Source organism: Benincasa hispida, chromosome 6, assembly GCF_027475165.1.
Source record: "Benincasa hispida cultivar pf3 chromosome 6, pf3_genome.v1.1, whole genome shotgun sequence".
Lineage (NCBI taxonomy): Eukaryota > Viridiplantae > Streptophyta > Magnoliopsida > Cucurbitales > Cucurbitaceae > Benincasa > Benincasa hispida.
This window is the reverse complement of record NC_143483.1, coordinates 27,377,711-27,449,573: the sequence shown is the minus strand read 5'-3', so window position 1 is coordinate 27,449,573 and position 71,863 is coordinate 27,377,711. Positions and strand designations below refer to the sequence as shown.

Genomic DNA, 71,863 nt, shown 5'->3' with positions numbered 1-71,863 from the left:
TTTCTCGTTGGTCTTGCTCTCTCCGATCTCCTTCTCTCCCACTTTCTCGTTCAAGATCTCGGTCTCTCCAATCTTGCTCTCTACCAATTTCTCGCTCAAAATCTTGCTCTTTCCCACTTTCTCGCTAAAAATCTCGTTCTCACCACTCTCACTCTCTCCCACTTTCTTGCTCAGAATCTCACTCTCTTCCTCAATCTCGCTCTCTCCAATCTTCGTTCTCTCCCTTAGAGTGGTGTAGATTATCAACAGATTATCAACATCTGTTAGTTTATGGTTATCATAACTATAATACTTAACCCATATTCATTATAGTTTACATGCAATCTAACTAATTGTTGATATAAAGAAATGCAACAATTATTATAGTTATTATGACAAATGAAAAATTATTAGATTATTTACATAACATAGGATTTAACTTTCTCCTAGTTAACCCCCTTATTCACCTACTTAAGTAGGAAAAATGGAAATCCGGGTTTCACACCCTAACTATTACATTTTTCATTCAGCAAACCGGTTCACAAGTGAACCGAGTCTTGAACAACCAGGAGGACTCCATCATGTAGTAAACATCGTAGGGAGACGATCGTCCAGCGCGCACTAGATGATAAAAGCATAATTAAACGATCGCGTAGACGACGATGAGGTTGCATGCCTGATCGTCTATGTGATCGCTTAGTGCGACGACAGGTAAATTATTTACCGTGCGTTACTAAACAATCGTTTAGTCAGTTACTAGGCAATGAAGCTTGCTGACCTAAACGATCGTGCAGTGCGCGTGTTAAACGATACACAAGCATCTCATCGTCTACACAACTCGATACTCTACGATCGCGTACTCGATCGTCAAAATGATACGATTATCTCTTGATCGCATACCCCATCGCTTAACCAATGCATTCAACAGCGATCGCATACTCCATCGTGTTTACGATGCGATCAACAGCATTCGCATACCACATCTTCTGCACGATGCAATCAACCCTAGATCACCCCCTTCCTCGAAGAACCGCAATGCTTGCATAGATCTACTTCTTCGAACGACTCAAAACTTCAAACAAACTTTGAATACAAACTCGATAACGATTATTAATGCCCAAAAAAATGCAAGGGCCTTTACAAACAACCGCAAATGTAAAAGGATTTAAATCAAACTGAGGCTAATCATCCCGAAAACATCCATTAATCCGCACATCCACAACAAATTTAACCATTAAACAGTGTAGAAATACACCCACCATGAACGTGAATATCATTTCGTCGCAACATATGAAATTGGAGTATCAGAACCTGGCTCTGATACCAATTGAAGAATCTCTTACCGAAGAGTCCCATGAGTGCGTTCGAATCACTTTGATCTCACCATGACCGAAATATACAATATACATTCAAACGTACAGTTATGCAAACAAATTGTCAATTAAAGGCATGCTTTAAATAAGAAAAAAAAACTAGGGAGAGAGTTGCCATACCAGTTGAAGACGTTCTTCAACCTTCGGAACTCAACGCAATGGAAACCTCTACTCGATCAACCAACGCCCGGTAGATGCATCGAATGCAGCATGAACAACTGCACGAACACGCACGCTGTGGGGACGACACCACCAGAAAAGAGCCTCAGGTATTCTCGGATTGAGAACCCGAAGAGTGGTCTTTAGTGAATTTGGTAGAGGAAGGAGGAAGCAGGGATCGTGTAGGAGATAAGCAAATGGGAGGGAAAAAGACGCTAACGTATAGAACGATGCTTATCGTTTAGGTGAAACTACACGATCGTGTAGATTTTACTGAACGATCGTTTAGCAAACTCGGCACACACTACGATCGTTTAGGAAAGCTATCCGATTGTGTAGGAACTAGTGTGCGATCGTTTAGGCGTAAGCTGGACAATCGTTTAAGATGAGAGTGACTATCATATAGGCTTTCAAAATACTTAAGCAATCGTTTTTTATTTCACCAGCACGATCTCTCTATCCCTTTTGGACTGATGATTCAAAATGAAAACTATTTTCATTTTAATTCATCGGTTACAATAACCGACGCTGCCCCACTAACCCATGTCCGAACGTGAAAATTTTGCTTAATTATCATATAATTAACCAATTAATTAATAATAAATATAATCATATTATATTTTTAACCTATAGTTTGATATCACATATCTACTATAGTATTTTCTCCTCTACTTGATATAAATCATATTTATATCTAATTTCCTCCAAAATTAATGTATCACATACATTTAGCCAATTATATCATATATAATTAACCAGTCTAATTATATCATATATAATCGAACTTCCTCTTGTCATTTCAAATTGACCCAAACACTGGTTCTCAACTTTATCCAAGCTACCTAGGGGACCTAATGGACCTGTGGCTCGAAGCTCCAATGGTCCGTGAGTATCTGACTAAAACTCTTTAGCCACGAGATCCACCATCTGTTAACTGTCAGGCATTCCACTAAAGACCAATAGCTGAACTCTTCTTACCACAGATATATTTTTGTGTCCATCGGATATAACCAATCGTGAGTACGATGACCCTTCATAGGTGCTCGTAAGTATAGTTGGGCCAAATTACCATTTTTCCCCTATAGTTACATCTCACTACTTAAGTATCACTAATTCCTGTAATGAACAATACAACATAGTCCAACTATGTGTGAACACCTCTCGGGCCAAGAAAAGGTGTGTGGTGCCACATTGTTCAAGTCCCGGAATCAGCTCTTAAGGGAGCTACCTATCTACCTACCCCTACCTCGAGAAAGGAGTGAATTTCATCTTATGTAGCTGAGTTCCCAGCTCCCAAATCAAACAAATCCTCAAAATGGTATGTTTGAATCGGCAACCTGGCCACTCGCACCCATACAGATCAAAGGACCACCTTCAATGGTAGAATTTCCCAACTCACTCAAGATTGAGCTCATGTTACCTATGGTCATCCTAGTGAAGTGAAGTCTCTGTCATGAACGGTGTTATATAACAAGACGTTAACACTTCGTGGTCATATCTTATACAAACTCTTTGTATAGGACGCCCCCGCTCGCATGTCCCCAACACAAATGATCAGGATCAGACCATCTGTCAATGGTCACAACACTTGTGACCAATCCACAAGGTGGGGAACATCCGTAGTGTTACCAAGATAAGGTTTGCCTCATATATTCATATACTATAGACCATTTTGGTTATCACTCAAGACATGATCCACTTGTATGCCACCACATACATTCTTGAGTCACATACAGATAACCAGGGATTTTATGTTTATTGGTTTGTAGTAAAGCAAATAAAACAAGCAACTGAGCAAAATACCAAATGTGAAGTAAATATCATATATTATACAACACAAGCATTCGTACAAACTTTTTACAAACTACAGGATATGAAATTTTAGGGCATCAACCCCAACACTTAGGGTATATGATACTTTACTTAAACCTCTTCACGTTTCTCCCTAATGTTCACACCGTCAGATCTATCGTCTGCCTCGAGGCACCTTTAGAGTGTCCTCTAAAGGATGGTGTTTAGGTAGGTCAATACCAAGGTGAATGGAGAGAATTTTCATAGTGAGTGAAAGCAGAATTGTTAAAAGTTAACATATTCTGGACCGAAAAATGGTGATTGTTAAAGTCAGTTACAAGAGTTGTTTCTGTCTAATAGTTCAGAATGTCTCATCCCAGTGAAAGGGCACTTGATCACCCCACCGGTGACTTTTGTCCTACCTCACTAGGGCATCATTGCAAAATAGATGTCATTTCACTTAGAGTACATTAGAACTATTTTGCTAAAACCTAAAATTAGTATTAAAATTGGTAGTGCAAATAGACTTATTAAGTTTGTTCATGTTTTTCAGCAACATTAAAAATGACAACCGCCACTTTTGCTCTATTAGCTGCTGACAAATTGACTAGCGAAAACTACGCTAGTTAGAAAAACACGATTAATACCATACTAATCATCGATGACCTCAGGTTCGTCCTTACAAAGGAGTGTCCTCCTATTCCAACTCAAACTACCACTCGAACTGTTCGAAAGGCATATGAGAAATAGACATGGACGAACGAGAAGGCCCAAGTTTATATCTTTGCCGATCTAAACGACGTGTTGGCCAAGAAGCCTGAGTTTATGGTCCCTGTATGTGAGATCATGGAGTCCCTGAGAGGAATGTTTGGACAATCGTCTAGGCAGCTCAAGCACGAAGCTCTTAAGTGCATCTTCAACTCCAAAATGGAAGAGGGTACATCTATTCGAGAACATTTTATGAACATGATGGTCCACTTTAATGTGACAAAGATGAATGAGGCCCGCATCGATGAGGGTAGCCAGGTTAGAAATATTATGCAAACATTGCCAGAAAGCTTCCTACACTTTGCCAGTAATGTTGTGCTAAACAATGTTCATTATACCCTTACAACTCTCCTCAACGTTGATAAATTTATCATTTTACATGATGTATATGTTGTTCCCGAGTTAAAGAGGAACTTAATTTTTGTAAAGTGCTTGATTGAATGTAAATATACTCTCAACTTTTCGATGAATAAAGTGTTTATTCTAAAAGATGGTGTTGACATATGTTCAGTTAAACTAGAAAACAATTTGTATGTGCTAAGGCCATTAGCAACAAATTTCCTCTATAACAAAGAAATGTTTAAAACTACCGTAACTCAAAATAAACGACTTAAGGTTTCCCCTAAGGAAAATGCGCAACTTTGGCACCATCGATTAGGGCACATCAATCTTAATAGGATTGAGAGGTTGGTAAAGAATGGACTTCTAAGAGAGTTAGAGGAAAATCCTTTACCTGTGTGCAAGTCATGCCTTAAGGGCAAGATGACTAAAAGATCTTTTACTGGAAAAGGTTATCGAGCCAAAGAGTCTCTACAGTTAGTGCATTCAGACCATTGTGGTCCGAGAATGTGCGAGCCTAGAAAGGCTATGAGTTTTTCATCAATTTTACTGATGATTATTCGAGGTATAGGTATGTTTATTTGATGCAACGTAAGTCAGAATCCTTTGAAAAGTTCGAAGAGTTCAAGGCTGAAGTTGAAAATGCATTAGATAAACGGATTAAAATACTTTGATCAGATCGGGGTGGAGAGTTTTTGGATTCTGAGTTCCAGAACTATATGATAAAACATGGAATCATTTCTCAACTCTCAACATCTGGTACACCTCAGCAGAATGGTGTATCAGAGAGGAGAAACAGAACCCTGTTGGACATGGTTCAGTCGGTGATGAGTTACACTTCATTACCGGACTCGTTTTGAGGTTTTGCAATAGATACTGCAGCTTATATCCTGAACTATATTCCCTCCAAGAGTGTTGCCATAACACCTTTTGAGTTGTGGAACGGGCATGAAGATAGTTTGCATCACTTCTGCATCTGAGCTGCCCAACATATGTGATTGAGGCTAATCCTAAGAAACTGGAACCACGTTTGAGGTTATGCCTATTTGTAGGCTACCCCAAAGGAATACGAGGGGGTTACTTTTATGATCCTAAAGAAAACAAAGTGATTGTGTCGACAAATGTTACTTTCCTTGAGGAGGATCATATCAGGAAGAACAATCTACGTAGTAAAGTCGTGTTGCGTGAGCTTTCCAATGAAACGACTAAAACTTCAACAAGAGTTGTTGAAGGGTCTGCTACATCAACAAGAGTTGTTGATGGAAGTTCATCTAGTCAGTCAAATCTACCTCAAGAGTTGAGGGAACCTCAACGTAGTGGGAGGGTTGTGAACCCACCTGTTCATTATATGGGTTTCACTGAAATCCTAGCTATGGTAGCCAATGGCGAGGTTGAGGATCCGTTGTCTTACAAAAAGACAATAAAGGATGTTGACCGAGATGAATAGGTCAAAGCCAAGGATCTCGAGATGGAGTCTATGTCCTTCAACTTAGTATGGAATCTTGTAGATCAACCTGACAGGGTTAAGCTTATAGGTTATAAATGGATCTACAATAGGAAAATTAGTGTTGATGGGGAGGTGCAAACCTTCAATGCTAGACTTGTAGCAAAGGGTTATACCCAGGTGGAGGGAGTTGACTATGAGGAGACTTTCTCGCCTGTTGCCATGCTTAAGTCTATCCGCATCCTCCTATCCATTGCATCATATTATGACTATGAGATATGGAAAATGGATATCAAGACTGCCTTTCTGAATGGTAATCTTGAGGAGACCATGTATATGGTGCAACCTGAGGGATTCATAGCCTAAAGTCAAGAAAAAAAGGTTTGCAAACTGAATCGGTCCATTTATGCACTGAAACATGCATCTCAACCTTGGAAATAAGGTTTTATACTGCAATCAAATCTTATGTTTTTTACCAAAATGTTGATGAGCCTTGTGTCTACAAGAAAACCATCAACAGTTCAGTAGTTTTTCTAGTGTTATATGTAGACGATATCCTACTCATTGGGAATGATGTAGGTTTACTGACTTCAATTAAGAATGGGCTAGCGACCTAATTCCAAATAAAAGTTTTGGGAGAGGCTCAGTTTGTTCTTGGTATTCAGATCTTTCGGGATCGAAAGAACAAACTGCTAGCATTGTCTCAGGTATCGTACATTGACAAGATGTTGATCAAGTACTCGACGCAAAACACCAAAAGGGGCCTACTATCTTTTCGCATGGAGTTACATTGTCTAAAGAATAGTGTCTTAAGACACCTCAAGAGGTTGAGGAAATGAGACGGGTCCCCTATGCATCTGCCGTTTTCAGTTTGATGTATGCGATGTTACGTACTAGACCTGACATCTACTACACTGTGGGGATAGTCAGTAGATATCAGTCTAATCCAGGATAGGGTCACTGAGTTGCCATCAAGAACATCCCCAAGTATCTTCAGAGAACGAGGGACTACATGCTTGTGTATGAATCTAAGGATTTGATCCTTACTAGATACACGGACTCTAATTTTTAGACTGATAAGGATTCTCGAAAATCCATTTCAGGATCAGTGTTCACTCTTAACGGAGGAGCTGTAGTATGGGAAGCACTAAGCAAGGATGCGTCACTGACTCCACGATGGAGGCCGAGTATGTAGCGACTTGTGAAGCTGCTAAGGAGGCCGTTTGGCTCAGGAAGTTCTTGACTGATCTAGAAGTTGTTCCAGACATGTCTAGATTAATCACCCTTTATTGTGATAATAGTGGTACTGTGGCGAATTCCAGGGAGCCTAGAAGTCACAAGCGCGACAAACATATGGAGTGGAAATATCATCTCATCCGCAAGATTGTGTATCGAGAGGACGTAATAGCCACGAAGATAGCTTCAAAGATCAATATTGCTGACTCGTTTACGAAGGCTCTCACGGCTAAAGTTTTTTAGAGTCACCTACAGAACATGGGTCTACAAGACCGACTGTGGCTGGACTAAGGCAAGTGGGAGATTTTGTACTGGGCATTTGTGCCTGAGTTTATTGTTTTGTACTTGTATTTATCTTGTACGCCCCCACTAGCTTCAGACAAATGGGAGATTATTGGGGTTGATGCCCTAAATCTCGTCAGGTCCTGTAGTTTGTAAACACGTGTATGAACAAATATTTGTGATATAATAATATGAGATATTTTCTTCACTATTGTCTATAAAATATGAGATATTTTAGTTGTATTAACCACAAACAAATAAACTAAGATTCCTGGTTATCGTTGTAACTTAAGCATATATGTGGAGACACACAAGTGGATCATGCCTTAAGTGATAACCTAAATGGTCTGTAGTATATGGATAAAGGAGGGAAACCTTATCCTACTGACACTATGGATATGACCCGCTTCGTAGACATTACAAGTGTTGTAAAGTATTACAAATGGTCTGATCCTGATCATTCATGTGGAGACATGCAAGCGAGGGTATCCTATACAAAGGAGTTTGTATAAGACCGAACCACGAAATGTTTAGTCTCGTTATATAACGTCGTTCATGGCAGAGACTTTCATTTCACTAGGATGACCATAGGTAACATGACCTTAATCCTGAGTGAGTTGGGAACTCCTGCCTATGAGGGTGGTCCTTTGATTTGCATGGGTGCAAGTGGCCAGATCATCGACTCAAACCTACCACTTCGTCTGATTTGGGAGCTGAGAACTCAGCTACACAAGATGGAATTCACTCCTTCCCCAAAGCAGAAGTAAGTAGATAGATTGCTCCCTTAAGGGTTGATTCTGGGGCTTGAGCAATGTGGTGCCATACCTTCTCATGGCCCGAGAAGTGTTCACTCATAGTAGAACTATGATGTATTGTTAATTAGAGGGTTCAGTAGTACTTAAAGAGTTAGATATAACTATAGGGACAAAATGGTAAATTGGCTCAGTTGTACTTATGAGTTATTTTTAAAGGGTCATTGTACTGTTGTTTGGTTATATCAAATGGACACAGAAATATATATGTAGTGCGAAGAGTAAATCTGTCGGTCTTTAATGGAGTGTCCGACAGTTAATAGATGGTGGATATCGTGATTAAAAAGTTTAGTCAGTTATTCACGTACCATTGGTGCTTCATGCTACAGGTCCATAAGGTCCCCTTGGTAGCTCAATGGATTCATGTTGAGAATCAGTTTTTGGGTTAGTTTGAAGTGTTCAAATTAACAAGAGAGAATTTGATTATATATGATATAATAAATTGATTCAATTATATGTGATATAATTGATTTGATGTATTAGATACATTAATTGGAGGAATTAATATAAATATGATTTATATTAAATGAAATAAATGAGAAAAGAAGTATGGTTTAAATATTACATATGATGTGATATTAAAACTATATGTTATAAATATAATATGATAAATTATTTATTATATTTATTTATAATAAAAACAATTATGAGATAATTGTTTTAGTTTGTTATTTTTTTCTCCTTTAACCGTGAAGAGGGAAGTTATTATTAGTTTTAATAACTGAAGAATAAAATTGAAAATTGTATTCATTTTTTATTATTACATACCATAGGATCGAGTGAAAAGAAAGAGAATACGATAGCCCTTTAAAAGAGTGAAAGACGAGAGAGTTTACTAGACGACTGCCTCTCGTTTACTAAATGATTGAGTATCCAACTCTATACGATAGAGTTTCTCATTCTCCCACTTATCGATCGTATACTTCCTCCTTTCCTCTACCAAATCCACACAGAGCCCACACCTCTTAAATTCTCACACCGAGAATACCAAGGCAACCGTGTGGTAGTGTCAAGTGTAGTTATTCAAGGGTCGAGGATTGAGTCTTACTCGATTGGGTTCGAGGATCTGATAGTTCGTGGAATTGCACTTGTTGTTCGTTGCGTTCGTGCTCGTGATCGAGTTTGTTGGGATGCCTGACTAGTGTAGATCGAGGAAATACTTGAAGAAGAGTTCTTCAAAGGTATGGTACTCAATGCTCTTTGTTTTAATTGAAAGCATGCTGTAATTTTCTCTATAATGCACGATTGTGGTTGTATATTTGTAAATGCTTTATTCTTTCACAATGGGTTTGGAACGATCTTGTTGAAGGATCTCATACCTAGAGTTCCATAAGCAGGCTTAGATCGCTCCGATCTCACCGTGACTGAAATATAAATGATATACATTCAACACATACAGTTATACACATAAATCTAATTATCGGCATGCTCAGAACAATATAATTAACAGGGAAAGGGTTTCATCTAGTTGAAGACTATCTTCGAACTTCCAAACCCCAACGCAGTGGATCCCTCTAACAGATCTACGCCGGTCGACTGCAATAGCACGATCAACACGAACATGAATGTTGCAGCGAGGACAACACCAGTACTAATGAACCCCGAGTATTCTCGGAGTGAAAACCCAAAGGGTGGGCTTTGGTGAATTTGGTAGAGGACGAAGGACAAATGAGTTGTGTAGGCGATAAGCAAGTGGGAGAGAAAACAGTGCTATCGCATAATAGAACTGCTTATCGTATAGAAGAGCTACACGATCGTGTATGAAAAGCTAAACGATCGTTTAGAAATACGTATACAATCATTTAGATAAATCGTGAGCTAGACGATCGTTTAGACGGAGAAGCAACTATCGTATAGGCTCTCGGGCGATCGTTTTACGATTTCTTTTGAGCGGTTGAAGGAAAAATACTGAATGCACGATCCAAAATGAAAAACTCTTTTCATTTTTAACCCATCGGTTACCATAACCAACGATGCCCACTATCCACGTCCGAACGTGTGAAAAATTGATTAATTATCATATAATTAATCAATTAATTAATTAATAATTATAATCATATTATATTTATATCCTATAGTTTGATATCACATATCTACTATAGTATTTTCTCCTCTACTTGATATAAATCATATTTATATCTAATTTTCTCCAAAATAATGTATCTCATCCAATTAGCCAATTATATCATATATAATTAACCAGTCCAATTATATCATATATAATTGAACTTCCTCTTGTCAATTTGAACATTTCAAATTAACCCAAACAGTGGTTCTCGACTTTATCCAAGCTACACAGGGGACCTAATGGACCTATGACTCGAAGCTCCAACGGTACGTGAATAGCTGACTAAACTCTTTAGCCACGAGATCCACCATTCGTTAACTGTCAGTGATTCCACTAAAGACCAATAGCTAAACTCTTCTTACCAAAGATATATTTTTGTGTCCATTAGATATTACCAATCATGAGTACGACGACCCTTCACAGATGCTCGTAAGTACAGCTGGACCAATTTACCATTTTGTCCCTGTAGCTACATCTCACTCCTTAAGTACCACTGATTCCTCTAATGAACAATACAACATAGTCCAACTATGTGTGAACACTTCTTGGGTCAAGAGAGGATGTGTGGCGCCACATCGTTCAAGCCCCGGAATCAACCCTTAAGGGAGCCATCTATCTACTTACCCCTACCTCGGGGAAAGAGTGAATTACATCTTGTGTAGCTGAGTTCCCAGCTCCCAAATCAGACGAACCCCAAAATGGTAGGTTTGAATCGGCGACTTGGCCACTCGCACCCATACAAATCAAAGGACCGCCCTCCATGGCAGGAGTTCCCAACTCACTGAGGATTTAGGTCATGTTACCTATGGTCATCCTAGTATAGTGAAGTCTCTGTCATGAACGGTGTTATATAACGAGACACTAACACTTCGTGGTCAGGTCTTATACAAACTCTTTGTATAGGACGTCCCCGCTCGCATGTCCCTAACACAAATGATCAGGATCAAATCATCTGTGACAAGTCACAACACTTGTGACCATTCCACAAGGGATTTTATGTTTATTAGTTTTTGGTAAAGCAAATAAAACAAATAACCGAGCAAGACAACAAGATGTGAAGTAAATATCATATATTAACAATCACAGGTGTTCGTATATACTATTTACAAATTACAGGACACGAGACTTTAGGGCATCAACCCTAACACTTGTTTCCCCTCAATGGTTCTCTTGAATTAGAGTTTCTTTAGTATCAAGTGTTATTAGGATAAGGTACCTAGCCTTATTCCTATACCATAGACCTTTTAGGTTGTATATTGAACATTGATCCCTGTATGTCTCCATATACTGTTCAAGACTCATAAGATAGCCTAGGATGTTAGTTTATTAGATTTATGGTTGTTAAGACAAAATAGAATACAACACAATCAACAAAATTTGTTGAAATAACATCAATAACTTTTTATTAATGAAATAACATCGATAACTCTTTTTTGATGACAGTCAGTTAATTACATTTACTATCTATGAGTTTTATGGCATAAAATTCAACAATTACAAGGGTAAAACGACAATTTGATCCGATTATAATTACGAGCGATTTGTGAAGGGTCAACTTACTATTGATTGGTTATATCCATGGACAATGAAATATATCTACGGTGCAAAGAGTACAATTGTGGGTCTTTAGAGAGCGACCAATAGTTAATGAATGTTGATTAATTTAATTATAGAGTTTAATTAATTAACCTCATATCATTGGAGCTTTTAATTTGTAGGTCCATTAGGTCCCCTTATGAGCTCACTAAGGACAAAACAAGGAATAAATTGTTTGGAATAATTTGAATTGTTTAAATTATTTAAGGGAAATAAAGTTAAAATTTATATTAATATGATTAACATAAAGTATAATGTACATTGATACATTATAATATACATTTAACTATAAATGTGATTTATAATTAATACTATATATGAGAGAGATAAATATTTGATTAAAATTGAATTTAATATAATATAAAGTTAATTTTAAATGACATTCAAAATTATACTTAGTATATGATAGTAATATATTAGAATGAGATTCAAATATTAATTGTATGAATGAGATTAATATAATTACTACATATTATAATTAATATGAATGAGATTCATATTAAAACTATAGTTTACATGAGAGATATATATTTGAATAAAATTCAAATATTAAATTAATATGAATGATATTTATATTAAAACAATAAGTTAAAATTAATATATATGAGATTCATATTAAAATCATAGGTTATGTGAGAGGATGTTCTTTGAATATGATTCAAATTAAATTAAATATATGACATTTATTTATGGGTTGTTTTCAAATATAGGAAAATGAACAAAACATTTTACAAATATAGCAAACTTTTACTGTCTATCTACAATAGGCCGCGATGGACTACAATAGACTACTATTTGTGTTCATCGTATGATAGACACAGATAGTAGTCTATTTTGGTCTATCGCTGATAGAATGTGATATTTTGTTATTATATGTACGTATTTTTAGCAGTTTTGTCATTTATAATAATTTTTTTTAATTATTAATTAATTAATATTATTATTTAATCATATATTAAATAAGATTTAATATATAATTAAATAATATAAAGTTAGAATAACTCCCGCATAATGGAGAGGAATTATAATCTTTGTTTCCATCTATCACCTCACATAACAATAGTTTTCATTCTCAAATTTCTGTAATGGTTATAGTACAACAACTCTCTCAACACTAAAAGAATAACTCTCAATCTCTTCATACTCTTCCCGGTGGTGGTGTCTCGATGGTTGATTGTGGTCTTGAAAGGTGATTTGGGTTCGAGGAAGATTTGAACAGTTTGTGACTGTTCGTAGGATTACAGAGAAGAAAGTATTGAAGAATGTCTTCATGGGTATGTTCCTCTTCTGAGTTTTATATCTTGTATTCTGTATGTTTCTCTGTCTTCAAAATTTCCAAAACAATTTTTGAAAGCACAGACGTTCATGCACTTCTACTAAGGAATTCGATTCCTTCAGTTTCATTAATCTAAAATTAACGAAACAAAAAAATATTAAGAGACAAATTACTCCAAGATTAGTTACAATTTCGTAATGTAGGGTGTTACATTTGTTTTCACTTAATACATATTATACTTAAAAAAATCAATATCGTACTTCATAGTTAAAATGTGTCAATTAAAATCTCAAAAAAATTAGAATAATTCTTATTGAAATGTCAATTAAAATCTCAAATTTGACATTGTTAAAATGTAAAATTTTGTTTGCGTCAAAAATTTTGAAAACGTCTAAAATTTTCGTTTTATACTTCTCGACATTTTTCTTTACAAAAACACATCACCTGACGTTTCTCCATATAAGTATCAAGTAATTAAAAGCTAAAAGTGTCAAGTAACATAGACTTAGTACTAGTGAAGGGTTGGTTACATAAAACAGTAGGATCAAATACCAACTAACATTGAAGAAAGGGATGCTTCAAATATTTTCAAGGAGTTTTTGTGTCTAAAGCATTACATATTAATTGTACCTTGGCTGTACAAAGATTTTCTCATTGAACTTCTTGACGAGGTTGATGCATATGAAGGTGCCAAATACATAGAGCAACCAACCATTTGAAATATTGTTAGAATTGTCCAAAGAAATATTTCCAACTAGTTCATCTATTTGTGGTTCATTAATTACTTAATTGAGCTGAGAGAAAGTTGTGTGACATAGTGCCAGTATAAGAGTCAATGCATGCTTCAAAGGATGACTATATATAATTTTGAAAAGAAATTGTTGATTAATCAAAGTTGTATGGTATGTGGAAAGTTAAAATAAAAGATGAAAATGATAAAAAAAGATTTCACTAAACTGTTTTCACTTGCACATATTGCTTATGAAATGAGATGGTATAAGAATAAACATATGTCGAAACTGATGTTGTGCTACGATAGGGAGTTTTCTCAATTTGCTTAAGACCCAAATAATGTTTGGTTGGCATTAGCTTCAAAAGGATTCAATTCATTTGGGCTCGGAATATGAGTAGTACTGCCAACAAGATCCTCGTAATGCTTGTTCCATACAATTTGCCACCTTGAAAGTACAATCTAATATTTTTTTGTCATGTCTTTTTTTATACCTTTTCTGGACTCTCTTGAAAAAGGAATAATATACATTTGTAGCAATTAATTGAGTTAAAGGAGGTGTGGAATGACGGTATGAACACTTATCATTACATTAGTGGAGAGTATACCTTCATTTGACATGCATTTTTGTCTTGGAGCATCAATGACTTTTCTTAAACTCCAATGAATATTACAAATTTCTGTACAAAAGGAAATAAGGTCCAAAAGAGAGAAGAATTGGAAGAAGGAACAAAATTTTCTTTGGCAAAACTTGAAAGCTGATAGGACCTTCCTCAAGGATGGTCTCTAATGTGGGAGACTTTGAATATCTTTGGTGTGGTATAAATGCTGTTGGTGCCATTTCAATCCAATTTTGGTTTCTATTCACCATTTTTATTTCACTTGAGAGAGGGGAGGGTTTATTATCTTTGGTGCAATGTAATGTTGTAGGTGTTGTAGGTCTGGTTGAAAGTGAAGAATGTATGATGATGTATATATAATATGAAGGTCGGTGACAAAGAAGCTAAATATAGGAGTTTAATAGTTGGTGAGGTTTAAAAGAAGGGTGGAAAATTGAAGATTCATTTTAAGAAATTGAAGAAATAGATGGTTGTTCAAAAAAATTTTAATAATAGCTATCGTTTGGTAAAGAAAAATAGAAATAGAAGTTTGGTAAACTAACTATATATAAAATTTTCAAATCCTAGTATAGAATTAAGGGTGTTCAAAAATTGGACAAACCAATGAACTAACTAAACTGAATCGATCCAGGTGGTTTGGTTCGGTTTCTTCCATAAATATAGTTAAAGCACACTGAAATTTGTGTTATTTGTCATGGAATTAAAATAGTTTTTACATAATTTTATTAGATATGATGTTATTTGCTAGATTTTTTTTCAAGGATTTAGCAAATGATTGAAAGTTAGAGACCAAAAAAAATAGTTAAAAGAGACTAAATTTGCCCAAAGAAGTCAAAATTGACCAAACATTGAAAAGAGGGAAGAAAAAGACCAAGATTGCCAAAAACTAGGGAGCGTCGTGGCACCGTCACAAAATGCACGACAAGGCCCCAACGCTATGGTGCTATGATAGAACGTTACCGCGTTGGGTATGAAGAAATTGAATGCCTCGCAAAAATATGTGAACGTCATGCCAATATATAACTAATTTTGAAAAACACATAAATTAGAGAAAACAAACAGAATAAACATCGGTATATAAGCATGCCACTGAGGGGATAAGGGAGAAGGCAAAGCTTACTCTCAAAGACTCTTCTTCTCCATACTCCTCTCCATAAAATGGAACAGCGCGAGCCTCGATCTCCCACAAACTCAACGTATTCAAATCTTCCAACAAGCACTAGCAATCACGAATAGTGGACACTATCCAAAGAACTTCCTTCTATTCTCCCGCAAGAAATAAGGATTGTGGGATCCTTTTAAGAAATGGAATTGCTGAAAGAAAGATTAAGAGTTCTTTTTTTTTCTTTTTTTTTTTTTTTTTTGGTAATTCTTACCGAATATCCCAAGTGTGTGTTACGTGAGATTGAAGATTGAGGAAGAGTTATCAACTTCCTCTCTTCTAACTTCTAATAACTCCCTTTTGGGAGTTATTTAAATTTAATTTAATATGTTTATACATTAAATCTTATTTAATATATATCAATGAATTAATAATATTAATTAATTAAAAATTAAACATCATATATTTAATTTCATTTGAATCAAATTCATATGATTTCCTCTCACATGACATATAGTTTTAATATGAATCTCATTCATATTTATTGTAACCCATAATATTTATAAGAATCACATTCATATAATTAATATTTGAATTTTATTTAAATATATTATTTTCATACATAGTATTGATTACAAATCATATTTATAATTAATTATATATTATAATGTATCGATATGCATTATCTTTATTTGAATTTCATTCAAATATTTTTCTCTTTTATATATAGTATTAATTATAAATCATAATTAACTATGTACTATAATGTATAAATATACATTATACTTTATATTAATCACATTAATATAAAATTTTCCTTAAATAACCAATCAACAGTAAGTCGACCCTTCACGAATCGCTCATAACTACAAATGGGTTAAATTACCATTTTACCCCTGTAGTTATATCTAAGTACCACTACTCCCTCTAATGAACAATTAGTTATAGTTCAACTATACAATAGACTCTTCTCTGACTAGTGAGAGGGTGAGATGCCTCATTGTTCAAGACCCGAGATCAGCCTTTAAGAGAGCAATTCATCTACTTACCCTAAAATCGAAAAGGAGTGAATTTTATTTTGTGTAGTTATGTTCCTAGCCCCCTACTCGAACAAATCCCTAAAATGGTAGACATATTGAGTAAGTGAATCTGACCACTCTCACCTATGCAGATCAAAGGATTTTCCTCATAAACATGAGTTCACAACTCACTCAGGATTAAGGTCCAGTCACCTATTGGGTTATATGTCTTAACACTCGCAGTTTGTAAACTTTAAATATATTTTATTCGGAATAAAGTTATTATTGAGGTTTATTCAATAAAGTTGTTTTTGAATATGTAAATTGCAATTTTAGATTTCTAAATTTAATAAACTAACAAACTCATGGCTATGAACATGAATAACTTTATGTAGAAACATAAATGAGGATCAAGTTTGAGTATAAAGCCCAAATAGTCTATAAGTATATGGATAGGGTTACATACCTTATCCTGGGGACACTATGGATGCAACTCATTTTGTATATTGATACAAACAATGTGATCTCAAAACCATTCATGTGGAGACATGCGACTAGAGGCAATTTACATATGATCGGACCACGAAAGAGTCACTTTTCTTTCCAACGACTGTATATTGTTAAAACTGACTATTTCAATTTGATGAGGTTTCTCGATCTCAATCCTAAGCTAACTATGAACTCCTTTTTATTTGAGATTATCCTTTAATCTGCATGGGTGAGAGTGACTCAACATTGCCACTCAATAAGCCTCCCATTTTAGGGGTAAGACTAGATAGATAGCTGAGGATATAGTCCTGCAAAATTGAATTCACTCAGACCCATTTCAGGGTTAGTAGGTAGGTTGTTCCCTTAAGTACTGAGTCCTAGTTTTCAACAAGGGGCCTCGCTCTCTCTATTGCTAAGAGGAGCTCAGTTTATTGGTAGGACCATAAACTAATTGTTCATTAGCAGATCAGCGGAGACTTGGAAAGCAAGATGTATTATAAGGGTAAAACGGTAATTTTGACCGAGCTATAATACGAATGACCTAAGAATGAACAACTTACTGATTATGTTTAAATCAAGGGGACAGAAATATATATACAGTGAGAAGAGTTCAACTACTGAGCTATAGTGGAGTGTCTCGGTAGTAACGAATATTGATCAACTCGATGAAAGGAGTTTAACCAATTAATCTCGTATCTTTGGAGCTCATGATCTGTAAGTCCATTAGGTCCTTTTACAAACTTGTAAAATGATTAAACCTTAGAATAGCGTGTTGAGAGAATTTGAAATGTTCAAATTCGGTTTAGGTTTGGATTATTATATTCGATATAATTAAACATTTAACTAAATGAACTAAACGGATCTAGAGAGTTAAAAATATTTAAACGTGATTTAAATATTAATTACATGAATAGGGATTCATGTTTGTATCAGGTGTATTTAATATTTGATATAAAATTAATTGTTGAATTCATTAAATTTATTAATTAATTATTTAAAATAAATTTGAATTTGAAAATTTCGAATTCTAAATCAAATTTCTTTTAAATTCAATTTTATTTTATCAGAAAATAAGTGGATCAATCTACCCAAAACACAAAAAGGGTATGATGCAATCATGGTGGTAGTGGATCGTTTCAGCAAAATGGCCTATTTTCTAGCATGTAGGAAAACGAGTGATGCAGTCTATATTGCTAACATCTTCTTTAGAGAGGTAGTTTGTTTTCATAGAGTACCTAAATCAATCGTCTCAGATAGGGACGTGAAATTCCTTAGTCATTTTTGGCGTACTTTGTGAAAGAAGTTTGACACTAGCTTGAAATTTAGCACCACTTCACATCCACAAACTGACGACCAAACAGAAGTCACCAATAGAACCTTGGGAAATCTTGTACGATGCATACGTGGATCGAGATCAAAGAAATGGGATTTGTCCCTTGCTCAATTGGAGTTTTCCTTTAATAACATGAAGAATAGATCAACGGGAAGATGCCCCTTCAAAGTAGTATACACTCAACCTCCTAGACTCACATTAGACCTTGCCAACTTACCCTCTTCTGTGGATGTTAGTTTTGTATCGCTGGGAGTGAGCTCCACGTGGTTTGTACTTGATAAGGTGGTCAACTCTATATCGATAGTTCTAGTTCCAGCCTGAGAAGAAAAACAAAAAATGAAGGGCGTAGAAATAGAGAGAGAAAGAGATGATGAGAATATAGAGATAAACAGCCAAAAAACAGCTTCAACTAATTAAAATTTATGCTATTCCTACAATATTCAGAAGTAGTAATCAGAAAAAATGATAACTAAAAATCTCTATCCCCACAATCTGAATTCAATTGCTTTCCAAGGCATCTGGAAAGAGACATCACTACCATTTGGTTTTTTGTTTTCATTTTGTAAAAGAACGCCTATACACACACACACCCCTTTCACCTATAAATTTTTTGCTCAACTATCTACTCTCTACCAAAACTTTCAAAACCCAAGCCATTTTTTTAAAACTTATCATTATTCTTTTTTTTTTCTTTTTACCATTGTAAGAAATCGAGCAAAAACATGCTTAATTTTCAAAAATCAAATGGTTACCAAATGGGCTTAAACAACCGAAACTTACATCAACTTTCCACGTTTTGTTCTCCACCTTCACCTGCAGCCAAAAGGCAAGAGATGATCAAATACAAGAAACAGTCATAGAAAACAAACTAATCACACAATTCCCCAGAATAAAAGCACAAAAACAAAAAGTAAGAGCCTATACTTTCTCCGCACTGGCTCCGAACATCTGCCGGATGAGGGCCATGACTAGGGTTTTCTTTCCGGAACTGAAGGGGCCATAGAAGAGCAAATGAGGGCAGTCCTGTTCGGTAACCTAGGAGAATATTTACGGAAAACCCACATCAAAATCGCCGAATTGAAGTGTGAATTCATGAATGCAAGGAAAAAGTAATAGCGAAATTCGGTTACCAATTTCTTAAGATTCTGTGCTACGTCTTGGTGAACTGTGATCTGGTCTAAGGTTTTAGGGCGATACTTGTCGACCCACAGCATCTTCTTCGGCCTTTGGACAAAGAGAAAGAAGAAGTGTGTGTGAAAGAGAGAGCAAAGGCTTGAAATGGCGGGAAAAAGAAACAGAACCGATGGATTGATGAGAATGGGAAAAGAGAGCCCCAGCTGAAGTAGGGTGTGGACTGTCAACTATTGACAGAAATGGGCTTCATAAAATATGATTGTGAAATATGCCTAAAAATGAAGTACCGAAGTACCATTTTCAAATATGTATACTTTTTTTAAATGGATTTTATCAAATTATTACCTGATTTTAAAAATATTTAGCATGATTTCTGTTTTCACAATTATATGAATTTTCACAATTCCAAATTAGTTTTTCAATTATCAAAATAAATTTTCCAAATTGATTTAACATTTTTAAATTTTGTGAAAAATCAAATTTTGCCAAAATTGGGTAAGATTTGGGATATATATATATATAGAATCTCGGTGCACTGAGAAAACTCAAATATATCAAATTTTGATGTTAATTATGCCCGAAATTTTACCAAGAAAGTCCAAATATATAGAATTTCGGTGTTGTTTTGCCAAAATTAACACCAAGATCCACGTGAATTTTTCAAATTATACGTCATCTCTCTAAATCTTATACCAACTCTTATTTCTTCTCGAGTTTCCTCTTGCAATATTTACTAAATCTTATATAAACTCTTGCAAATCTTACCTCCAATATTTATTTACAAGAATTTCAAAATGGATTTTACCGTTTCAAAATTCTTCAAATTGTGTAATATTTAGTAGTGTGATTTTTTAATTATGGAAAGATTTGGGAAGATTAACCGTATGTAATCTGGCAAGATGTAGCGAGACAAGATCCAAAACAATTGATAAGTTAAAAAAATAAAACTTTTAAGGTGGTCTCATCCAGGATGGACCCAAAAAAAACTATTTAAACGAATTTTCAAGAAGCGTACTAGTTTAAAAGTTTTAAGTGTTGTTTATGACAATTTTCCTCTTAAAATTAATGAAATATGTCTAAAAGGATCCAACGTTCATAAAATTTTACCAGTTTTACCTGTGCAAGCACAAGATAGACCCTATTATCGCGAAGGGTTTAGAAAGATCATACCAATTTTTCTAGGTGTATTTGAACAAAGATATCATTTTTATATATTAGATTTAAGATTTAATTGTTTGGATACCTTTGGTTTTGGAATCAATTTTAAAAGTTTAAGATTACATTTTTAAAATTAATCAACTTAAATTATTTCTACCCCCCACCTTGTTTGGCCTCCCCGATTTGGCCAAGCTACTCAGGAGATTTACGACACTCTAAAAAAAGGAAAAGAAGTCTGATGAAAAATATGGAAGGATCCAATTAAATTGAAGGAGGAGGAGAATAGATTGAAATTTTAAAAAAAAAATCGTAAAAGAAAAAAGGGTGGAGGCAGCATGTATTTGTTGGGATGAAAAAAAAAACAACTAGTTTGTGGCGGGTTGCGTGTGAATGGAAGGTCAAGTAAGTATATGGGGTTGATGACCTAAATTATAAACACTTTATTTATTTAATAAATTCTAACTTAAAAATGTATATGGAGAAATTTATAGTGTCACTATATAATAGCAGAGACTTGATCAACTTGGTCATTTGAATCTTTAAGCGAGAAAATGGGAGAGAGCGAGAGTAGAGAGAGCGAGATTGTAGGAGAGAGCGAAATTTCGAGCGAGAAACTGGGAGAGAGAGAGATTGGAGGGGGCGAGATTGTATTAAAAGCAACAAAGAAAAACCTTTTGGTATAGCAAATAAAACCGCAACTACTAATTTAAATATACCTAAGTATCAACTACCTTTCAACAAAATTTGTTCAAGAATTACCATAAGATGCAAGCACAACTTTCATAAAAGAGTAATGCATAGAAAAAGGGCAAGTCCAATACTAGTCTTGATCATTTGATTTAAGCATCTCCCGCAACTCTACAGCTGTTTACTCACTAAATCAGATGAATTTTGAGGGTCTGCTGAAACAATAGCACTTTTCATGGACCTTCTTACAGAAACATCTCCTACAGCCCTAGTAACTTTAGAATTCTGGACTTCAGTAGTGCCTTTTTTGCGTTTACCAGCGTTTGAAGTTGTTTGTTTCTCTTCAATGATCCACACACACATACACGGATGAGTTAATAAATGAATGAGGTTAGAATGGACAAACGGATATAGGAAATGTGCCGCAACTAAATCCAAATAAGAAAGACGAGCTACATAAAAGGTTAAAAGTTAAAAGATGTCTAACTATATTCAGATTCAAAGAATGGGATGTTAAGAGAATATGGATAAAAAGGCTACCTCTCCTTTCATAATCTTCTGTTTGCAGTGCTTGCAATTAGCACGTGAAGTTTGTTGGAGAGAGCGAGATTTGAGCGAGACAGTGGGAGAGAGCGAGAGTGGAGCGAGCAAAATTTTAGGAGAGAGCGAGATTATGAACGCGAAAGTGGGAGAGAGCGAGATTGGAGAAGCAAGATTGTTGGAGAGAGCGAGATTTTGAGCGAGAAAGTGGGAGAGAGCGAGATGTTGAGCAAGAAAGTGGGAGAGAGTGAGATTGTAGGAGAGAGCGAGAGTTTAAGTGAGTAAGTGAGAGAGTGTGAGATTGGAGAGAGCGAGATCGTGGGAGAGATTCTGCCACGTGGTCTGCCACCCGGGTATATGATTTCACTACCCTAAATCTGTCAATACTTTTCCAAAACGGGAAAATTAAAAGGATATTGTCCTTTTAGAAACTATTTAGGAAAATATTGTTGTTTTCAAACTATTTGTAAAAATATTGTTGTTTTTTTTTTTAAATAGGTCGAATTTTGAACGCTCGACCTTCCCCTTTCGTTATTTTTGTACGTCGAACTTTGAACCCTCGACCTTGCCCTAACATTATTATTGAGTCTGTTTAATTATCATTCCGGAGACCTTCATCATAATTATTTGATGTGGAGAGAACGAAAAACCTTCCTCATTCCGGAGACCTTCCTCATAACACTCATAATTATTTGATGTGTTAAAAATAATTTTGTACTGGGAGAGAACGAAAGAGGGAAGATTAAGAGATACAGCGAGATATTGAGAGAGAGCGAGAAATTGAGAGAGCGAGAGCGGAAAGAGCGAGAAATTGAGAGAGTGAGAGCGGAGTGAGCGAGAATTTGAGAGAGAGTGAGATTTTCCAGTTTTTTTCTTTTTAACTTGGGAGTTTCCAGATTGATATGTTATTCTTTCTAACCCATTTGGAAACACACTTGTTTGGATAAATCTTTTAGAATTTAACTGCTATTGCTCGTAGATGGGGCCATTTCATCTTTTTGGTTCATCTTATTCTTATGCTTTTTTATTGTTGCTTGATATCATAAAGATTTTATTATTATTTATAATTTTTTTTTTAAAAAAAAAAAAACTCCATCAAAATCTTGACCTCACTACTGTGATTAAACTTTCTGTTTTTTATATCAATAATACAGTCTTATTTATAGACTTGCATGTGAAGGTTTTGAGTATTGATTTTATTTATTATGTCCCCAAATTATTATCTAAAATATGTAAATTTAAATATTGAAGTTTTTTTTACCTAACTTTTTAGATTTAGACTATCTGATGTTACTATTTATGTTAGTGACATTTAAAAGCTTCTATATCAAAATAATTACTATTTATAATATATAAAAAGAATAAATTAAAAAAATAATATCTCATAAAAATAAAAAAATTAAAATTAAATATCTCATTTATATAAAAATAATAACAAAAATCAATGTGTCCCACAAGGCGGACGTCGTCGATTTCGAGCTAGTTGTCGTCGTCGACTTCGAACTTGAGGTTGCTCGGGTTCTTCTTGATGTTGCTCTGGTACCTCTGCAGGCGCTTCATAATATAAATATTCATCATGCTCTCCACGACCCCGACCATGTCCATGCACATATGAAGACGAAGGACTTGCCTCTGAGTCATAATGTCCTAAACCAAATGCTGGCATCATTGGACTAGCATAATCAGTTTGACTCTACATCTACATCATAGGGGACAACTCTTCCACATTATGTGCAACCTCATCAAACTCATCCTCTTCCCGAACAGGTCCTCTACGTCTAGGAGCTGGTGGAGGAACAATAGGTATATTGTACATATAATGAATTTCCTCCATATAGCTTTGATTGTCACTACATATAGCAAGAACCTGGTTCGGATCATTCGCAACATCACGTAGTCTATGGTTGTTTGATCTTTGTGAATTATAAAACAATTAGACAATATTTAAAATAAATTTAAATTAAAAATAATTAGATAAAATTCATTTACCAGATGACCCACAACTGCTCCCGGACGAGTGACGTAGCGCCTTGTGATATTATTATACCAATGAATATATTTCGGAGTGACATATGTGTCAAACTGTTCAAAAGAAACCTCCACTGCAATAAACCTTGCACGATAGTGCCATCGCACTACCAAATGTGCAACTTTTTCAGACCAATCTCCAATCCTTAGGTCAATATCATGCAGTACGGGTTCAATATTACAAGGCGATGGGACATCCTGCTGAAAATCGAATTGTCTCAACACCCTGTTAGGAAGATGCCATTCACCAATGTGAAAACTATGAGAGGACTCATCGTCCGCCATATGTTTTGACCATTCGTATAAAAATTAGGAAAAGTATGCATAATAATTTTGTATGGCTCCCAAATAACCTGAAACACAAAATATATTTTAATTAGAGAATATTAAAGACAAATACAATAAAAATGTGTATAAAATAATCAATTAGGTTCAGTGTAATATACTTGTTCAGGTTGAAGTAGATCAAACATGTATCTATATTGGCTTACTACATGTGTGGCTATACTAGTCACACAAAATTTGTCTCTCCACCTAAATTTTTAAATTGATAATTTAGAATTAACTAGACCAGTGATATAAAAATTAAATTGAATTGAACTAAAACAACATACCGAGAACCGTAGGCTCGTCCAACTAATTGAGCGTCATTAACATGTTGTAGCTGTGGAGCCATTGTTGAAAATCGCTCCCAAGCCCATAGTTGTAAAAGTATGAGAGGCCCAGCTGTCTCTCGAACCTCAGGTCTTGTTGTTTTGCATAGTTGTCTATACCCCACGAATACCGCCCCGCAACATGGATGTTAGCTAATAGTGGGAGGAACATCAAGTGAATAAAATGACTTGATTTATCTGAAAACAGACTTCCACCCATCATTTGTAGTATATATGCTCGCGCATATCTTATGACGGTTTTCTCATTTGCATCATCTGTGAGCTCACGAAATTGTGTTTCTAACCATATTAAACTTAACATCGATCCTTTAATCTTGTCGGCAGGTGGGGTCGCACCGAGGTACAGTTGACAAACTTCTAACCAGTCATCGTACATCACTCCGGTGACCGGCTCACTGTCAAACAGGTATCCCCAATAACACTTCTATGTCTCGTAGAGTGATAGTGCACTCTCATATGGAATGTATGCATCTCGGGCCCCCATCTCTCGATCAAGGCTGTGATCAGATGCTAGTCCAACTGAATAAATCCGAATCTAGCAACCCATAGAATCCAGATGTGCGCAGTAGCGGTAGTATTTGAGGGTGGAGCGGGATAGTGTGCTGGATAACTGCCTCTCGACGCCTGTAAGATATTTCTCCAATAGTACGATCTCGCCATACAACAGATGATGGATGAATGGATTGGCCGTACAAAACATCGGATCAACAGGTCCTGGGTTTAAACCCATGATCTGAAAAAAAAAATATTTATTTCTCAATTAAGAAAATGTACAACTTAATTAGAAGAATAATGTACAACTTAATTAAAAGAATAATGTACAAGTTGATTAAAAGAATAATGTACAAGTTAATTAAAAGAATAATCTACAACTTAATTAAAAGAATAATATACAAGTTAATTAAAAGAATAATGTACAACTTAATTAAAAGAATAATGTACAAGTTAATTAAAAGAATAATGTATAATTTAATTAAAAGAAAAGAATAATGTACAAGTTAATTAAAATAATAATGTACAATTTAATTAAAAGAAATACAAATTTATAATAAAAAAATTGAATATACAATAAATTTATTTACTTTCCATAGATAGAGCGAGATTATAATCATTACTTTCCATATATACATGACCAATGAGAAAAAAAGCTAGTAATCATTAATGGAAAAATAACAACAATAACAGAGAGAGCGAGATCTTAGGAGAGAGCGAGACTGAGAGAGCGAGATCTTAGGAGAGAGCGAGATTGTAAGAGAGAGCGAGAGTCTTCACTTTATTAGAACTTTCCATAGAAATATATATAAAAAAAGAGATAGTCTTCACCAACGAGATTCTCGCTCTCTCCTACAATCTCGCTCTCTCCAACATTCTCGCTCTGAATCTCGCTTTGAATCGTTCTCTCCTAAAATCTCGTTCTCTCCTACTATCTCGCTTTGAATCTCGCTCTCTCTTTAATCTGCTTCAGCCCACTTATGTTCCTTGTCGAGGGTTGAAGTTTCGACATGTTTGTTCAACCTAATATACAAAATCAAGGGTGGATGTGTGTCGAAACTTCATCTCTCGACAATTTTCGAGGATTGAAGTTTCGGCCTATGTATTGTTTCCAAGTTTTTCTTTATTTGTCGAGTTCTCAATGTTCGACCTCCACATTAGTCGAGTTCTCAATGTTCGACCTCTGGCCTCGAACTCCTATTTCTCTAATAAGTTTCAAAACAACAATATTTCTCTAATAAGTTTTGAAAACAACAATATTAATATTAAAGGTCCTTTCCAAGACACCTATTTTTGAAAATATTTCCCCCAACCCTATTTTTGTCGTTATTTATTAAAAAAACATTATTTTTTTTTAAAAAAAAATTATATTTTGTCAATGTCATCCATTGAAATTTTGATATCGATATGGTCGTCAATACCGACGAGAATGATTTTGACAATGTTTTAAGCCCAAATAACGTTTACAAGAATTTCAAGAAGGCTTTCCTCTCATCTCCCACTTCACCGATTCTTCAAAAATTTCACAGATTATCGATTTCAGAGGATCCGGACTGCTTCCTCTACCTTCGCTCCGCCATTTCTCCCTCCCACCGTATTCTTCGTTGCTCGGATCATATTTTTTCAGTTCCATCTAGGGTTTGATATTTTTAAGTCTAATACTCCATTATACATTATAGCTAAGTTCAGACGAAAAATTTGAAGGTAATTCTATATTTGGACTATTCCCGGCTGACATTCCACCAAAGTTTTTATCCTTCCCCCTTTTTTGATTTTCGACGTGCGTTTAATTGAGAAATGCAATGGGTTTTTTTTATCCCTGTTCCTGTTTCGAGTTTTCGTGTATGAGTAAAGGAGGTTGAGATGTCGTTGTGATTGTATAGGGTTTTGGTTATTTTGTGTTGAATCTATTGTGTGGTTATTAACTATTTTGAATGTGTATTTTTTGTATTTTATTTTTGGTTGGAGGTGCTTGTAAACGCTGGGATTTATTGATTCATAAAGTGACTGTTTTAGTTTGTGACGCTCGGAGACTGTATGTTTAACTCTGAACTTATTTCATTGTTGGGTTTCAGGTTTAGCTTCATCCAATTGGGAATTTTAAGTTGAAGAGGAGAAAGTTCTTCTTTTTGGTGTATATTTTGTTTCTGGAACTTTAGCTGATTAACAATGTCGGTCACGGCGGGGGTTAGTGATACTGTAATTGCTGTTAGGGATAAACTTAGAGGTAAAATTGGACAAACAAAAGTTAAGAGGTACTGGCCTGGAAAGGGCTCCCGAGTGGGCGGATGATGCTGATGAAGATGGCGATATTAGGATGGCCAGGGCAGCAGCACTTGAGAAAGCATTTCCAAGTCAGGAAGATTCAGATCTATCTAGGAAGGATGACCCTAGGTTGCGCCGTCTAGCCGAGAGTAGGATAGATAATCAGGAGGAGATTAGAGCTGATCATCGACGTATTCGCCAAGCGGAGATTGTTTCGACCATTGAAGAGGAAACTCGAAGGCAGGAGGGATTAGATGCAGAGGAAGAGGACGAGGAGGCTTTGGAGGAAAGAAGAAGAAGAATCAAGGAAAAGTTGCGACAAAGGGAACTAGAAGAAGCTGCATTCCCTGAAGAAGAAGAGGAGGAGGAACCAGAGGAAGAGGAAGAAGAGGAGTCTGAGTATGAAACTGACTCAGAAGATGAACCTACTGGGATAGCAATGGTGAAGCCAATATTTGTTCCTAAATCAGAGAGAGAAACTATTGCTGAACAGGAACGTATTGAAGAGGAGGAAAGGTCTCTTGAGGAATTGAGAAAAAGGAGATTGGAGGAAAGGAAGGCAGAGACAGAGCACATTGTGGTTGAGGAGATTAGAAAGGATGAAGAGATCCAGAAGAATCTGGAAATGGAGGCAAATATTGCAGATGTGGATACTGATGATGAAATTAATGAAGCAGAAGAATATGAGGCTTGGAATGTTAGAGAGATTGCTAGGATCAAGAGGGATAGAGAACTCCGAGATGCAATGTTGAAGGAGAGGGAGGAGATTGAGAAGGTGAGGAATATGACTGAGGAAGAGAGGAGAGAGTGGGAGAGGAAGAATCCGAAACCTGCTCCACCACCTAAGCAGGAGTGGAAGTTTATGCAAAAATATTACCACAAGGGTGCGTTCTTCCAGGAAGATGCTGATGATAATGCTGGAAAACCGCTGGATCTGATTCTATTTTCCATCGTGATTTCTCTTCCCCAACTGGAGAAGATAAGATGGACAAGACAATATTGCCGAAGGTTATGCAAGTCAAGCACTTTGGTCGTAGTGGGAGAACTAAATGGACACATCTTGTCAAAGAAGATATGACCGACTGGAACAACACGTAAGTCTATTTAACCTAGTTTGCTTTCTGCTTCTCAGTTTCCTATTGTAAATTATTTCAATGTCATTTTTATTTCATAATCGAGTTTATACCCAGATTAAGTACAATATGATCCATTTTAAAAAAAAGCTTCTAATGTCTTGTCTACTTATATTGAGAGCGTGTTAAGTAGAGAATGAACAGAAAGAATTGTCGTATGAGCACGAGGTTTATAGACGTGCTGGCGTAATAGTGATGTTGAGGCTTTTAGTTTGTTTAAATATCTACATGGGAATATGAAGATATGGTTGGAGCAATGCCCTGTTTCCAAAGGTTCTTTGTTTGTTATTGTTTTTCCCCTTTTTTCTATTCTCATGCGGAAGTTATTCTGCAGTGTGAGTGATGTCAATTGTTTCTGTCATGCAGTTGGACCTATAATGATCCTCTTCGGGCAAAATACAATGCAAAAATGGCTGGAATGAATGCACCAATAGCGAAACCTAAAGGAAGCAAGAAGTTAAAGGATTGGGAATCTCGTTGAGTTTCAATGGCATAAAGCACGGTTAGAAAGCTTTTCTAGTTAGCCCTTTTCGTTGTTCAATTTGAAAAAATGCTTGCATAATGGGTTACCAAGATAGTTTGGCACCCAGTTTGCCTTCTCTTTCAAACTAGAGATGTTCCTGGATTTTGTATGTTGATGTAATATAATTACTCCCAAGTCATTACGTTCCCCTTTTGTTACAGTTGCTTTTTGGTTGGTATTTCTCGTTATTTACCAAATATGTTTTATCCTGTGTATGTAGAGTCCTAAAGCCCCCAATTCTTACTCTACACTTGATTCTCTATGAAGGACTCTCTCTCTCTCTGGTAAAAGAAGCAATTTCATTAATGATGAAGTGAAGCACTTATTGGTGATTACAATAGTAACCTCCAATTGGAGATTAAATATGATAAGCTATAATGGGCAAAAGGGTGTTTGAATTTCCATAAAGCGATCAAAAGAGTACTTGAAATGACAACCGTTTCGCTCACCCCAAAGTTTTTAGAAAATGCTCTGAGTGAGGGCCAACTAAAACGTCTATGAAGGACTTTTCCATGAGTAAAGTGATTTTAAGTAATTAATTAAGTATTTATTTAATAAGAAACGAAACCATATATTCAAAAACAAACAAAAGAGAACAACCTTGAATAGAGGCCAGGGTAGAGGCAATCCCCACCAAGGCATGGGCAACTACATTTTGAGTAAAAAGATGATACGATTCTTGAAAGAAAAATTCCTGTAAACCAACAAAAATAGTAAAAAGTACAGAATAACAAAACTAACAGAAAGAACTCTGTTTCCCTAGATTCTTTGATTTCTTTCTGACTAAAGATGCTACAGAAATTTTTCAATGACACTCTTCCAAGAGTTTAGCTTTTCTTTTCAGCTATCAGCAAAAACTGGTTCAAACATTCAATCTTCAGAGAATCAGGGATATAGGGACACATCGAAGACACTAAATAAATTAATATGCATAGCCTCTCTACAATGTTGTAGAGTATGATCTATGTTTTGTTTTCACCATCTAAGAGACAGATCTCAATCTGCTGGTGAGATCTGTTCTCTTGTTTTGATCTCAGGATCAAAATCTTGTATGAATTCAAAGAATATTAATTTGATTATTTTTCTTTAATTAATACTCTGCACAGAGATTTGTCTGTTATGCACGAGAATGTGTATAACCTTGTCATTGACTGCACTATATCCTATGAGCAACTATCATTTACATATGGTTTAATCCTTTTGGTGATTATAAATTTTTATTATAATTGTAGGGTGGTAATCAAACTTTCGACCTGTAGAGAGGAAGGTCAGCTCAATTACCACTGAGGTTCATTTATTTTTTTGGTGATTATAAATTTATAAAGCAGTTTCTCAACTTCGGCTTTCTTCCTTCTTTTCTCTGAGGTAGTTCATTATTATTTTTTCCTATTCTCCAAAAAAGTAAGAAAAAAGGGAAGTTTTGTTCTAATTCTCTGTCTTTGATCATGGAAATAGAGGGGTATAAAAGAGAGAAAAAACCTTTTGCCCTCTCATTTGTTCCTATTTGCAATTTCTTTACCTGTACTGTTGTACATTATTAATAGTAATGCATTACAACTTCTGTTTTTTTCATCTCTATATATTTACGTGCAATGTCAGGTTTCTTGAGAGTTAACCATTTGCATTTGTTCATAAAAATTGAAAACATCATGAAGTGATTGGATTTGTTGTAGAACTTCTTCGGCATTGAAAATGGTTGAGACACTTCGTTGTTTAATTGAAAACATCAATAAGATGTAGAGACGTAATTCAACAAGCTGCTGAGACATCAGACGTAATTTTTTGGAGTTATCTTTCAACCATAAATCTCCTTTTAGGGTTGCTAATTTGAAAGGTTGGTAGTCAATATAAGGATGAGTTTACTCGTAAGGAATGAGAACTTTTATCTTCATTTTGACTGTTTATGTTTATCCAGGATGAATTTTTATGATTAGAAAGGTGAGGAATTATCCTCTTTTATCCCTATTTTAGAGAGGAGTATCTGTGCTGCTAAGAGATGTGTCTCCATGAAGATTTGTGTCATCTTTAGATGGTTTAGTCTCTTGATCTTGGAATATGTGGCAAGTAAACTGTCTATTTTTGCATTATACTTGATATACTAAACAGGACTCTTGTGTGATTCATACTCACAATGTCCAACGTTAAAATATACATAGAGAACCAAGCTGTCACTAAGAAACATAAGAATAAGAGCCAAACTAGACTAACATTTGACAAATAGAATTAGCACGTGAAGTTTGTTGGAGAGAGCGAGATTTTGAGCGAGAAAGTGGGACAGAGCGAGAGTTTGAGCGAGAAAGTGAGAGAGAGCGAGATTGTTGGAGAGATTCTACCACGTGGTCTGCCACATGGAAATCGTGTACCGGGTACACGATTTCACTACTCTAAATCTGTCAATACTTTTCCAAAACACCTATTTTTTAAAATATTTCCCTGAACCTTATTTTTGTCATTATTTATTAAAAAACATTATTTTAAAAAAAAATCCAAAATTTATAACAAAAATAATAATTTAATCTTTTTTACTCCAAAATTAAGTTTTGGATATTGTTACTAGTAGTCATATTCATATTTAACTAAATATATGATTTTTTTTTATGCTTTATAAGCATTTATAAAAAGATGTCGAAGATATTCATAGATATTTAATATCAATATCGAAACTTTCAATTTAAGGATATATCCATAGATATTTTCATCCTTGCTCTTAGGGTAATAATTAGATGTATAACAACATTTTTAAAGAATTGCAAATATAACAAAGTCTATATGTGATGGACTTCTTATTAGTGATAGACTCTATCATTGATATACTTTGAGAGTTAGAAGAACTAAATTTTGCTATATCTGTAATTTTTTTTGCATTGTGTTATATCTGATAGTATTTTTTAGTTTGATTGTTATATTTGCAAGGAATAACAACACACAAGGCGATCCTATATTTTATTTTTGTCTGACCTTATTATTATTTTCAAAATTGTCCAAATGGCTTTTTTATCATACAAAAATTATGGTCCAGTTACCTTTTTATCCTAACCTATAATTAATTACATTTATTTTTTTTTAAAAATGAAACTCAAAAGTTACCCGTGATTTATATGATGTAAATGAAATTTATAATATATACGTTGATTTATGTCAAATAATGAGCCAATATGAGATTTATATACTATGGTATATTTCATATATTGGTTAAGCTTGAGTCGATCTCTAATTTATAAACTTTAGTATATTTCATGTATTTGTTAAAATGTTTTCAAATACCTAACAAAATATTATAAAATATATTTAAAATAACCATGAATGCGTCTAAAAACCAATAAGTGATACGTGAAACCAACGTAAATAGAAAATAAAATTTCATTAAATGCATCTCTCTCCAATTAACCAAAGGAATAAAATCTCAATAAATAAACATATTTTTTCTCTTCAATTAACAAAAGAATAAAATCTCAACAAATAAATACATTTTTTTTCTCTCCAACATTAAGGATGCTTCATAAATATGAAAAAGAATTTTCAATGTTACATTCTCTCTCCAGCCGTCCACCACACACTTGAGGATATTTTAGTCCAAAAGATCCATTAAATCTTATATACGAAAATATCAAAAAGTTTCGATATTTATGAAAATAAGTTTTGAAAAAAGATTAAATTTATAATAATCTATATTTACAAATACCTCTTAAATCTATAACGTTTTAATCTCTAAACTTTTTTTTTGAAAAGGTAAGTCTTTAAACTTTAATGCTTATCAATTTAATATTTATACATTACCATTTGTAACGATTTAAAATCATGAAAATATTATTAAAATTTAATAAAAATTTTTACATGTGGATTAGTACACTGATCAAAGGCAAATCATATTTAAAATTTTTACTGGCCAAGTCGTTTACATAATTCGACAATTAAGTTTGATGTGATATTTCACCATTGAAGCTACACATATTATTATATAATTAAAATAATTAATTACAAACATATTACGTAAACACATTTCTGTTTGATAATTATTCTAATTTTTGTCCTCTTTTTTTTCTATTTTTTCTATTTATGATTGTCCAAACCAGCTTACTTACATCTCAGATTAATCTCACAAGACAACTTACTTTACCCTACAATATTTGGGATGTCAAGGAAACTTGGTATGTTGCCCGATGTTCGTTCTTTTTCTTTTTTTTTTTTTTGGTCTTTTTTTTGGAAAATGAAAATAAAAAGAAAACTATAATTTTTTATTTCATAACTATATTTTAATTTATATCTTTTACATAAAAACAAAAGGAAGCCATTTTTACACATAGTTTTTGTCTACTTTACTATAATTCAAATTGTTTTAAATGATTAATAGTAATATTAATGAAAAAGACAAACAATCAAAATATTATGTCTAAAAAATGTAAATTACAAACATGAAATTATTATTAATATACAATGCAAATATTGAAAATGTATTACTTTAATCGGTTATAATCTAAATACTATACTTTAGGTTTGAAAAAGATAATATTGGGGTATTTTTAAAAATAGAAAAATAAAGAAAACTATTTAAATAAAATAGCAAAATGTTAATCTACTTTAATAGAGACTGACTATCAGTAATAGAAACTGATAGAAGTTTACTACTCATCACTGTCTATTATTATTATTTTTGTTATTTCTGTAAATAAATTGACATTTTTTCTATCTATGAAAATTTTTCTTTGTTTTTCAATTTAATTTTCGTTGAAATGATTCATTCACAACATACTAATTAGTGAAAAAAAAAATTATCTTTAAAAAATTGATCCTATTTTAAGCTTCAATGTAATATAAGACAAGACTTTCTCTTAAGAAAAACTTCTCTAAAAATGTGATTATAAAATGTCGAGATATACGTATTGCACGACAAATCTTCTATCTAAGACAATGATTAGTATTGAACCAATCTCAAAGTATAAAGATCAAAATAATATGTTAACCATAAATATAATATTTTTATTGTCATGCAACTTAAAAAAAAAAAACTACAAAATTGAAAATACTTCATTTAAAAAAATGAAAAAATAAAAAATAAAAAATTATTGATCTAAAAGTTATGCCAAACATGCTCCAACGTGGCTGCGGTAAGACTTGAACATGTTGACACGAATAATATCTAAAATGAAAAAGAAAGAATTAGAAATGTTATTTTTCAATAGGTCAATTAAGTTGAAGGAACCAAAATCATATCTAAACCAAGAACCTACAATAGCTTTTGTATAATTTTCACAAATTTTACGTAGCACCAGATGGACTAGTAGTCGTTATTAGAGGTATATACAGGTTGGGTTGGACCGGGTTGGGACGTTTTTTTGGACCAATCCAAAATTTCGGATTTATCGAATACACAGCTCAATCAACCCTGTTGGAAAGATCAACCCAACCCTTATATTTTCGAGTTGGGTCAGGTTGAGTTCTACTTCACCGTCAAATTCAATTTCCCTTATCTCTGAGCCAAACCTCATTGACCAATTTTATTGCAAAATTCCTAAATCAACAAAAACCAAAACAAACTAAAAGATAATTTAATTTTAAGATAAAATTCACTTACATTTGTGCCAAATGTTAAGCATGACTTCAATCAACTTCATCCATTTGTTATTTTGCAGTGACGATGCAAACAAGTAAAATTTAATGGACAAAAATAAGAAGGTATATTAGAATTTTCTCCAATATTTTGTATATGTTCCTTAAATTTGAATCCAATTTTAAAGATTTGAAACAACATACAACGAAAATTAGAAATTGAAAAAATAGAGGTAACAAATATATCGATCTTGGAAACCTGCATCGCTAGGAGTGAGCTCCACGTGGTTTGTACTTGATAAGATGGTCAACTCTATATCGATAGTTCTAGTTCCAGCCTGAGAAGAAAAACAAAAAAGGAAGGGCGTAGAAATAGAGAGAGAAAGAGATGATGAGAATATAGAGATAAACAGCCAAAAAACAGCTTCAACTAATTAAAATTTATGCTATTCCTACAATATTCAGAAGTAGTAATCAGAAAAACTGATAACTAAAAATCTCTATCCCCACAATCTGAATTCAATTGCTTTCCAAGGCATCTGGAAAGAGACATCACTACCATTTGGTTTTTCGTTTTCATTTTGTAAAAGAACGCCTATACACACACACACCCCCTTTCACCTATAAATTTTTTGCTCAACTATCTACTCTCGACCAAAACTTTCAAAACCCAAGCCATTTTTTTAAAACTTATCATTATTCTTTTTTTTCTTTTTATCATTGTAAGAAATCGAGCAAAAACATGCTTAATTTTCAAAAATCAAATGGTTACCAAATGGACTTAAACAACCGAAACTTACATCAACTTTCCACGTTTTGTTCTCCACCTTCACCTGCAGCCAAAAGGCAAGAGATGATCAAATACAAGAAACAGTCAGAGAAAACAAACTAATCACACAATTCCCCAGAATAAAAGCACAAAAACAAAAAGTAAGAGCCTATACTTTCTCCGCACTGGCTCCGAACATCTGCCGGATGAGGGCCATGACTAGGGTTTTCTTTCCGGAACCGGAGGGGCCATAGAAAAGCAAATGAGGGCAGTCCTGTTCGGTAACCTAGGAGAATATTTACGGAAAACCCACATCAAAATCGCCGAATTGAAGTGTGAATTCATGAATGCAAGGAAAAAGAAATAGCGAAATTCGGTTACCAATTTCTTAAGATTCTGTGCTACGTCTTGGTGAACTGTGATCTGGTCTAGGGTTTTAGGGCGATACTTGTCGACCCACAACATCTTCTTCGGCCTTTGGACAAAGAGAAAGAAGAAGTGTGTGTGAAAGAGAGAGCAAAGGCTTGAAATGGCGGGAAAAGGAAACAGAACCGATGGATTGATGAGAATGGGAAAGGAGAGCCCCAGCTGGAGTAGGGTGTGGACTGTCAACTATTGACAGAAATGGGCTTCATAAAATATGATTGTGACATATGCTTAAAAATGAAGTACCGAAGTACCATTTTGAAATATGTCTACTTTTTTTTAATGAAAAATTATCCACGTTTTTTAACATTCATAAGAATAGGTTTGGTGAGATTGACCCACCAAAATTTAGTAAAATAATCAATTTTTTCTAACGATTTTTTTTATGCACACCGAGATTTGCTAAATGTTTACATAGTCTTCTCAAATCTTATGACAAATTTTATCTTTACGAATTTTCTCCAAATTTGGTTATCTTTACTAAATATTATATCAAATTATTACCTGATTTTTAAAATATTTAGCATGATTTATGTTTTCATAATTATATGAATTTTCACAATTCCAAATTGGTTTTTCAATTATCAAAATAAATTTTCCAAATTGATTTAACATTTTTAAATTTTGTGAAAAATCAAATTTTGCAAAAATTGGGTAAGATTTGGGATATATATATAGAATCTCGGTGCACTGAAAAACTCAAATATATCAAATTTTGATGTTAATCATGCCCGAAATTTTACCAAGAAAGTCCAAATATATAGAATTTCGGTGTTATTTTGCCAAAATTAACACCAAGATCCACGTGAATTTTTCAAACTATATGTCATCTCTCTAAATCTTATACCAACTCTTATTTCTTCTCGAGTATCATCTTTCAATATTTCCTAAATCTTATATAAACTCTTGCAAATCTTACCTCCAATATTTATTTACAAGAATTTTAAAATGGATTTTCTAATTATCTATTTAATTTACCAATTACCTTTTCAAAATTCTTCAAATTGTGTAATATTTAGTAGTGTGATTTTTTAATTATGGAAAGATTTGGGAAGATTAACCGTATGTAATCTGGCAAGATGTAGTGAGACAAGATCCAAAACAATTGATAAGTTAAAAAAATAAAACTTGTAAGGTGGTCTCATCCAGGATGGACCCAAAAAAACTATTTAAACGAATTTTCAAGAAGCGTACTAGTTTGAAAGTTTTAAGTGTTGTTTATGACAATTTTCCTTTTAAAATTAATGAAATGTGTCTAAAAGGATCCAACGTTCATAAAATTTTACCAGTTTTACCTGTGCAAGCACAAGATAGGCCCTATTATCGCGAAGGGTTTAGAAAGATCATACTCATTTTTCTAGGTGTATTTGAACAAAGATATCATTTTTATATATTAGATTTAAGATTTAATTATTTGGATACCTTTGGTTTTGGAATCAATTTTAAAAGTTTAAGATTACATTTTTAAAATTAATCAACTTAAATTATCTCTATATTATCATTGATTTTATAATCTTTTACTCCCAACTTGTTTGGCCTCCCCGATTTGGCCGAGCTACTCAGGAAATTTACAACACTCTAAAAAAAGGAAAAGAAGTTTGATGAAAAATATGGAAGGATCCAATTAAATTGAAGGAGGAGGAGAATGGATTGAAATTTAAAAAAAAAAAAAAAAATCGTAAAAGAAAAAAGGGTGGAGGCGGCCTGTATTTGATGGGATGAAAAAAAACTAATTTGTGGCATGCTGCGTGTGAATGAAAGGTCAAGCAAGTATATGGGGTTGATGACCTAAATTATAAATACTTTATTTATTTAATAAAATCAACTTAAACATGTATACGGAGAAATTTATAGTGTCACTATAATAGACGAGACTTGATCGACTTGGTCATTTGAATCTTTAAGTGAGAAAGTGGGAGAGAGCGAGAGTAAAGAGAACGAGATTTTAAGAGAGCAAGATTTTAATTGAGAAAGTGGGAGAAAGCGAGATTGTAGAGAGCAAAATTTTGAGCGAGAAACTGGGAGAGAGCGAGATTAGAGGGAGCGAGATTGTACTAAAAGCAACAAAGAAAAATCTTTTGGTATTGCAAATAAAACCGAAACTACTAATTTAAATATACCTAAGTATCAACTACCTTTCAACAAAATTTGTTCAAGAATTACCATAAGATGCAAGCACAACTTTCATAAAAGAGTAATGCATAGAAAAAGGGCAAGTCCAATACTAGTCTCGATCATTTGATTCAAGCATTTCCCGCAACTCTACAGCTGTTTACTAACTAAATCAGATGAATTTTGAGGGTCTGCTGAAACAATAGCACTTTTCATAGACTTGCTTACACAAACAATAGTATTTTTCTTACAATTTTTGTTGTGTTTTCCCTGAATATGGGGTGAGAAAAATGAAGATTGTGATGGAGATAACCATCACCTTAGGATTACGATAAACATGGTCATCCCTAACGCGTTACGTCATAAAATGCAGTAGTCACTCTAACGGCAGCATTTTAGAATTCATATGTTTTTTAGGGTGGGTCATTAATTATAAAGGTGCTTGTGAAAAGATCATCTGTATAAAGATCTCTAAAACCATACAGATTGAATTCTAACTTTCTTCGCACCATAAGGACCAAAAATTTGTAAATATTAGAAAGAAACAGCTAATTAGCTAACATGGGCCGTGGCCTTTCCATTTTATCTGTCATGTTAGATTCAGTTCAAATCCCTCAAAGTGCAGCTTCAAGTTCCCTAATAGAAAAAGGCTAAAGGAGGATGAACAAGAGTACCATACAAAACTGCCTGAAGAAGATATGATAAATACACCAGATTGACTTGATTCAACGTCGCACCAAATCTATTAACTTACAATTGGTTTTCTTGAATGAACTGAGACAGCCTAACTTCAAGGTCTACTTTTCTTCTCTTTAGCCGAATGTTGAAATGAGGAAAGTCTTGTATATGCTCATGAACTTTGCCACAAAAGCTGTATTATCAGACCAAAAGAATAGTTCAAAAATTTGTGTGAGAGAGAATTTAGGCCTCTTTCCAGATGAGTATATGAACTTGAGAACAGGAAATCTTCTTACAAATGTTAGAACAAGAGTCAAATCATGATATAAAAGCATGTACTATCAGTCTCAAAACTCATTACTCTAAATTGCATGAAACATTTTTATTTTCGGCTGAACATGGATAGCCAAACATTTTCAAATTATTGAATTGTTTGATAGTATCCATTACTTGACGGATTAAAAGTTCTTACAATGAAATAAAGATCGTGGCTAACTAATAGAACTTGAGGAAAAAGGAAAAACATAGATGTTATATTTTCGTGTCAAAACTGGTGTATTAATAAACATTTGAAAGCAAGTTAAAATAAGAGTTAGTTTAAAAATAGTTAGTCGTTATTTAGCACGTATAAAACATTTTCCCTATAAATAAAGCACCCCTCGCTCATTTGAGGAGAGATTCAATTTGATTTTAAAAAAACTAGAGTTTGGTTTACACCAATAGTGGTATCAGAGCAACACATCCTCGGGGGAATGGCAGGAAGAAAAAACGTCCATCCAAGAGGAGGAGTTGATGCTCCAGCGTTAGACCAAGAGGTGGAAAGACACTTTCGCCCTCTCTTCAAGAACCACCACGAGACGCTTGCTGTCCGTGGAAGCCACGTTGGAGGGAATTCAAGGCTCGTTAAACAATCTGGAAGAAATAGTAGCGAGGCTCGTGAAAAGGATGGATGGAATGGTGGCTCCGGGCCAAGTTGAAGAAGAAGCACCGACATTCAATCAAAATTGGGGAAGGAGAAGCTGAGGAGCTAAAGGGCCAAGAAATTTTCAGTTCCAGCAAGAAAATCTTCAAGAAAACAGTCCAAGAATTCATAGGCTTCTCCAAGAAAATCCAAAAAGACGTCCAAATATGCAAGAAAGGCATCAAGAATTCCAAAATTGGAATTCTTCGAGTGAAGATGATCTACTTTGATGCAAGAAGACGCCGAGAAGGGAGATATGAAGCTAAAGGGGATCCTTATGACTTCAAAATGAAGATAGACTTACCGTTTTACAATGGTAAGCATGACACTGAAACGTTTCTTGATTGGTCGAGAACACGGAAAACTTCTTTGATTACGTGAATACGCCAGATCACAAGAGTCGAAAAGGTATTATTAGTAGCTTTCAAGTTGAAAGGAGGTGCATCCGCATGGTGGGATCAATTGGAGGTGAATCGCCAAAGACAAGGCAAGTGGCCTATTCGAATGTGGGAGAAAATGAAGAAGTTGATGAAAGGGAGATTTCTCCCTCCAAATTACGAGCATACATTGTATAACCAGTATTAAAATTGTAGACAAGGCTCTTGGTCAGTAGCTGATTTCGTGGAGGAGTTCCATCGTTTGGGGGCAAGAACCAACTTGGCTGAAAATGAACAACACATGATTGCACGCTTCATTGGTGGGCTGAGAATGGACATCAAAGAGAAGGTAAAACTCCAACAATTCAATTTGTTGGCCGATGTGATTGCTTTTGCTGAAACAGTGGAAGAACTCAATGAAATTCGCTTCAAGAAAGCTTAAAAAAAGACCCCATGGAAGCCTTCACAAGTAGGAGAATGAATTCCTCATTCAGAGTTGCTAACCAACCATCATCCACATCCTCGACCAAAGAAAAGGAGAAAGAAAGTCTTGGGGAGGCCGTGGAAAAGAACTCTAAAGCTGCCAACAAGAGGAAATCCCAAAATCCTTACAACTGGCCTACATTTGGCAAATGCTTTCGATGCAACCAAGCTGGTCATTTGTCCAATGAATTCCCTCAAAGAAAGAGGGTAGCCTATTTGGAAGAAGACGAAGAAGCTTTGACTGAGCACAGTGAAGAAGTTGAAGAAGAAACCGAGCTTATTGAACCGGATGATGGAGATAGAGTATCTTGTATTCTCCAAAGGATGTTAATCGCTCCCAAAGAGATTCAAACCCCAAAGACATTGCCTCTTTAAGACACGATGCACGATTAATGACAAGGTGCGCAATGTCATCATTGATAGTGGAAGCAGTGACAACTTTGTCGTGGCAACCTTTAATCTCAAGGTGGAAGCTCATCCAAATTCTTATAATTATAAAAGATAGGTTGGGTGAAAAAAAAACGGAGAGGCACAAGTGAATGAAATATGTACCATCTCCCTTTCAATTAGCAGTAGTTATTAAAACCAAATAATGTGTGATGTGCTTGAAATGGATGTTTGTCATATACTCTTGGGAAGACCATGACACTAGTGAATGAAATATGTACCATCCCCAGTTATAAAAACCAAATAATGTGTGATATGCATGCTCGGTGGATTTCATTCATACAAAGATTTGAATTTGTAATCAAGCATCAATCTAGAAAGGAGAATAAGGTTGTTGATGCTCTTAGTCGAAAGAGTTTGATTCTAACTACACTAGCTACGGAAGTGATTGCATTTTCTCACCTAACAAAATTGTATGAAGATAATCGAGATTTTGCCCATATTTGGTACAAGGGTACTCACTTCCTAAATGCTGAAGCCTTCCACATTGTGGACGACTTCTTATTCAAAGGAGAACAACTGTGTATCCCTTACACATCTCTTTGAGAAGCCCTCCTGAAAGATACACATTCCGAAGGCCTAGCAGAGCATTTTGGCCCAGACAAACGGTTCTATTGGCCATGGTTTCGAAATGATGTCAATAATTTCGCTAAAAGGTGTGTTTGTTTGCCAGAAAGCCAAAGGAACATCTACAAATGCTAAACTATATACTCCATTACCAATCTCTACAACCATTTGGGAAGACCTATCGGTTGATTTTGTTCTCGGTCTACCCAAAACACAAAAAGGGTATGATGCAATCATGGTGGTAATGGATCGTTTCAGCAAAATGGCCTATTTTCTAGCATGCAAGAAAACGAGCGATGCAGTCTATATTGCTAACATCTTCTTTAGAAAGGTAGTTTGTCTTCATAGAGTACCTAAATCAATCGTCTCAGATAGGGACGTGAAATTCCTTAGTCATTTTTAGCGTATTTTGTGAAAGAAGTTTGACACTAGCTTGAAAATTTAGCACCACTTCACATCCACAAACGGACGACCAAACAGAAGTCACCAACAGAACCTTGGGAAATCTTCCAACGAGCACTAGCGATCACGAATAGTGGACACTATCCAAAGAACTTCCTTCTATTCTCCCGCAAGAAATAAGGATTGTGGGATCCTTTTAAGAAATGGAATTGCTGAGAGAAAGATTAAGAGTTCATTTTTTTTCTCTCTTTTTTTTTTTTGGTAATTCTTACCGAATATCCCAAGTGTGTGTTACGTGAGATTGAAGATTGAGGAAGAGTTATCAACTTCCTCTCTTCTAACTTCTAATAACTCCCTTTTGGGAGTTATTTAAATTTAATTTAATATGTTTATACATTAAATCTTATTTAATATATATCAATGAATTAATAATATTAATTAATTAAAAATTAAACATCATATATTTAATTTCATTTGAATCAAATTCATATGATTTCCTCTCACATGACATATAGTTTTAATATGAATCTCATTCATATTTTTTGTAACCCATAATATTTATAAGAATCACATTCATATAATTAATATTTGAATTTTATTTAAATATATTATTTTCATACATAGTATTGATTACAAATCATATTTATAATTAATTATATATTATAATGTATCGATATGCATTATCTTTATTTGAATTTCATTCAAATATTTTTCTCTTTTATATATAGTATTAATTATAAATCATAATTAACTATGTACTATAATGTATAAATATACATTATACTTTATATTAATCACATTAATATAAAATTTTCCTTAAATAACCAATCAACAGTAAGTCGACCCTTCACGAATCGCTCATAACTACAAATGGGTTAAATTACCATTTTACCCCTGTAGTTATATCTAAGTACCACTACTCCCTCTAATGAACAATTAGTTATAGTTCAACTATACAATAGACTCTTCTCTGACTAGTGAGAGGGTGAGATGCCTCATTGTTCAAGACCCGAGATCAGCCTTTAAGAGAGCAATTCATCTACTTACCCTAAAATCGAAAAGGAGTGAATTTTATTTTGTGTAGTTATGTTCCTAGCCCCCTACTCGAACAAATCCCTAAAATGGTAGACATATTGAGTAAGTGAATCTGACCACTCTCACCTATGCAGATCAAAGGATTTTCCTCATAAACATGAGTTCACAACTCACTCAGGATTAAGGTCCAGTCACCTATTGGGTTATATGTCTTAACACTCGCAGTTTGTAAACTTTAAATATATTTTATTCGGAATAAAGTTATTATTGAGGTTTATTCAATAAAGTTGTTTTTGAATATGTAAATTGCAATTTTAGATTTCTAAATTCAATAAACTAACAAACTCATGGCTATGAACATGAATAACTTTATGTAGAAACATAAATGAGGATCAAGTTTGAGTATATAGCCCAAATAGTCTATAAGTATATGGATAATGTTACATACCTTATCCTGGGGACACTATGGATGCAACTCATTTTGTATATTGATACAAACAATGTGATCTCAAAACCATTCATGTGGAGACATGCGACTAGAGGCATCCTATAAAAAAGATGTTTACATATGATCGGACCACGAAAGAGTCACTTTTCTTTCCAACGACTGTATATTGTTAAAACTGACTATTTCAATTTGATGAGGTTTCTCGATCTCAATCCTAAGCTAACTATGAACTCCTGTTTATTCGAGATCATCCTTTAATCTGCATGGGTGAGAGTGACTCAACATTGCCACTCAATAAGCCTCCCATTTTAGGGGTAAGACTAGATAGATAGCTGAGGATATAGTCCTGCAAAATTGAATTCACTCAGACCCATTTCAGGGTTAGTAGGTAGGTTGTTCCCTTAAGTACTGAGTCCTAGTTTTCAACAAGGGGCCTCGCTCTCTCTATTGCTAAGAGGAGCTCAGTTTATTGGTAGGACCATAAACTAATTGTTCATTAGCAGATCAGCGGAGACTTGGAAAGCAAGATGTATTATAAGGGTAAAACGGTAATTTTGACCGAGCTATAATACGAATGACCTAAGAATGAACAACTTACTGATTATGTTTAAATCAAGGGGACAGAAATATATATACAGTGAGAAGAGTCCAACTACTGAGCTATAGTGGAGTGTCTCGGTAGTAACGAATATTGATCAACTCGATGAAAGGAGTTTAACCAATTAATCTCGTATCTTTGGAGCTCATGATCTGTAAGTCCATTAAGTCCTTTTACAAACTTGTAAAATGATTAAACCTTAGAATAGCGTGTTGAGAGAATTTGAAATGTTCAAATTCGGTTTAGGTTTGGATTATTATATTCGATATAATTAAACATTTAACTAAATGAACTAAACGGATCTAGAGAGTTAAAAATATTTAAACGTGATTTAAATATTAATTACATGAATAGGGATTCATGTTTGTATCAGGTGTATTTAATATTTGATATAAAATTAATTGTTGAATTCATTAAATTTATTAATTAATTATTTAAAATAAATTTGAATTTGAAAATTTCGAATTCTAAATCAAATTTCTTTTAAATTCAATTTTATTTTATCAGAAAATAAGTGGATCAATCTACCCAAAACACAAAAAGGGTATGATGCAATCATGGTGGTAGTGGATCGTTTCAGCAAAATGGCCTATTTTCTAGCATGTAGGAAAACGAGTGATGCAGTCTATATTGCTAACATCTTCTTTAGAGAGGTAGTTTGTTTTCATAGAGTACCTAAATCAATCGTCTCAGATAGGGACGTGAAATTCCTTAGTCATTTTTGGCGTACTTTGTGAAAGAAGTTTGACACTAGCTTGAAATTTAGCACCACTTCACATCCACAAACTGACGACCAAACAGAAGTCACCAATAGAACCTTGGGAAATCTTGTACGATGCATAGGTGGATCGAGATCGAAGAAATGGGATTTGTCCCTTGCTCAATTGGAGTTTTCCTTTAATAACATGAAGAATAGATCAACAGGAAGATGCCCCTTCAAAGTAGTATACACTCAACCTCCTAGACTCACATTAGACCTTGCCAACTTACCCTCTTCTGTGGATGTTAGTCTTGTATCGCTGGGAGTGAGCTCCACGTGGTTTGTACTTGATAAGGTGGTCAACTCTATATCGATAGTTCTAGTTCCAGCCTGAGAAGAAAAACAAAAAATGAAGGGCGTAGAAATAGAGAGAGAAAGAGATGATGAGAATATAGAGATAAACAGCCAAAAAACAGCTTCAACTAATTAAAATTTATGCTATTCCTACAATATTCAGAAGTAGTAATCAGAAAAACTGATAACTAAAAATCTCTATCCCCACAATCTGAATTCAATTGCTTTCCAAGGCATCTGGAAAGAGACATCACTACCATTTGGTTTTTTGTTTTCATTTTGTAAAAGAACGCCTATACACACACACACCCCTTTCACCTATAAATTTTTTGCTCAACTATCTACTCTCTACCAAAACTTTCAAAACCCAAGCCATTTTTTTAAAACTTATCATTATTCTTTTTTTTCTTTTTACCATTGTAAGAAATCGAGCAAAAACATGCTTAATTTTCAAAAATCAAATGGTTACCAAATGGGCTTAAACAACCGAAACTTACATCAACTTTCCACGTTTTGTTCTCCACCTTCACCTGCAGCCAAAAGGCAAGAGATGATCAAATACAAGAAACAGTCAGAGAAAACAAACTAATCACACAATTCCCCAGAATAAAAGCACAAAAACAAAAAGTAAGAGCCTATACTTTCTCCGCACTGGCTCCGAACATCTGCCGGATGAGGGCCATGACTAGGGTTTTCTTTCCGGAACCGGAGGGGCCATAGAAGAGCAAATGAGGGCAGTCCTGTTCGGTAACCTAGGAGAATATTTACGGAAAACCCACATCAAAATCGCCGAATTGAAGTGTGAATTCATGAATGCAAGGAAAAAGTAATAGCGAAATTCGGTTACCAATTTCTTAAGATTCTGTGCTACGTCTTGGTGAACTGTGATCTGGTCTAAGGTTTTAGGGCGATACTTGTCGACCCACAGCATCTTCTTCGGCCTTTGGACAAAGAGAAAGAAGAAGTGTGTGTGAAAGAGAGAGAAAAGGCTTGAAATGGCGGGAAAAAGAAACAGAACCAATGGATTGATGAGAATGGGAAAAGAGAGCCCCAGCTGGAGTAGGGTGTGGACTGTCAACTATTGACAGAAATGGGCTTCATAAAATATGATTGTGAAATATGCCTAAAAATGAAGTACCGAAGTACCATTTTCAAATATGTATACTTTTTTTAAATGGATTTTATCAAATTATTACCTGATTTTAAAAATATTTAGCATGATTTATGTTTTCACAATTATATGAATTTTCACAATTCCAAATTGGTTTTTCAATTATTAAAATAAATTTTCAAAATTGATTTAACATTTTTAAATTTTGTGAAAAATCAAATTTTGCAAAAATTGGGTAAAATTTGGGATATATATATATAGAATCTCGGTGCACTGAGAAAACTCAAATATATCAAATTTTGATGTTAATTATGCCCGAAATTTTACCAAGAAAGTCCAAATATATAGAATTTCGGTGTTTTTTGCCAAAATTAACACCAAGATCCACGTGAATTTTTCAAATTATACGTCATCTCTCTAAATCTTATACCAACTCTTATTTCTTCTCGAGTTTCCTCTTGCAATATTTACTAAATCTTATATAAACTCTTGCAAATCTTACCTCCAATATTTATTTACAAGAATTTCAAAATGGATTTTACCGTTTCAAAATTCTTCAAATTGTGTAATATTTAGTAGTGTGATTTTTTAATTATGGAAAGATTTGGGAAGATTAACCGTATGTAATCTGGCAAGATGTAGCGAGACAAGATCCAAAACAATTGATAAGTTAAAAAAATAAAACTTTTAAGGTGGTCTCATCCAGGATGGACCCAAAAAAAACTATTTAAACGAATTTTCAAGAAGCGTACTAGTTTAAAAGTTTTAAGTGTTGTTTATGACAATTTTCCTCTTAAAATTAATGAAATATGTCTAAAAGGATCCAACGTTCATAAAATTTTACCAGTTTTACCTGTGCAAGCACAAGATAGACCCTATTATCGCGAAGGGTTTAGAAAGATCATACCAATTTTTCTAGGTGTATTTGAACAAAGATATCATTTTTATATATTAGATTTAAGATTTAATTGTTTGGATACCTTTGGTTTTGGAATCAATTTTAAAAGTTTAAGATTACATTTTTAAAATTAATCAACTTAAATTATTTCTACCCCCCACCTTGTTTGGCCTCCCCGATTTGGCCAAGCTACTCAGGAGATTTACGACACTCTAAAAAAAGGAAAAGAAGTCTGATGAAAAATATGGAAGGATCCAATTAAATTGAAGGAGGAGGAGAATAGATTGAAATTTTAAAAAAAAAATCGTAAAAGAAAAAAGGGTGGAGGCAGCATGTATTTGTTGGGATGAAAAAAAAAACAACTAGTTTGTGGCGGGTTGCGTGTGAATGGAAGGTCAAGTAAGTATATGGGGTTGATGACCTAAATTATAAACACTTTATTTATTTAATAAATTCTAACTTAAAAATGTATATGGAGAAATTTATAGTGTCACTATATAATAGCAGAGACTTGATCAACTTGGTCATTTGAATCTTTAAGCGAGAAAATGGGAGAGAGCGAGAGTAGAGAGAGCGAGATTGTAGGAGAGAGCGAAATTTCGAGCGAGAAACTGGGAGAGAGCGAGATTGGAGGGGGCGAGATTGTATTAAAAGCAACAAAGAAAAACCTTTTGGTATAGCAAATAAAACTGCAACTACTAATTTAAATATACCTAAGTATCAACTACCTTTCAACAAAATTTGTTCAAGAATTACCATAAGATGCAAGCACAACTTTCATAAAAGAGTAATGCATAGAAAAAGGGCAAGTCCAATACTAGTCTTGATCATTTGATTTAAGCATCTCCCGCAACTCTACAGCTGTTTACTCACTAAATCAGATGAATTTTGAGGGTCTGCTGAAACAATAGCACTTTTCATGGACCTTCTTACAGAAACATCTCCTACAGCCCTAGTAACTTTAGAATTCTGGACTTCAGTAGTGCCTTTTTTGCGTTTACCAGCTTTTGAAGTTGTTTGTTTCTCTTCAATGATCCACACACATACACGGATGAGTTAATAAATGAATGAGGTTAGAATGGAAAAACGGATATAGGAAATGTGCCGCAACTAAATCCAAATAAGAAAGACGAGCTACATAAAAGGTTAAAAGTTAAAAGATGTCTAACTATATTCAGATTCAAAGAATGGGATGTTAAGAGAATATGGATAAAAAGGCTACCTCTCCTTTCATAATCTTCTGTTTGCAGTGCTTGCAATTAGCACGTGAAGTTTGTTTGAGAGAGCGAGATTTGAGCGAGACAGTGGGAGAGAGCGAGAGTGGAGCGAGCAAAATTTTAGGAGAGAGCGAGATTATGAACGCGAAAGTGGGAGAGAGCGAGATTGGAGAAGCAAGATTGTAGGAGAGAGCGAGATTTTGAGCGAGAAAGTGGGAGAGAGCGAGATGTTGAGCAAGAAAGTGGGAGAGAGTGAGATTGTAGGAGAGAGCGAGAGTTTAAGTGAGAAAGTGAGAGAGTGTGAGATTGGAGAGAGCGAGATCGTGGGAGAGATTCTGCCACGTGGTCTGCCACCCGGGTATATGATTTCACTACCCTAAATCTGTCAATACTTTTCCAAAACGGGAAAATTAAAAGGATATTGTCCTTTTAGAAACTATTTAGGAAAATATTGTTGTTTTCAAACTATTTGTAAAAATATTGTTGTTTTTTTTTTTAAATAGGTCGAATTTTGAACGCTCGACCTTCCCCTTTCGTTATTTTTGTACGTCGAACTTTGAACCCTCGACCTTGCCCTAACATTATTATTGAGTCTGTTTAATTATCATTCCGGAGACCTTCATCATAATTATTTGATGTGGAGAGAACGAAAAACCTTCCTCATTCCGGAGACCTTCCTCATAACACTCATAATTATTTGATGTGTTAAAAATAATTTTGTATTGGGAGAGAACGAAAGAGGGAAGATTAAGAGATAGAGCGAGATATTGAGAGAGAGCGAGAAATTGAGAGAGCGGAGAGCGGAAAGAGCGAGAAATTGAGAGAGTGAGAGCGGAGTGAGCGAGAATTTGAGAGAGCGTGAGATTTTCCAGTTTTTTTCTTTTTAACTTGGGAGTTTCCAGATTGATATGTTATTCTTTCTAACCCATTTGGAAACACACTCGTTTGGATAAATCTTTTAGAATTTAACTGCTATTACTCGTAGATGGGGCCATTTCATCTTTTTGGTTCATCTTATTCTTATGCTTTTTTATTGTTGCTTGATATCATAAAGATTTTATTATTATTTATAATTTTTTTTTTTAAAAAAAAAAAACTCCATCAAAATCTTGACCTCACTACTGTGATTAAACTTTCTGTTTTTTATATCAATAATACAGTCTTATTTATAGACTTGCATGTGAAGGTTTTGAGTATTGATTTTATTTATTATGTCCCCAAATTATTATCTAAAATATGTAAATTTGAATATTGAAGTTTTTTTTACCTAACTTTTTAGATTTAGACTATCTGATGTTACTATTTATGTTAGTGACATTTAAAAGCTTCTATATCAAAATAATTACTATTAATAATATATAAAAAGAATAAATTAAAAAAATAATATCTCATAAAAATAAAAAAATTAAAATTAAATATCTCATTTATATAAAAATAATAACAAAAATCAATGTGTCCCACAAGGCGGACGTCGTCGATTTCGAGCTAGTTGTCGTCGTCGACTTCGAACTTGAGGTTGCTCGAGTTCTTCTTGATGTTGCTCTGGTACCTCTGCAGGCGCTTCATAATATAAATATTCATCATGCTCTCCACGACCCCGACCATGTCCATGCACATATGAAGACGAAGGACTTGCCTCTGAGTCATAATGTCCTAAATCAAATGCTGGCATCATTGGACTAGCATAATCAGTTTGACTCTGCATCTGCATCATAGGGGACAACTCTTCCACATTATGTGCAACCTCATCAAACTCATCCTCTTCCCGAACAGGTCCTCTACGTCTAGGAGCTGGTGGAGGAACAATAGGTATATCGTACATATAATGAATTTCCTCCATATAGCTTTGATTGTCACTACATATAGCAAGAACCTGGTTCAGATCATTCGCAACATCACATAGTCTATGGTTGTTTGATCTTTGTGAATTATAAAACAATTAGACAATATTTAAAATAAATTTAAATTAAAAATAATTAGATAATATTCATTTACCAGATGACCCACAACTGCTCCCGGACGAGTGACGTAGCGCCTTGTGATATTATTATACCAATGAATATATTTCGGAGTGACATATGTGTCAAACTGTTCAAAAGAAACCTCAACTGCAATAAACCTTGCACGATAGTGCCATCGCACTACCAAATGTGCAACTTTTTCAAACCAATCTCCAGTCCTTAGGTCAATATCATGCAGTACGGGTTCAATATTACAAGGCGATGGGACATCCTGCTGAAAATCGAATTGTCTCAACACCCTGTTAGGAAGATACCATTCACCAATGTGAAAACTATGAGAGGACTCATCGTCCGCCATATGTTTTGACCATTCGTATAAAAATTAGGAAAAGTATGCATAATAATTTTGTATGGCTCCCAAATAACCTGAAACACAAAATATATTTTAATTAGAGAATATTAAAGACAAATACAATAAAAATGTGTATAAAATAATCAATTAGGTTCAGTGTAATATACTTGTTCAGGTTGAAGTAGATCAAACATGTATCTATATTGGCTTACTACATGTGTGGCTATACTAGTCACACAAAATTTGTCTCTCCACCTAAATTTTTAAATTGATAATTTAGAATTAACTAGACCAGTGATATAAAAATTAAATTGAATTGAATTAAAACAACATACCGAGAACCGTAGGCTCGTCCAACTAATTGAGCGTCATTAACATGTTGTAGCTGTGGAGCCATTGTTGGAAATCGCTCCCAAGCCCATAGTTGTAAAAGTATGAGAGGCCCAGCTGTCTCTCGAACCTCAGGTCTTGTTGTTTTGCATAGTTGTCTATACCCCACGAATACCGCCCCGCAACATGGATGTTAGCTAATAGTGGCAGGAACATCAAGTGAATAAAATGACTTGATTTATCTGAAAACAGACTTCCACCCATCATTTGTAGTATATATGCTCGCGCATATCTTATGACGGTTTTCTCATTTGCATCATCTGTGCGCTCACGAAATTGTGTTTCTAACCATATTAAACTTAACATCGATCCTTTAATCTTGTCGGCAGGTGGGGTCGCACCGAGGTACAGTTGACAAACTTCTAACCAGTCATCGTACATCACTCTGGTGACCGGCTCACCGTCAAACAGGTATCCCCAATAACACTTCTATGTCTCGTAGAGTGATAGTGCACTCTCATATGGAATGTATGCATCTCGGGCCCCCATCTCTCGACCAAGGCTGTGATCAGATGCTAGTCCAACTGAATAAATCCGAATCTAGCAACCCATAGAATCCAGATGTGCGCAGTAGCGGTAGTATTTGAGGGTGGAGCGGGATAGTGTGCTGGATAACTGCCTCTCGACGCCTGCAAGATATTTCTCCAATAGTACGATCTCGCCATACAACAGATGATCGATGAATGGATTGGCCGTACAAAACATCGGATCAACAGGTCCTGGGTTTAAACCCATGATCTGAAAAAAAAATATTTATTTCTCAATTAAGAAAATGTACAACTTAATTAGAAGAATAATGTACAACTTAATTAAAAGAATAATGTACAAGTTGATTAAAAGAATAATGTACAAGTTAATTAAAAGAATAATCTACAACTTAATTAAAAGAATAATATACAAGTTAATTAAAAGAATAATGTACAACTTAATTAAAAGAATAATGTACAAGTTAATTAAAAGAATAATGTATAATTTAATTAAAAGAAAAGAATAATGTACAAGTTAATTAAAATAATAATGTACAATTTAATTAAAAGAAATACAAATTTATAATAAAAAAATTGAATATACAATAAATTTATTTACTTTCCATAGATAGAGCGAGATTATAATCATTACTTTCCATATATACATGACCAATGAGAAAAAAAGCTAGTAATCATTAATGGAAAAATAACAACAATAACAGAGAGAGCGAGATCTTAGGAGAGAGCGAGACTGAGAGAGCGAGATCTTAGGAGAGAGCGAGATTGTAAGAGAGAGCGAGAGTCTTCACTTTATTAGAACTTTCCATAGAAATATATATAAAAAAAGAGATAGTCTTCACCAACGAGATTCTCGCTCTCTCCTACAATCTCGCTCTCTCCAACATTCTCGCTCTGAATCTCGCTTTGAATCGTTCTCTCCTAAAATCTCGTTCTCTCCTACTATCTCGCTTTGAATCTCGCTCTCTCTTTAATCTGCTTCAGCCCACTTATGTTCCTTGTCGAGGGTTGAAGTTTCGACATGTTTGTTCAACCTAATATACAAAATCAAGGGTGGATGTGTGTCGAAACTTCAACTCTCGACAATTTTCGAGGATTGAAGTTTCGGCCTATGTATTGTTTCCAAGTTTTTCTTTATTTGTCGAGTTCTCAATGTTCGACCTCCACATTAGTCGAGTTCTCAATGTTCGACCTCTGGCCTCGAACTCCTATTTCTCTAATAAGTTTCAAAACAACAATATTTCTCTAATAAGTTTTGAAAACAACAATATTAATATTAAAGGTCCTTTCCAAGACACCTATTTTTGAAAATATTTCCCCCAACCCTATTTTTGTCGTTATTTATTAAAAAAACATTATTTTTTTTTTAAAAAAAATTATATTTTGTCAATGTCATCCATTGAAATTTTGATATCGATATGGTCGTCAATACCGACGAGAATGATTTTGACAATGTTTTAAGCCCAAATAACGTTTACAAGAATTTCAAGAAGGCTTTCCTCTCATCTCCCACTTCACCGATTCTTCAAAAATTTCACAGATTATCGATTTCAGAGGATCCGGACTGCTTCCTCTACCTTCGCTCCGCCATTTCTCCCTCCCACCGTATTCTTCGTTGCTCGGATCATATTTTTTCAGTTCCATCTAGGGTTTGATATTTTTAAGTCTAATACTCCATTATACATTATAGCTAAGTTCAGACGAAAAATTTGAAGGTAATTCTATATTTGGACTATTCCCGGCTGACATTCCACCAAAGTTTTTATCCTTCCCCCTTTTTTGATTTTCGACGTGCGTTTAATTGAGAAATGCAATGGGTTTTTTTTATCCCTGTTCCTGTTTCGAGTTTTCGTGTATGAGTAAAGGAGGTTGAGATGTCGTTGTGATTGTATAGGGTTTTGGTTATTTTGTGTTGAATCTATTGTGTGGTTATTAACTATTTTGAATGTGTATTTTTTGTATTTTATTTTTGGTTGGAGGTGCTTGTAAACGCTGGGATTTATTGATTCATAAAGTGACTGTTTTAGTTTGTGACGCTCGGAGACTGTATGTTTAACTCTGAACTTATTTCATTGTTGGGTTTCAGGTTTAGCTTCATCCAATTGGGAATTTTAAGTTGAAGAGGAGAAAGTTCTTCTTTTTGGTGTATATTTTGTTTCTGGAACTTTAGCTGATTAACAATGTCGGTCACGGCGGGGGTTAGTGATACTGTAATTGCTGTTAGGGATAAACTTAGAGGTAAAATTGGACAAACAAAAGTTAAGAGGTACTGGCCTGGAAAGGGCTCCCGAGTGGGCGGATGATGCTGATGAAGATGGCGATATTAGGATGGCCAGGGCAGCAGCACTTGAGAAAGCATTTCCAAGTCAGGAAGATTCAGATCTATCTAGGAAGGATGACCCTAGGTTGCGCCGTCTAGCCGAGAGTAGGATAGATAATCAGGAGGAGATTAGAGCTGATCATCGACGTATTCGCCAAGCGGAGATTGTTTCGACCATTGAAGAGGAAACTCGAAGGCAGGAGGGATTAGATGCAGAGGAAGAGGACGAGGAGGCTTTGGAGGAAAGAAGAAGAAGAATCAAGGAAAAGTTGCGACAAAGGGAACTAGAAGAAGCTGCATTCCCTGAAGAAGAAGAGGAGGAGGAACCAGAGGAAGAGGAAGAAGAGGAGTCTGAGTATGAAACTGACTCAGAAGATGAACCTACTGGGATAGCAATGGTGAAGCCAATATTTGTTCCTAAATCAGAGAGAGAAACTATTGCTGAACAGGAACGTATTGAAGAGGAGGAAAGGTCTCTTGAGGAATTGAGAAAAAGGAGATTGGAGGAAAGGAAGGCAGAGACAGAGCACATTGTGGTTGAGGAGATTAGAAAGGATGAAGAGATCCAGAAGAATCTGGAAATGGAGGCAAATATTGCAGATGTGGATACTGATGATGAAATTAATGAAGCAGAAGAATATGAGGCTTGGAATGTTAGAGAGATTGCTAGGATCAAGAGGGATAGAGAACTCCGAGATGCAATGTTGAAGGAGAGGGAGGAGATTGAGAAGGTGAGGAATATGACTGAGGAAGAGAGGAGAGAGTGGGAGAGGAAGAATCCGAAACCTGCTCCACCACCTAAGCAGGAGTGGAAGTTTATGCAAAAATATTACCACAAGGGTGCGTTCTTCCAGGAAGATGCTGATGATAATGCTGGAAAACCGCTGGATCTGATTCTATTTTCCATCGTGATTTCTCTTCCCCAACTGGAGAAGATAAGATGGACAAGACAATATTGCCGAAGGTTATGCAAGTCAAGCACTTTGGTCGTAGTGGGAGAACTAAATGGACACATCTTGTCAAAGAAGATATGACCGACTGGAACAACACGTAAGTCTATTTAACCTAGTTTGCTTTCTGCTTCTCAGTTTCCTATTGTAAATTATTTCAATGTCATTTTTATTTCATAATCGAGTTTATACCCAGATTAAGTACAATATGATCCATTTTAAAAAAAAGCTTCTAATGTCTTGTCTACTTATATTGAGAGCGTGTTAAGTAGAGAATGAACAGAAAGAATTGTCGTATGAGCACGAGGTTTATAGACGTGCTGGCGTAATAGTGATGTTGAGGCTTTTAGTTTGTTTAAATATCTACATGGGAATATGAAGATATGGTTGGAGCAATGCCCTGTTTCCAAAGGTTCTTTGTTTGTTATTGTTTTTCCCCTTTTTTCTATTCTCATGCGGAAGTTATTCTGCAGTGTGAGTGATGTCAATTGTTTCTGTCATGCAGTTGGACCTATAATGATCCTCTTCGGGCAAAATACAATGCAAAAATGGCTGGAATGAATGCACCAATAGCGAAACCTAAAGGAAGCAAGAAGTTAAAGGATTGGGAATCTCGTTGAGTTTCAATGGCATAAAGCACGGTTAGAAAGCTTTTCTAGTTAGCCCTTTTCGTTGTTCAATTTGAAAAAATGCTTGCATAATGGGTTACCAAGATAGTTTGGCACCCAGTTTGCCTTCTCTTTCAAACTAGAGATGTTCCTGGATTTTGTATGTTGATGTAATATAATTACTCCCAAGTCATTACGTTCCCCTTTTGTTACAGTTGCTTTTTGGTTGGTATTTCTCGTTATTTACCAAATATGTTTTATCCTGTGTATGTAGAGTCCTAAAGCCCCCAATTCTTACTCTACACTTGATTCTCTATGAAGGACTCTCTCTCTCTCTGGTAAAAGAAGCAATTTCATTAATGATGAAGTGAAGCACTTATTGGTGATTACAATAGTAACCTCCAATTGGAGATTAAATATGATAAGCTATAATGGGCAAAAGGGTGTTTGAATTTCCATAAAGCGATCAAAAGAGTACTTGAAATGACAACCGTTTCGCTCACCCCAAAGTTTTTAGAAAATGCTCTGAGTGAGGGCCAACTAAAACGTCTATGAAGGACTTTTCCATGAGTAAAGTGATTTTAAGTAATTAATTAAGTATTTATTTAATAAGAAACGAAACCATATATTCAAAAACAAACAAAAGAGAACAACCTTGAATAGAGGCCAGGGTAGAGGCAATCCCCACCAAGGCATGGGCAACTACATTTTGAGTAAAAAGATGATACGATTCTTGAAAGAAAAATTCCTGTAAACCAACAAAAATAGTAAAAAGTACAGAATAACAAAACTAACAGAAAGAACTCTGTTTCCCTAGATTCTTTGATTTCTTTCTGACTAAAGATGCTACAGAAATTTTTCAATGACACTCTTCCAAGAGTTTAGCTTTTCTTTTCAGCTATCAGCAAAAACTGGTTCAAACATTCAATCTTCAGAGAATCAGGGATATAGGGACACATCGAAGACACTAAATAAATTAATATGCATAGCCTCTCTACAATGTTGTAGAGTATGATCTATGTTTTGTTTTCACCATCTAAGAGACAGATCTCAATCTGCTGGTGAGATCTGTTCTCTTGTTTTGATCTCAGGATCAAAATCTTGTATGAATTCAAAGAATATTAATTTGATTATTTTTCTTTAATTAATACTCTGCACAGAGATTTGTCTGTTATGCACGAGAATGTGTATAACCTTGTCATTGACTGCACTATATCCTATGAGCAACTATCATTTACATATGGTTTAATCCTTTTGGTGATTATAAATTTTTATTATAATTGTAGGGTGGTAATCAAACTTTCGACCTGTAGAGAGGAAGGTCAGCTCAATTACCACTGAGGTTCATTTATTTTTTTGGTGATTATAAATTTATAAAGCAGTTTCTCAACTTCGGCTTTCTTCCTTCTTTTCTCTGAGGTAGTTCATTATTATTTTTTCCTATTCTCCAAAAAAGTAAGAAAAAAGGGAAGTTTTGTTCTAATTCTCTGTCTTTGATCATGGAAATAGAGGGGTATAAAAGAGAGAAAAAACCTTTTGCCCTCTCATTTGTTCCTATTTGCAATTTCTTTACCTGTACTGTTGTACATTATTAATAGTAATGCATTACAACTTCTGTTTTTTTCATCTCTATATATTTACGTGCAATGTCAGGTTTCTTGAGAGTTAACCATTTGCATTTGTTCATAAAAATTGAAAACATCATGAAGTGATTGGATTTGTTGTAGAACTTCTTCGGCATTGAAAATGGTTGAGACACTTCGTTGTTTAATTGAAAACATCAATAAGATGTAGAGACGTAATTCAACAAGCTGCTGAGACATCAGACGTAATTTTTTGGAGTTATCTTTCAACCATAAATCTCCTTTTAGGGTTGCTAATTTGAAAGGTTGGTAGTCAATATAAGGATGAGTTTACTCGTAAGGAATGAGAACTTTTATCTTCATTTTGACTGTTTATGTTTATCCAGGATGAATTTTTATGATTAGAAAGGTGAGGAATTATCCTCTTTTATCCCTATTTTAGAGAGGAGTATCTGTGCTGCTAAGAGATGTGTCTCCATGAAGATTTGTGTCATCTTTAGATGGTTTAGTCTCTTGATCTTGGAATATGTGGCAAGTAAACTGTCTATTTTTGCATTATACTTGATATACTAAACAGGACTCTTGTGTGATTCATACTCACAATGTCCAACGTTAAAATATACATAGAGAACCAAGCTGTCACTAAGAAACATAAGAATAAGAGCCAAACTAGACTAACATTTGACAAATAGAATTAGCACGTGAAGTTTGTTGGAGAGAGCGAGATTTTGAGCGAGAAAGTGGGACAGAGCGAGAGTTTGAGCGAGAAAGTGAGAGAGAGCGAGATTGTTGGAGAGATTCTACCACGTGGTCTGCCACATGGAAATCGTGTACCGGGTACACGATTTCACTACTCTAAATCTGTCAATACTTTTCCAAAACACCTATTTTTTAAAATATTTCCCTGAACCTTATTTTTGTCATTATTTATTAAAAAACATTATTTTAAAAAAAAATCCAAAATTTATAACAAAAATAATAATTTAATCTTTTTTACTCCAAAATTAAGTTTTGGATATTGTTACTAGTAGTCATATTCATATTTAACTAAATATATGATTTTTTTTTATGCTTTATAAGCATTTATAAAAAGATGTCGAAGATATTCATAGATATTTAATATCAATATCGAAACTTTCAATTTAAGGATATATCCATAGATATTTTCATCCTTGCTCTTAGGGTAATAATTAGATGTATAACAACATTTTTAAAGAATTGCAAATATAACAAAGTCTATATGTGATGGACTTCTTATTAGTGATAGACTCTATCATTGATATACTTTGAGAGTTAGAAGAACTAAATTTTGCTATATCTGTAATTTTTTTTGCATTGTGTTATATCTGATAGTATTTTTTAGTTTGATTGTTATATTTGCAAGGAATAACAACACACAAGGCGATCCTATATTTTATTTTTGTCTGACCTTATTATTATTTTCAAAATTGTCCAAATGGCTTTTTTATCATACAAAAATTATGGTCCAGTTACCTTTTTATCCTAACCTATAATTAATTACATTTATTTTTTTAAAAAATGAAACTCAAAAGTTACCTGTGATTTATATGATGTAAATGAAATTTATAATATATACGTTGATTTATGTCAAACAATGAGCCAATATGAGATTTATATACTATGGTATATTTCATATATTGGTTAAGCTTGAGTCGATCTCTAATTTATAAACTTTAGTATATTTCATGTATTTGTTAAAATGTTTTCAAATACCTAACAAAATATTATAAAATATATTTAAAATAACCATGAATGCGTCTAAAAACCAATAAATGATACGTGAAACCAACGTAAATAGAAAATAAAATTTCATTAAATGCATCTCTCTCCAATTAACCAAAGGAATAAAATCTCAATAAATAAACATATTTTTTCTCTTCAATTAACAAAAGAATAAAATCTCAACAAATAAATACATTTTTTTTCTCTCCTAATTAAGGATGCTTCATAAATATGAAAAAGAATTTTCAATGTTACATTCTCTCTCCAGCCGTCCATCACACACTTGAGGATATTTTAGTCCAAAAGATCCATTAAATCTTATATACGAAAATATCAAAAAGTTTCGATATTTATGAAAATAAGTTTTGAAAAAAGATTAAATTTATAATAATCTATATTTACAAATACCTCTTAAATCTATAAAGTTTTAATCTCTAAACTTTTTTTTTTGAAAAGGTAAGTCTTTAAACTTTAATGCTTATCAATTTAATATTTATACATTACCATTTGTAACGATTTAAAATCATGAAAATATTATTAAAATTTAATAAAAATTTTTACATGTGGATTAGTACACTGATCAAAGGCAAATCATATTTAAAATTTTTACTGGCCAAGTCGTTTACATAATTCGACAATTAAGTTTGATGTGATATTTCACCATTGAAGCTACACATATTATTATATAATTAAAATAATTAATTACAAACATATTACGTAAACACATTTCTGTTTGATAATTATTCTAATTTTTGTCCTCTTTTTTTTCTATTTTTTCTATTTATGATTGTCCAAACCAGCTTACTTACATCTCAGATTAATCTCACAAGACAACTTACTTTACCCTACAATATTTGGGATGTCAAGGAAACTTGGTATGTTGCCCGATGTTCGTTCTTTTTCTTTTTTTTTTTTTGGTCTTTTTTTTGGAAAATGAAAATAAAAAGAAAACTATAATTTTTTATTTCATAACTATATTTTAATTTATATCTTTTACATAAAAACAAAAGGAAGCCATTTTTACACATAGTTTTTGTCTACTTTACTATAATTCAAATTGTTTTAAATGATTAATAGTAATATTAATGAAAAAGACAAACAATCAAAATATTATGTCTAAAAAATGTAAATTACAAACATGAAATTATTATTAATATACAATGCAAATATTGAAAATGTATTACTTTAATCGGTTATAATCTAAATACTATACTTTAGGTTTGAAAAAGATAATATTGGGGTATTTTTAAAAATAGAAAAATAAAGAAAACTATTTAAATAAAATAGCAAAATGTTAATCTACTTTAATAGAGACTGACTATCAGTAATAGAAACTGATAGAAGTTTACTACTCATCACTGTCTATTATTATTATTTTTGTTATTTCTGTAAATAAATTGACATTTTTTCTATCTATGAAAATTTTTCTTTGTTTTTCAATTTAATTTTCGTTGAAATGATTCATTCACAACATACTAATTAGTGAAAAAAAAAATTATCTTTAAAAAATTGATCCTATTTTAAGCTTCAATGTAATATAAGACAAGACTTTCTCTTAAGAAAAACTTCTCTAAAAATGTGATTATAAAATGTCGAGATATACGTATTGCACGACAAATCTTCTATCTAAGACAATGATTAGTATTGAACCAATCTCAAAGTATAAAGATCAAAATAATATGTTAACCATAAATATAATATTTTTATTGTCATGCAACTTAAAAAAAAAAAAACTACAAAATTGAAAATACTTCATTTAAAAAAATGAAAAAATAAAAAATAAAAAATTATTGATCTAAAAGTTATGCCAAACATGCTCCAACGTGGCTGCGGTAAGACTTGAACATGTTGACACGAATAATATCTAAAATGAAAAAGAAAGAATTAGAAATGTTATTTTTCAATAGGTCAATTAAGTTGAAGGAACCAAAATCATATCTAAACCAAGAACCTACAATAGCTTTTGTATAATTTTCACAAATTTTACGTAGCACCAGATGGACTAGTAGTCGTTATTAGAGGTATATACAGGTTGGGTTGGACCGGGTTGGGACGTTTTTTTGGACCAATCCAAAATTTCGGATTTATCGAATACACAGCTCAATCAACCCTGTTGGAAAGATCAACCCAACCCTTATATTTTCGAGTTGGGTCAGGTTGAGTTCTACTTCACCGTCAAATTCAATTTCCCTTATCTCTGAGCCAAACCTCATTGACCAATTTTATTGCAAAATTCCTAAATCAACAAAAACCAAAACAAACTAAAAGATAATTTAATTTTAAGATAAAATTCACTTACATTTGTGCCAAATGTTAAGCATGACTTCAATCAACTTCATCCATTTGTTATTTTGCAGTGACGATGCAAACAAGTAAAATTTAATGGACAAAAATAAGAAGGTATATTAGAATTTTCTCCAATATTTTGTATATGTTCCTTAAATTTGAATCCAATTTTAAAGATTTGAAACAACATACAACGAAAATTAGAAATTGAAAAAATAGAGGTAACAAATATATCGATCTTGGAAACCTGCATCGCTAGGAGTGAGCTCCACGTGGTTTGTACTTGATAAGATGGTCAACTCTATATCGATAGTTCTAGTTCCAGCCTGAGAAGAAAAACAAAAAAGGAAGGGCGTAGAAATAGAGAGAGAAAGAGATGATGAGAATATAGAGATAAACAGCCAAAAAACAGCTTCAACTAATTAAAATTTATGCTATTCCTACAATATTTAGAAGTAGTAATCAGAAAAACTGATAACTAAAAATCTCTATCCCCACAATCTGAATTCAATTGCTTTCCAAGGCATCTGGAAAGAGACATCACTACCATTTGGTTTTTCGTTTTCATTTTGTAAAAGAACGCCTATACACACACACACCCCTTTCACCTATAAATTTTTTGCTCAACTATCTACTCTCGACCAAAACTTTCAAAACCCAAGCCATTTTTTTAAAACTTATCATTATTCTTTTTTTTCTTTTTATCATTGTAAGAAATCGAGCAAAAACATGCTTAATTTTCAAAAATCAAATGGTTACCAAATGGACTTAAACAACCGAAACTTACATCAACTTTCCACGTTTTGTTCTCCACCTTCACCTGCAGCCAAAAGGCAAGAGATGATCAAATACAAGAAACAGTCAGAGAAAACAAACTAATCACACAATTCCCCAGAATAAAAGCACAAAAACAAAAAGTAAGAGCCTATACTTTCTCCGCACTGGCTCCGAACATCTGCCGGATGAGGGCCATGACTAGGGTTTTCTTTCCGGAACCGGAGGGGCCATAGAAAAGCAAATGAGGGCAGTCCTGTTCGGTAACCTAGGAGAATATTTACGGAAAACCCACATCAAAATCGCCGAATTGAAGTGTGAATTCATGAATGGCGGGAAAAAGAAATAGCGAAATTCGGTTACCAATTTCTTAAGATTCTGTGCTACGTCTTGGTGAACTGTGATCTGGTCTAGGGTTTTAGGGCGATACTTGTCGACCCACAACATCTTCTTCGGCCTTTGGACAAAGAGAAAGAAGAAGTGTGTGTGAAAGAGAGAGCAAAGGCTTGAAATGGCGGGAAAAGGAAACAGAACCGATGGATTGATGAGAATGGGAAAGGAGAGCCCCAGCTGGAGTAGGGTGTGGACTGTCAACTATTGACAGAAATGGGCTTCATAAAATATGATTGTGACATATGCTTAAAAATGAAGTACCGAAGTACCATTTTGAAATATGTCTACTTTTTTTTAATGAAAAATTATCCACGTTTTTTAACATTCATAAGAATAGGTTTGGTGAGATTGACCCACCAAAATTTAGTAAAATAATCAATTTTTTCTAACGATTTTTTTTATGCACACCGAGATTTGCTAAATGTTTACATAGTCTTCTCAAATCTTATGACAAATTTTATCTTTACGATTTTTCTCCAAATTTGGTTATCTTTACTAAATATTATATCAAATTATTACCTGATTTTTAAAATATTTAGCATGATTTATGTTTTCATAATTATATGAATTTTCACAATTCCAAATTGGTTTCTCAATTATCAAAATAAATTTTCCAAATTGATTTAACATTTTTAAATTTTGTGAAAAATCAAATTTTGCAAAAATTGGGTAAGATTTGGGATATATATATAGAATCTCGGTGCACTGAAAAACTCAAATATATCAAATTTTGATGTTAATCATGCCCGAAATTTTACCAAGAAAGTCCAAATATATAGAATTTCGGTGTTATTTTGCCAAAATTAACACCAAGATCCACGTGAATTTTTCAAACTATATGTCATCTCTCTAAATCTTATACCAACTCTTATTTCTTCTCGAGTTTCCTCTTTCAATATTTCCTAAATCTTATATAAACTCTTGCAAATCTTACCTCCAATATTTATTTACAAGAATTTCAAAATGGATTTTTTAATTATCTATTTAATTTACCAATTACCTTTTCAAAATTCTTCAAATTGTGTAATATTTAGTAGTGTGATTTTTTAATTATGGAAAGATTTGGGAAGATTAACCGTATGTAATCTGGCAAGATGTAGTGAGACAAGATCCAAAACAATTGATAAGTTAAAAAAATAAAACTTGTAAGGTGGTCTCATCCAGGATGGACCCAAAAAAACTATTTAAACGAATTTTCAAGAAGCGTACTAGTTTGAAAGTTTTAAGTGTTGTTTATGACAATTTTCCTCTTAAAATTAATGAAATGTGTCTAAAAGGATCCAACGTTCATAAAATTTTACCAGTTTTACCCGTGCAAGCACAAGATAGGCCCTATTATCGCGAAGGGTTTAGAAAGATCATACTCATTTTTCTAGGTGTATTTGAACAAAGATATCATTTTTATATATTAGATTTAAGATTTAATTATTTGGATACCTTTGGTTTTGGAATCAATTTTAAAAGTTTAAGATTACATTTTTAAAATTAATCAACTTAAATTATCTCTATATTATCATTGATTTTATAATCTTTTACTCCCAACTTGTTTGGCCTCCCCGATTTGGCCGAGCTACTCAGGAGATTTACGACACTCTAAAAAAAGGAAAAGAAGTTTGATGAAAAATATGGAAGGATCCAATTAAATTGAAGGAGGAGGAGAATGGATTGAAATTAAAAAAAAAAAAAAAATCGTAAAAGAAAAAAGGGTGGAGGCGGCCTGTATTTGATGGGATGAAAAAAAACTAATTTGTGGCGAGCTGCGTGTGAATGAAAGGTCAAGCAAGTATATGGGGTTGATGACCTAAATTATAAACACTTTATTTATTTAATAAAATCAACTTAAACATGTATACGGAGAAATTTATAGTGTCACTATAATAGACGAGACTTGATCGACTTGGTCATTTGAATCTTTAAGTGAGAAAGTGGGAGAGAGCGAGAGTAAAGAGAGCGAGATTTTAAGAGAGCAAGATTTTAATTGAGAAAGTGGGAGAAAGCGAGATTGTAGAGAGCAAAATTTTGAGCGAGAAACTGGGAGAGAGCGAGATTAGAGGGAGGGAGATTGTATTAAAAGCAACAAAGAAAAATCTTTTGGTATTGCAAATAAAACCGAAACTACTAATTTAAATATACCTAAGTATCAACTACCTTTCAACAAAATTTGTTCAAGAATTACCATAAGATGCAAGCACACTTTCATAAAAGAGTAATGCATAGAAAAAGGGCAAGTCCAATACTAGTCTCGATCATTTGATTCAAGCATTTCCCTCAACTCTACAGCTGTTTACTAACTAAATCAGATGGATTTTGAGGGTCTGCTGAAACAATAGCACTTTTCATAGACCTGCTTACACAAACAATAGTATTTTTCTTACAATTTTTGTTGTGTTTTCCCTGAATATGAGGTGAGAAAAATGAAGATTGTGATGGAGATAACCATCACCTTAAGATTACGATAAACATGGTCATCCCTAACGCGTTACGTCATAAAATGCAGTAGTCATTCTAACGGCAACATTTTAGAATTCATACGTTTTTTAGGGTGGGTCATTAATTATAAAGGTGCTTGTGAAAAGATCATCTGTACAAAGATCTCTAAAACCATACAGATTGAATTCTAACTTTCTTCGCACCATAAGGACCAAAAATTTGTAAATATTAGAAAGAAACAGCCAATTAGCTAACATGGGCCGTGGCCTTTCCATTTTATCTGTCATGTTAGATTCAGTTCAAATCCCTCAAAGTGCTTTAAGTTCCCTAATAGAAAAAGGCTAAAGGAGGATGAACAAGAGTACCATACAAAACTGCCTGAAGAAGATATGATAAATACACCAGATTGACTTGATTCAACGTCGCACCAAATCTATTAACTTACAATTGGTTTTCTTGAATGAACCGAGATAGCCTAACTTCAAGGTCTACTTTTCTTCTCTTTAGCCGAATGTTGAAATGAGGAAAGTCTTGTATATGCTCATGAACTTTGCCACAAAAGCTGTATTATCAGACCAAAAGAATAGTTCAAAAATTTGTGTGAGAGAGAATTTTGGCCTCTTTCCAGATGAGTCTATGAACTTGAGAACAGGAAATCTTCTTACAAATGTTAGAACAAGAGTCAAATCATGATATAAAAGCATGTACTATCAGTCTCAAAACTCATTGCTCTAAAGTTGCATGAAACATTTTTATTTTTGGCTGAACATGGATAGCCAAACATTTTCAAATTATTGAATTGTTTGATAGTATCCATTACTTGACGGATTAAAAGTTCTTACAATGAAATAAAGATCGTGGCTAACTAATAGAACTGTAGGAAAAAGGAAAAACATAGATGTTATATTTTCGTGTCAAAACTGGTGTATTAATAAACATTTGAAAGCAAGTTAAAATAAGAGTTAGTTTAAAAATAGTTAGTCGTTATTTAGCACGTATAAAACATTTTCCCTATAAATAAAGCACCCCTCGCTCATTTGAGGAGAGATTCAATTTGATTTTAAAAAAACTAGAGTTTGGTTTACACCAATAGTGGTATCAGAGCAACACATCCTCGGGGGAATGGAAGGAAGAAAAAACGTCCATCCAAGAGGAGGAGTTGATGCTCCAGCGTTAGACCAAGAGGTGGAAAAACACTTTCGCCCTCTCTTCAAGAACCACCACGAGACGCTTGCTGTCCGTGGAAGCCACGTTGGAGGGAATTCAAGGCTCGTTAAACAATCTGGAAGAAATAGTAGCGAGGCTCGTGAGAACAACTGTGTATCCCTTACACATCTCTTTGAGAAGCCCTCCTGAAAGATACACATTCCGAAGGCCTAGCAGAGCATTTTGGCCCAGACAAACGGTTCTATTGGCCATGGTTTCGAAATGATGTCAATAATTTCGCTAAAAGGTGTGTTTGTTTGCCAGAAAGCCAAAGGAACCTCTACAAATGCTAAATTATATACTCCATTACCAATCTCTACAACCATTTGGGAAGACCTATCGGTTGATTTTGTTCTCGGTCTACCCAAAACACAAAAAGGGTATGATGCAATCATGGTGGTAATGGATCGTTTCAGCAAAATGGCCTATTTTCTAGCATGCAAGAAAACGAGCGATGCAGTCTATATTGCTAACATCTTCTTTAGAAAGGTAGTTTGTCTTCATAGAGTACCTAAATCAATCGTCTCAGATAGGGACGTGAAATTCCTTAGTCATTTTTAGCGTATTTTGTGAAAGAAGTTTGACACTAGCTTGAAAATTTAGCACCACTTCACATCCACAAACGGACGACCAAACAGAAGTCACCAACAGAACCTTGGGAAATCTTCCAACGAGCACTAGCGATCACGAATAGTGGACACTATCCAAAGAACTTCCTTCTATTCTCCCGCAAGAAATAAGGATTGTGGGATCCTTTTAAGAAATGGAATTGCTGAGAGAAAGATTAAGAGTTCTTTTTTTTTCTTTTTTTTTTGGTAATTCTTACCGAATATCTCAAGTGTGTGTTACGTGAGATTGAAGATTGAGGAAGAGTTATCAACTTCCTCTCTTCTAACTTCTAATAACTCCCTTTTGGGAGTTATTTAAATTTAATTTAATATGTTTATACATTAAATCTTATTTAATATATATCAATGAATTAATAATATTAATTAATTAAAAATTAAACATCATATATTTAATTTCATTTGAATCAAATTCATATGATTTCCTCTCACATGACATATAGTTTTAATATGAATCTCATTCATATTTATTGTAACCCATAATATTTATAAGAATCACATTCATATAATTAATATTTGAATTTTATTTAAATATATTATTTTCATACATAGTATTGATTACAAATCATATTTATAATTAATTATATATTATAATGTATCGATATGCATTATCTTTATTTGAATTTCATTCAAATATTTTTCTCTTTTATATATAGTATTAATTATAAATCATAATTAACTATGTACTATAATGTATAAATATACATTATACTTTATATTAATCACATTAATATAAAATTTTCCTTAAATAACCAATCAACAGTAAGTCGACCCTTCACGAATCGCTCATAACTACAAATGGGTTAAATTACCATTTTACCCCTGTAGTTATATCTAAGTACCACTACTCCCTCTAATGAACAATTAGTTATAGTTCAACTATACAATAGACTCTTCTCTGACTAGTGAGAGGGTGAGATGCCTCATTGTTCAAGACCCGAGATCAGCCTTTAAGAGAGCAATTCATCTACTTACCCTAAAATCGAAAAGGAGTGAATTTTATTTTGTGTAGTTATGTTCCTAGCCCCCTACTCGAACAAATCCCTAAAATGGTAGACATATTGAGTAAGTGAATCTGACCACTCTCACCTATGCAGATCAAAGGATTTTCCTCATAAACATGAGTTCACAACTCACTCAGGATTAAGGTCCAGTCACCTATTGGGTTATATGTCTTAACACTCGCAGTTTGTAAACTTTAAATATATTTTATTTGGAATAAAGTTATTATTGAGGTTTATTCAATAAAGTTGTTTTTGAATATGTAAATTGCAATTTTAGATTTCTAAATTCAATAAACTAACAAACTCATGGCTATGAACATGAATAACTTTATGTAGAAACATAAATGAGGATCAAGTTTGAGTATATAGCCCAAATAGTCTATAAGTATATGGATAGGGTTACATACCTTATCCTGGGGACACTATGGATGCAACTCATTTTGTATATTGATACAAACAATGTGATCTCAAAACCATTCATGTGGAGATATTAAACAAATTGAATTAAATATCTCCACATGAATGGTTTTGAGATCACATTGTTTGTATCAATATACAAAATGAGTTGCATCCATCCTTTTCACGAGCCTCGCTACTATTTCTTCCAGATTGTTTAACGAGCCTTGAATTCCCTCCAACGTGGCTTCCACGGACAGCAAGCGTCTCGTGGTGGTTCTTGAAGAGAGGGCGAAAGTGTCTTTCCACCTCTTGGTCTAACGCTGGAGCATCAACTCCTCCTCTTGGATGGACGTTTTTTCTTCCTGCCATTCCCCCGAGGATGTGTTGCTCTGATACCACTATTCGTGTAAACCAAACTCTAGTTTTTTTAAAATCAAATTGAATCTCTCCTCAAATGAGCGAGGGGTGCTTTATTTATAGGGAAAATGTTTTATGCTAAATAACGACTAACTATTTTTAAACTAACTCTTATTTTAACTTGCTTTCAAATGTTTATTAATACACCAGTTTTGACACGAAAATATAACATCTATGTTTTTCTTTTTTCCTCCAGTTCTATTAGTTAGCCACGATCTTTATTTCATTGTAAGAACTTTTAATCCGTCAAGTAATGGATACTATCAAACAATTCAATAATTTGAAAATGTTTGGCTATCCATGTTCAGCCGAAAATAAAATTGTTTCATGCAACTTTAGAGCAATGAGTTTTGAGACTGATAGTACATGCTTTTATATCATGATTTGACTCTTGTTCTAACATTTGTAAGAAGATTTCCTGTTCTCAAGTTCATAGACTCATCTGGAAAGAGGCCAAAATTCTCTCTCACACAAATTTTTGAACTATTCTTTTGGTCTGATAATACAGCTTTTGTGGCAAAGTTCATGAGCATATACAAGACTTTCCTCATTTCAACATTCGGCTAAAGAGAAGAAAAGTAGACCTTGAAGTTAGGCTGTCTCAGTTCATTCAAGAAAACCAATTGTAAGTTAATAGATTTGGTGCGACGTTGAATCAAGTCAATCTGGTGTATTTATCATATCTTCTTCAGGCAGTTTTGTATGGTACTCTTGTTCATCCTCCTTTAGCCTTTTTCTATTAGGGAACTTGAAGCTGCACTTTGAGGGATTTGAACTGAATCTAACATGACAGATAAAATGGAAAGGCCACGGCCCATGTTAGCTAATTGGCTGTTTCTTTCTAATATTTACAAATTTTTGGTCCTTATGGTGCGAAGAAAGTTAGAATTCAATCTGTATGGTTTTAGAGATCTTTGTACAGATGATCTTTTCACAAGCACCTTTATAATTAATGACCCACCCTAAAAAACATATGAATTCTAAAATGCTGCCGTTAGAGTGACTACTGCATTTTATGACGTAACGCGTTAGGGATGACCATGTTTATCGTAATCCTAAGGTGATGGTTATCTCCATCACAATCTTCATTTTTCTCACCCCATATTCAGGGAAAACACAACAAAAATTGTAAGAAAAATACTATTGTTTGTGTAAGCAAGTCTATGAAAAGTGCTATTGTTTCAGCAGACCCTCAAAATTCATCTGACTTAGTTAGTAAACAGCTGTAGAGTTGCGGGAAATGCTTGAATCAAATGATCGAGACTAGTATTGGACTTGCCCTTTTTCTATGCATTACTCTTTTATGAAAGTTGTGCTTGCATCTTATGGTAATTCTTGAACAAATTTTGTTGAAAGGTAGTTGATAAACTTAGGTATATTTAAATTAGTAGTTTCGGTTTTATTTGCTATACGAAAAGGTTTTTCTTTGTTTCTTTTAATACAATCTCGCTCCCTCTCAGTTTCTCGCTCAAATTCTCGCTCTCTTTCACTTTCTCGCTGACACTCTCGCTCTCTCCACTCTCGCTCGCTCTCACTTTCTCGCTCAAATCACGCTCTCTCCAACAAACTTCAAGTGCTAATTGCAAGCACTGCAAACAGAAGATTATGAAAGGAGAGGTAGCCTTTTTATCCATATTCTCATAACATCCCATTCTTTGAATCTGAATATAGTTAGACATCTTTTAACTTTTAACCCTTTATGTAGCTCGTCTTACTTATTTGGATTTAGTTGCGGCACATTTCCTATATCCGTTTGTCCATTCTAACCTCATTCATTTATTAACTCATCCATGTATGTGTGTGTGTGGATCATTGAAGAGAAACAGACAACTTCAAAAGCTGGTAAACGCAAAAAAGGCACTGCGGAAGACCAGAATTCTAAAGTTACTAGGGCTGTAGGAGATGTTTCTGTAAGCAGGTCCATGAAAAGTGCTATTGTTTCAGCAGACCCTCAAAATCTCGCTCTCTCTAATCTCGCTCTCTCCCAGTTTCTCGCTCAAAATCTCGCTCTCTCTATTCTCGCTCTCTCCCACTTTCTCGATCAAAATCTCGCTCTCTCTACTCTCGCTCTCTCCCACTTTCTCGCTTAAAGATTCAAATGACCAAGTCGATCAAGTCTCTTCTATTATATAGTGACACTATAAATTTCTCCATATACATGTTTAAGTTAGATTTTATTAAATAAATAAAGTGTTTATAATTTAGGTCATCAACCCCCCATATACTTGCTTGACCTTCCATTCACACGCAGCCCGCCACAAACTAGTTGTTTTTTTTTCATCCCATCAAATACAGGCCGCCTCCACCCTTTTTAGGAAATATTGCAAGAGGAAACTCGAGAAGAAATAAGAGTTGGTATAAGATTTAGAGAGATGACATATAATTTGAAAAATTCACGTGGATCTTGGTGTTAATTATGGCAAAATAACACCGAAATTCTATATATTTGGACTTTCTTGGTAAAATTTCGGGCATAATTAACATCAAAATTTGATATATTTGAGTTTTCTCAGTGCACCGAGATTCTATATATATATCCCAAATCTTACCCAATTTTCGCAAATTTTTTTTTCACAAAATTTAAAAATGTTAAATCAATTTGGAAAATTTATTTTGATAATTGAAAAACTAATTTGGAATTGTGAAAATTCATATAATTGTGAAAACAGAAATCATGCTAAATATTTTTAAAATCAGGTAATAATTTGATAAAATTCATTTAAAAAAAGTATACATATTTGAAAATGGTACTTCGGTACTTCATTTTTAGGCATATTTCACAATCATATTTTATGAAGCCCATTTCTGTCAATAGTTGACAGTCCACACCCTACTCCAGCTGGGGCTCTCTTTTCCCATTCTCATCAATCCATCGGTTCTGTTTCCTTTTCCCGCCATTTCAAGCCTTTGCTCTCTCTTTCACACACCCTTCTTCTTTCTCTTTGTCCAAAGGCCGAAGAAGATGCTGTGGGTCGACAAGTATCGCCCTAAAACCCTAGACCAGATCACAGTTCACCAAGACGTAGCACAGAATCTTAAGAAATTGGTAACCGAATTTCGCTATTTCTTTTTCCTTGCATTCATGAATTCACACTTCAATTCGGCGATTTTGATGTGGGTTTTCCGTAAATATTCTCCTAGGTTACCGAACAGGACTGCCCTCATTTGCTCTTCTATGGCCCCTCCGGTTCCGGAAAGAAAACCCTAGTCATGGCCCTCATCCGGCAGATGTTCGGAGCCAGTGCGGAGAAAGTATAGGCTTTTACTTTTTGTTTTTGTGCTTTTATTCTGGGGAATTGTGTGATTAGTTTGTTTTCTCTGACTGTTTCTTGTATTTGATCATCTCTTGCCTGTTGGCTGCAGGTGAAGGTGGAGAACAAAACGTGGAAAGTTGATGTAAGTTTCGGTTGTTTAAGTCCATTTGGTAACCATTTGATTTTTGAAAATTAAGCATGTTTTTGCTCGATTTCTTACAATGATAAAAAGAAAAAAAAGAATAATGATAAGTTTTAAAAAAATGGCTTGGGTTTTGAAAGTTTTGGTAGAGAGTAGATAGTTGAGCAAAAAATTTATAGGTGAAAGGGGTGTGTGTGTGTATAGGCGTTCTTTTACAAAATGAAAACGAAAAACCAAATGGTAGTGATGTCTCTTTCCAGATGCCTTGGAAAGCAATTGAATTCAGATTGTGGGGATAGAGATTTTTAGTTATCAGTTTTTCTGATTACTACTTCTGAATATTGTAGGAATAGCATAAAT

The 71,863-nt window shown here is 34.1% G+C and overlaps 6 protein-coding genes, 2 long non-coding RNA genes and 1 pseudogene across 12 annotated transcripts in view; 3 read left to right on the top strand and 6 right to left on the bottom strand.

Annotated features, from left to right (window-relative positions):
* Positions 1–18,655: 18,655 nt before the first annotated feature.
* On the bottom strand, positions 18,656–19,405 carry LOC150035568 (uncharacterized). The gene is made up of 3 exons (XR_016530021.1): positions 19,341–19,405; positions 19,197–19,229; positions 18,656–18,733 (listed from the first exon to the last, which is right to left on the bottom strand). It is a non-coding gene; the product is annotated as an uncharacterized LOC150035568 (long non-coding RNA).
* A 3,857-nt stretch (positions 19,406–23,262) lies between these two features.
* On the bottom strand, positions 23,263–25,370 carry LOC150035567 (uncharacterized). Its single transcript, XR_016530184.1, has 3 exons — positions 24,578–25,370; positions 23,925–24,316; positions 23,263–23,785 (listed from the first exon to the last, which is right to left on the bottom strand). It is a non-coding gene; the product is annotated as an uncharacterized LOC150035567 (long non-coding RNA).
* A 1,324-nt stretch (positions 25,371–26,694) lies between these two features.
* On the top strand, positions 26,695–29,198 carry LOC120073256 (uncharacterized). Its single transcript, XM_090314816.1, is given in 5 exon segments — positions 26,695–26,833; positions 27,205–27,400; positions 27,402–28,316; positions 28,319–28,488; positions 28,894–29,198. Coding segments are annotated over 4 exon segments (1,302 nt in total). The 5' UTR covers positions 26,695–26,833; positions 27,205–27,298; the 3' UTR covers positions 29,009–29,198.
* Positions 29,199–34,809: 5,611 nt separating this feature from the next.
* Positions 34,810–36,171, bottom strand: LOC150035566 (replication factor C subunit 3-like). The gene is made up of 4 exons (XM_090314354.1): positions 35,748–36,171; positions 35,542–35,652; positions 35,398–35,430; positions 34,810–34,935 (listed from the first exon to the last, which is right to left on the bottom strand). Exons 1-4 carry the CDS (start codon positions 35,829–35,831, stop codon positions 34,810–34,812), a joined length of 354 nt encoding a protein of 117 aa, XP_090170480.1. The 5' UTR covers positions 35,832–36,171.
* Positions 36,172–44,736: 8,565 nt separating this feature from the next.
* LOC120080294 (replication factor C subunit 3-like) lies at positions 44,737–45,910 on the bottom strand. Its single transcript, XM_090315020.1, has 4 exons — positions 45,802–45,910; positions 45,596–45,706; positions 45,452–45,484; positions 44,737–44,990 (listed from the first exon to the last, which is right to left on the bottom strand). Exons 1-4 carry the CDS (start codon positions 45,883–45,885, stop codon positions 44,853–44,855), a joined length of 366 nt encoding a protein of 121 aa, XP_090171146.1. The 5' UTR covers positions 45,886–45,910; the 3' UTR covers positions 44,737–44,852.
* Positions 45,911–49,509: 3,599 nt separating this feature from the next.
* On the bottom strand, positions 49,510–51,621 carry LOC150035565 (uncharacterized). The gene is made up of 3 exons (XM_090314814.1): positions 50,829–51,621; positions 50,176–50,567; positions 49,510–50,053 (listed from the first exon to the last, which is right to left on the bottom strand). The coding sequence occupies exons 2-3, from the start codon at positions 50,497–50,499 to the stop codon at positions 49,628–49,630; spliced, it is 750 nt and encodes a 249-aa protein (XP_090170940.1). The 5' UTR covers positions 50,500–50,567; positions 50,829–51,621; the 3' UTR covers positions 49,510–49,627.
* Positions 51,622–52,944: 1,323 nt separating this feature from the next.
* LOC150035564 (uncharacterized) lies at positions 52,945–55,448 on the top strand (annotated as a pseudogene). Its single transcript, XR_016530183.1, has 3 exons — positions 52,945–53,083; positions 53,455–54,738; positions 55,144–55,448. The product of XR_016530183.1 is annotated as an uncharacterized LOC150035564 (transcript).
* A 5,610-nt stretch (positions 55,449–61,058) lies between these two features.
* On the bottom strand, positions 61,059–62,478 carry LOC150035563 (replication factor C subunit 3-like). Its single transcript, XM_090314353.1, has 4 exons — positions 61,996–62,478; positions 61,790–61,900; positions 61,646–61,678; positions 61,059–61,184 (listed from the first exon to the last, which is right to left on the bottom strand). The coding sequence occupies exons 1-4, from the start codon at positions 62,077–62,079 to the stop codon at positions 61,059–61,061; spliced, it is 354 nt and encodes a 117-aa protein (XP_090170479.1). The 5' UTR covers positions 62,080–62,478.
* Positions 62,479–70,866: 8,388 nt separating this feature from the next.
* Positions 70,867–71,863, top strand: part of LOC120069941 (replication factor C subunit 3) — an 11,137-nt gene continuing 10,140 nt past the window's right edge. For all 4 annotated transcript variants that reach the window (XR_016530086.1, XR_016530085.1, XM_090314586.1 and 1 more), the window contains exons 1-3: positions 70,867–71,153; positions 71,249–71,359; positions 71,471–71,503. Coding sequence is in view for 2 of the 4 variants with exons in the window: in XM_090314586.1 (XP_090170712.1) it covers positions 71,070–71,153; positions 71,249–71,359; positions 71,471–71,503 (228 nt within the window). In the remaining 2 variants the exon portion in view is untranslated. The remainder of the gene's footprint in view (positions 71,154–71,248; positions 71,360–71,470; positions 71,504–71,863) is intronic.

Bases quoted from the DNA above. Each gene is read 5' to 3' on its own strand.
- LOC150035566 (XM_090314354.1), bottom strand. From the start codon at position 35,831: ATGTTGTGGGTCGACAAGTATCGCCCTAAAACCCTAGACCAGATCACA. The intron at 35,653-35,747 runs GTAACCGAATTT...ATATTCTCCTAG, and splicing joins CACAGAATCTTAAGAAATTG to GTTACCGAACAGGACTGCCC. The intron at 35,431-35,541 runs GTATAGGCTCTT...TTTTGGCTGCAG, and splicing joins TCGGAGCCAGTGCGGAGAAA to GTGAAGGTGGAGAACAAAAC.
- LOC120080294 (XM_090315020.1), bottom strand. From the start codon at position 45,885: ATGCTGTGGGTCGACAAGTATCGCCCTAAAACCTTAGACCAGATCACA. The intron at 45,485-45,595 runs GTATAGGCTCTT...TTTTGGCTGCAG, and splicing joins TCGGAGCCAGTGCGGAGAAA to GTGAAGGTGGAGAACAAAAC. The intron at 44,991-45,451 runs GTAAGTTTCGGT...TTTTCTTCTCAG, and splicing joins ACAAAACGTGGAAAGTTGAT to GCTGGAACTAGAACTATCGA.
- LOC150035565 (XM_090314814.1), bottom strand. From the start codon at position 50,499: ATGGCGGACGATGAGTCCTCTCATAGTTTTCACATTGGTGAATGGTAT. The intron at 50,054-50,175 runs GTAAATGAATAT...GATCTGAACCAG, and splicing joins GAGCAGTTGTGGGTCATCTG to GTTCTTGCTATATGTAGTGA.
- LOC150035563 (XM_090314353.1), bottom strand. From the start codon at position 62,079: ATGTTGTGGGTCGACAAGTATCGCCCTAAAACCCTAGACCAGATCACA. The intron at 61,901-61,995 runs GTAACCGAATTT...ATATTCTCCTAG, and splicing joins CACAGAATCTTAAGAAATTG to GTTACCGAACAGGACTGCCC. The intron at 61,679-61,789 runs GTATAGGCTCTT...TTTTGGCTGCAG, and splicing joins TCGGAGCCAGTGCGGAGAAA to GTGAAGGTGGAGAACAAAAC.